The following is a 72,089-nucleotide window of genomic DNA, read 5'->3' as shown; positions in this document are numbered from 1 at the left end:
CGTTGGAGCTTAAAAATCACACGCTTCCTAGAGTGCAGGCGCCTGAAAAAGGAGGACCAAAGGCACTTCACAACGGAAAGGAAACAAACCAAGGAAGAAGAAGCTCCAAAGTCATTTGATTTAGATCCAATGAATAAAAATCATTGCCTGATTAGATGCAAAATTCAGACACTTGACATATAGCAGGTCTCTAAAAATCACACTGAAACAACAAGGGAAAGAACCCCTCTTTTGGTTTTACAAGTGTTGTGGATAACAAACTCATGGCCGACCAATGTTGTTTGTTTATATGGATTGCAGCAACCGTAAACAAATTCAAATATCCTTGGTCGATACTCTATGCGTGCTAATCTCAGTGGCCCTTCACCAACGTTATCATACATTGGCAATGTAAGAAGAGGTTGGAGAAGAATTATTCAAATTCGCTATCAACCATACCATATACAAACTGCTCCAAAATATTGGACGCCTTCGGTCCTTTGTGCGGGAGGCCACGCCGCACGTGAAAAGGCTTGTGTCGTCTGTTTTCGTGCATGCCACCATGTGGACCCCACGCTGCGTATCACCCTACCATCACGCCTGCAGGCAGGAACCCATGTGGGTCCTAGTCACCTGCCCCTGCCTGTGGATGTTGCGACGCGGATGCGTTTGCCGGCCTTAGGAGCCTACACGGTGACCCACGCCGCCGCCCCAGCAGCCGCACCAAGCGGTTGTGGCAGTTGGGTCCCATTGCAACATGTGCAATACCCGACGACCTATTTTTGCAACATCCAGACGAAACACTTACAACTTACGTTTGAAATAGCTGAAACGCTTGCAATATACAAAAACACCAGAAAAACTTGGAAACATGTGTGTAGCCCTTGCAAACATATGCAAACATCCAGATAAAATACCTGCAACACTTGCATATATATGCAACATCCAGATCTACTTTTGCAACATCCAAGTGAAAGACACTTAAAACATACGTCTGAAATAGATGAAACATTTGAAACATAAGTGTATAAACATTGCAACATGTGCAACATCCCGATCTGCTTTTGGGACATCGATATAAACACTTGCAACATAGCTCTGAAATATGAGAAACACTTGAAACATACGCTTGTAACATGTGCTTTCAGTGCAACATCTACTTGTTGCTTGGACGAATGGAGGCTTGCCGGCACGCAAAGCTCGATGCCGGCACGGAGATCGACACTGGCGCAGAGTGGGGGGTGCAGCGGGTGGGGCAGGTGCAATGCTCGTGGTGAGCGACCCTTGCGCTGGAGAAGGCTGTGGTGGGCGGGCGGGGTGCGGTGCCCACGGCACGACGCCCCTGCGTTGGAGAAAGGCTGCGGCGGACAGGGTGCGGTGCACGCGGTGTGACACCCTGCGCTGGGGAAAGGTCGCGACAATTGGGGCACGGTGCCTGCGGCGGGCGAGCACAGACGGGAGTGAGCGACACGGGCAGGACGCGTGACAAGCAGGAGCTAGCGGCGCAGATTGGGAAGGGCGGTATCCGGACTGACGGACGCCTGAGAAGAGCGTTATCGATAAACTTAATCTATAAAGAGAGCAGGTCTCCACTTTTTTGACCGCCGGCAAGGGAGAAACAAGGGTGGGCAGAGATTATGCTGTTTGGTGAGCTGCATTTTACTTGAACTACTGTCTAAAAATGCAATATATTTGCCCAACTAAAATGTTGTATGTGACCCTATCTCAGTGCTTAGGATAAGAGAGAAAAATCTACAAGTATCTATCACGGTGCTTGTCTCAAGAATTTCACAAGAATTAACTTAATTTAACATGAGAAATCCTTGATTAATAAAAAATTCCACGTTCTAAACGGGCCTAAAAACCATAATCCACCTATCATAACCGTTTTGGCGCCCCTGCTCGGAGTCGGAGGCCATAACTACTGCTGCTAGCCTACAACGGCATCATCACAAGGAAACAGCAGAACATCATCTCTACATGGTCACTCAAACTCATTCAAGCTGACAAGCATTTGGTATCTTCTGGAACTGGAAGGGTACAAATCCAGTAACTATATGGAGCTCCGCAGCAACATGCCATGCCACGCATCAGGCGCTTCACTCTGTCACCGTGTCACGGTGCAGGGGAGGACACGTACTGCAAGAACTCCTCGTCGAGGAGGAGACGAGCCATGGTGTCTGGCGCGAGGCACACCTCCACGTCGACGCTACCGTCCCCCGCCTGGACGGGGAACGCGGACATCTTGCCGTCGAATTTGTTCGCGCGGTCGCTCCGCACGGCGAGCGCGCGGCCCCACCCGAAGTCGTTCCCGTCGTACATCGGGAACCGAGGCGAGCTCCCCATCGTGAGCGCCGCGCCGTCGGGGTTCCCCAGCGGGAAGCAACGGGGCGCGGCCTCCCACTCCGCCGCGGCACGCCGGATGGCGCCGTCCTCGTGCGACGTCACGGTGGCGTGCAGCCGGGCCGCCGCTCAGGCCAGATCGTTGGACGCCAGCTCGGCCACGGTCGCCGTCGTCACCACGCTCTGGATTGCGTTGCCGAAGTAGAGCGGGGAGATTGCCGGGCGCAGACGGTGCCGGCAGTTCACGGCCATGCGGAACGTCGTCGTCTTGTCGTCAGCCAGCGATTGGAACGATGAGATTTCAGAGGAACAACGCCCATGAAGTCTGGAGTCATGCACGAGCTTGCCGTTAGCCTCAGCGTCTTGATGACCTGTTCTTTTCGAGTGGTTTGCCGTCGCCTTCAGCTCCCGGATCGCGGCGGCACTGAAGTGGAGAATCCGCTCGCGGAACGGCGCCTCGGCGTCGAACGTGACGGCCGGGCCCACGCCTCCGGGGAAGCGTAGGACGGCGGTGGAGTCGCCAAAGAAGTTGCGGCGGAAATCGGGCTCCTGGATCGGCGCGCCGCGGCACAGCCCCGCCCACGTGTTGAAGAAGTGCCAGAAGGAGGTGCCATCCACGACGGCGTGGTTGGCGACGAAGCCGACGAACACGGCGCCGTCGCCGAGCACGGTGAGCTGGAACGACGTGAGCGGGCGCGCGTGGCCTCCGTAGCTCACCGTCCGGTCCATGGGGAACAGGGCATTCGTGAGACCGGTCGGCACGGTGAGCTAGGAAGTCGCCACGCGACAGGGACGGCGCGACGGCGTGGTAGAACTCGACGGCCGCGTCGTCGCCGCCGCCGCACCGTATCACGATGCTGTCGTCGTGGAGCGTGACGAGGCGGCCGGCGAGCGCAGGGAAGATGCCGAGCGCGCGGGAGAGCGCCGTCACGAGCGACGACACCAGCGAGGCCGTCGTGAGCACGCCGGGAGGCGGCGGAGGGAAGAAGAGCCCCTTCTGGATGTAGTGGCACGATAGCATCGGCATGTCGGACACCGAGAGCCTGAGGTCTCCTCCGACCGGCGCCGACGCGCCGGCAGGCCGAACCATCTGCTTCGAGACGACAGAGATGGCCGCAGGCGCGCGCACGTCCTTGCGAACCATTCCGTTTGGCGCGATGGTTGGGGACCGGGTGAACCGGGTGGAAATGGAACGGCTGTTGCACTCACGTGGTCCACCGCGCCGCCACAAGGCGCCAGGGCTCGGGAAATTTCGTATCCCCGCGACGGTGCGGCGTTGCTGTCATCCTGTCACAGGGCTGGAGGCTGGGTGTGGCCGTGGCCGTGGCCGTGCGGGAGCGGGAGGGGGAGAGCACGGAGGCACGGAGCAGAGCACCGGACGCGGACAGACATCAGACAGCGGCCACCGGGGCCGCGGGCGGGGGCGGGGCCAGCGCCCACGCGCGGCCGAGGGTCGCGGCAGCCGCGGCGGGTGGCAACTTGGCAAGTTGCAGCCCAATTATGATGGGCCCAGAAACTAGGCCTTGAGCGCCACCCACGGAACAAACTGACTGAATCGAAGTATGAGGCCTGCTGTCGTGAAGCCTAGAAAGTCGGTGTCACTTACTACGCTTCTAGCCCAAGCAACTCCTAGCCCAGCCTGTTTGCACCTTTGTTTTGTGGCCTGTTCTGCCTCCACTCAAACTTGATATATAATACTCCGATCGCCTCTCAAAAAAAAAAAAGATATATACTCCGATCGCGAACTGCGTAGGCTCGTTCGCTGGTGCGGCAGCACTAGCACCTGCAGCTTTCAAGTGGTAATATCCACAGTTCGGCGCTGCCTCCGTACCGACGCAATCCGCCATCGTTCCTACATCCGTGTCCTACCACGTTGGACGTTGCTGGGCTGCCCACGACAACAGCCAACAGGGCCAGGGCGCAGAGGCTGCCCCACCATGTGTACCGTACCCCGGCAACAAAAGCTGCGAGACAGCCACCATCCCTCCCCTCCGTCCGGTCCCCACCACTGTCACGAGACCCGCCGGCGGAGCCATATTTGCATGGGCCGACCTAGGACAGCAACAGCCGGCGAGCAGATACGGCGAACCTGGAAACCAATCGATTGAGCAGTTGGCTCATTGGCTGCTGCGAATTTGGCCTTGGAACCGCTTGCATATGCAAAGGCGAAGAAATATCTTCTATGTAACCGGCACAAAACAACTGCAAACTACGGAGTACCATGTACTGGCCTCAGTCGTCGGCGACTCGGCGTCGCTGTCGTCGAGCAACCGTGTCATCTGTCATCTCGTTGAGGACGCAACAGATATATGGCCTTCTAGAAGTCGGAACAGCATGGTAGGGTGGATAACTTTGACGTCTCAGATGGGCCGGTGGCTGGTCTCGTACTCTCTCGTCTACCCTCCAATGACGTTGTGGCGTTAATGCTAATATGCTATGCTTGAGTTCCTCTTCAGTTGACAAAGACCAAGGCAGCAGGTGTGTAGTTTTTCCCGTCTTCGAGCGGCAGATACTAATGACGGTTCAACGGGGAAACAGTAGTGGTACGGTACCGGATAACAAGTTACACGAATCAACCTCTACAGGCTCTCGACCCGTGGGCTGTGGTAAAAGGATTGACTCTAACGTGAGGACAGATCTCAGTTAACAGTAGCAGTACCGAACAACTCTTACATAACAGAGCAAACAAATATCACAAACAAAATACATAAAACGTGTTCATGCTTAATTAGGTCAACACACTGGTAAGGAGCTAGATATAGGGCTTAGCCGACTTTTGGTCGGCTGGCGCCTAGGATTGCTTGCATTCGAACCGTGTGCTTCCGGCGATGAGCGCGATACACAATGCATGTCACCAGAGGAGGCTAGTTGGGAACGTGATACACAAGATACGCCGACGAGGTCTCTTAAAAGCCAGCGGCTATGGGACGCCCTAGTCGGCCTGGCCGCTCTAGAGCTTTGCCATCGTCGATCCACAAGCAGTTCAACGGCGACGAAGAACGAGGTGAAGAGTAGATGGAAAAGGAGGATAAAGAGAGATAGTTGATTGATTTTTGTGTGTTTCTTGATTCACTCCTTGAGAGGAATGCAATGGTACAATGTATTCTTTGGTTTAAAGAAGTAAAAAAAAGAGTTAAATATATCAGAGATCCATTAACTTGTGACGATGTTTCAGTTAGGTCCATCAACTTTCAAAGTGGTTTTTTGAGTCCATAAACTTTATACGCCGTATCACTTAGATCCATACCTCTCTACATTGGCTTCTCGTGTTGATGTGGCACGTCGTCGCTGTACAGGAAGGCGACGTGGACCAGGCGGACCAACCACAGACGAGGATGACCTTGCGGCCTTACCACTGGACGCCATGGAGCTTCGGCTGCGGCCACAGAGAAGATTCAGGAGTCCCCAGGCGTGCACTGCCTCCAGCACAGTCGGCTCTACGTCGACATCGACGTCGGCGCGGCGCGGGTGGCGCGCACCCGGGAGGTGGAGTTCCACCCCACCAGCCCGCCCTGGAACCAGTCGTTTCGCCTGCACTGCGCCTACGCCGCCGCGGTGGTCACCTTCACGGTCAAGAACCAGCACCTCATCGGCGCAGGCGTCCTTGGCGCCGGGTCCATGCCCGCTGCCCGCGTCGCCTCGGGACAGCCGCTCGAGTGCTGGCTTGACCTCCGCGGTGGTGAGCACGCCCACGAGACGCACACGTCGAGCCTCCGCATCCGCCTGCACTTCTTTGACGTGGAGCGTGACCCGTACTGGGGCGCCGGCGTCCGCCTCCCCAAATTCGTGGGCGTCAAGCCCGTGTTTTTCCCGGAGCGGACCAACTGCAGCGTCACATGCTAGCCCAGAACGCGCACCTGTCCGACACGTTCGACCCGGGGGTCCGCCTCGACGGCGGGCTGGCGTACCGGCCGACGTGGCTGTGGGAGGACCTGTTCGCCGCCATCCGCGGTGCGCGGTGGTTCGTGTACGTCGTGGGGTGGTCGATGAACACGGAGATCATGCTGGTGCGTGACGCGGGCCGTCGGGAGGTGGTCCCCGGCGCCGACGGCGTCACGCTGGGCGAGCTGCTGAAGCTGTCGCTCTCGATGGCGTCGGTGCGGGAGAAGAGGAACGGCACCGCCATGGCAAGGTCGTAGCAGGGCACTAGTGAAAGGTCCTTGTGTGGTTTTGGTAATTGAATGACAGCCTAGGTGGACTAATTGTGTTTATGTGAGATACACAGGTGATTAGTCAATAGGTACATGTGTGTGAGCAACATATGCCATGAAGGTGAAAATGGCTTGGAGATGTTGCAAAGCTCACACATGTGGTGATGAAGGAGCTTATTGCACATGCGACATGACATTGAGTCATGTGATCAAGGTGGAGAAGATCAAGACAAGACTTGGCTTGATGGACTAGTTGCAAGCGTGAAGGGCAAGTCGAAGGCTTTGGAGTGATGGACCGCGTGGTGGTGAAGCTTGAGCAAGACTTGGTGCCGATGGACGATGGCAATGGTGAAGAGCAAGTGAAGTCAAGATCGATGAACCAATATGATCACATGATGATATGAAGTGGATCATATCATTGTTGATCATGTTGGTGCATGTGTTGCATCAACATTGGAGATGGAATGGAATGCGCAAGGCAAAGGTATAACCTAGGGCATTTCATTTCACCAGTCATAGGTGTGTAGAGAAGTTGATGACCAGGTTTAGGATAGATGGCCATACTATCAAGAGGAGCAAACTTGTTTGCATATCGGTCATCTATGTGCCACTCGAGTGATCTAACTTTACATTGTCGCTAGGATTGAGTGGCGTGACAAGTTGAGTGACTAACATCCTTTGGGAAATGATTGTGAAAAGCTAACACACATACACATAGTGGTGTACACTTGGTGGTGTTGGCACATTTACAAAGGAGATGAACTTGGAGTTGATGTGGATCAACTCGATGAAGAAATAGAGATGAGAAAGGTCCCATAGAGTGGACCAGACTCTGGTCACGCAGTGACCGAACGCTAAGGCTCAGCGTCCGGTCAGTAGTGGCAGTCAGCGTGCAGCGTCGGTCTGTCGACTGAACGCTGGCTCTAAAAGTGACCGGACGCTGGAGGCAATGTTCGGTCCTATTGTCAGACAAAGCAGTGTCGCTAGAGAGTGACCGGACGCTAGGGCTACATCCGATCACGACCGACTGGATGCGTCCGGTCGGGGTCGGTACCTTACTGTAAACGACCGGACGCTGATGGTCCAGCATCCAGTCAGTTGAAGCTGCTGCATCTGGTCAGAAGAATGTTGTTGAACGCAGGTGACACATGGCGTGCATCGCACGACTGGAGACTGAGGTCCAGCGTCCGGTCGATCCGACCGGAGCGTTCGATCGACCCAACAGTTGCCCAGTGAAGAGGTAACGGCTAGTTTAGCCCTTGGGGCTATAAATAGAAGTGGCCTTCAGCCATGGCTGGTGCTGAGCACCTTGGGGGACTTTGTGTCCATGCTTGAGAGTGCTTAGGAGCCGTCCATCTCACACATACTTGATAGTGATCATCCGATTGTGTGAGTGAGCGATTCTAGTGCGATTGCATCATGAGGTTGCATCGAGTGGCACTAGGTGATCGAGTTGCAAGCCGGTGGTGCTTGTTACTCTTGGAGGTTGCCACCTCCTAGACGGCTTGGTGGTGGTCTCCGTCGAAGCCTGCAAGAAGCTTGTGCGGCGCTCTAGAGAAGAGCTTGTGAGGGGCATTGTGCTTGCCCCGTGGGAGTCGCGAAGAGCAACTTTAGTAAAGCGTGTCATTGAGCTACCCTCACCTTCGGGGTAGGTTCTTGCGGTGCCCGACGTGTGGGCTTAGCGGGTGCTTTTGCTTACTAGCATGTGTAGGAGCTCCCTTGTCGCTTAAAGTACTAGTAGCATAGGTTTATGTGACCTTGCTTCTAGAATTGGTTAGGAGAGCTCTAGCTAGCCCAGCACCTTTGTTGCTAATTAGTATCTTTGAAAGGTGCTAGTGAATATAGATAGAGGGGTGTAGTCTTGGCTAGACCGATAATTATAATTCCGCACTTGTTTCGGTTAGTTGACAAGATTAAGTTTTAGAAAAGACTATTCACCCCCCTCTAGTCGCCATCTCGACCTTTTCAATTGGTATCAGAGCTAGGTCTCTCATTTGTGATCTTCACCAACCCGAGAGGATGGCGTCTAATGGGCTAGATGTTTGTGAGGCACACATTTTTTTATGGCACAAACTTTGCACTTTAGAAAAATCACATGCTTGATCATTTTTGTGCAAAGGGACCTAAATTTTGGTGGGTTGTCACAAGTGGTTTCACCCATGTCTTGGACCATAGAAATCTCACCAAAGCTCAAAGAGTTCTCTATGAATTTGATGCACATGCTTGTTGTTTTCTAATGGATGCTTTAAGCTTTGATTTGATGAAACAAGTAAACATTAAGGGAACCGCTCGTGAGATATGGGAGTCCATCAAGGAAACCTTCGGTGATTCCTCCACATGGGATGATGGCAAATTCAAGGAGGATGAGCCCAAGAAGGAGGTGCATGAGTGTGTTGAGCATAACCACAATTTGGTGATTGTGGAAGATTGCTACACCTTATGGTCAAGTGATGATGATGATGATCGATCTACCACAAGTTCACTTGACGAGGTTGATGATGATGCCACAAGTGTTGCAAGTGATGATGCTACCCCATGCACACTTGATGGTGAAAATGATTCATGCTCAAGCCATGATGAAGATGCTACTACATGCTCTCCAACTACACCACATTGTTTCATGTCACAAGGTGACACCAAGGTATCAATTGATAATGTGGTTGATCATGTTGAGTCATATGATGAGCTTGTTAGTAGACTTGCTAGCATGACTATGTCTTTAGAAAATGAGAAAGCTAAAACATTGAAATTAGAAAATGAAAACTCATTTCTAAAGAACTCTTGTGAAGAACATAAAGACTTACTTGATGCTTATAAATCTTCACATGATGAGCTTAAATTGAATCATGAGACACTACTTGCATCTCATGATGAATTATTAGAACAATATGCTTCTCTTATTAAAATGTTTACCAAGAAACTTAAAAATAATGAGAGTTCATCACATGGGTCAATTGATCAATCACATATTATTGCTAACCCTTGTGATGTAGGTAAGAAGCATGTATCCACCTCTTATGATGATTTATTAGATATGCCATGTTCTTCACAAATAGATGCTTGTTCTACTTCTATGTCTTGTGAGACTAACCTTTTGAAGGAGAACAATGAGCTCAAAAATGAAGTGAAAAAATTGAGCAACAAGTTAGAGAGGTGCTACAACTCAAAAGTCACCTTTGAGCATATGTTGAAGACTCAAAGAAACTATGGTGACAAGTGTGGCCTTGGCTTTAAGAAGAAGATGACAAATGGTGAAAGAAAGAGAGAGAGAAAGATGAAGAAGCTACAACAAAGAAAGCTCTCTCATACCATGTGCTACCGGTGTCATGAAGCGGGACACCTTGCAAATGGTTGCCCTAACATTGAGAAGCTCAAGAATATAAAAGAAGAAGAGAGGCTAAAGCATGTGAAGTGCTTCAAGTGCCGCACTTGGGGTCATCTTACCTCAATGTGTCCAACCAAGCAATTGGTGAAGCAACAAGTGAAGTCTCAACCAAAGCCACAAGTTAAGCAAGAGAAGACACCCTAAGAGCAAATCAAGATCAACCATGAAGATGGTGGTGATTTGATGATAAAGAAGAAGAAAACAAGAAGGGGTGGAAAGGCAAGGCATCCAATGCAAACTCAAGATGCCAAGATGATGAGCAAGAATGAAGATGAGAAGAAAGATCATGCTCACATCAAGTGCTTCAAGTGTGGAAGTGTGGGACACTTTGCCTCTAAGTGTCCTACCAAGCTTGAGAAGAAGGCTCAAGCAATACATGAGAGGCAAGGCAATGAGAAGCACCACATGAGCAAAGAAGAGAAGGCTCAAGCAAAGAGAAAGTGTTACTCATGCCGGGAAAGGGGACACATGGCACATTCATGTTCCCTAGGTAACATTTCTAAGCCTATTTTAATTGTTGATAATAATGTGCTTAGAAAGCATGGTAATGGTACCTCATTGGTTACAATTGCAAAACATTCCGCTATTCATACTAAGGCTATGCCTAAGTATGTTGCTCCTAACTTGAGAGGACCCAAACTTGTTTGGGTACCATCAAAAAGTGGATGATTGATTGTAGGTACCATCGGCATTGGAGACTTGATTCAATTGATTTCATATTGATCATCATATGTTGAGTCAAGATATGAAGCTTAGTGCTCATTCAAACCCAATGCCAAGTGAAAATTGAGTGAAGTCCAAATGCTATCAACATATAAGTACTATAATTCAAGTTGTTGGTAATTCATTGGATATATTTGATGACTTGCAAATAATTGAGTTGAAGCTTGCTAGTTGGATGATCATAAGCTAACCAAGGTATATCTCTTGTTGATCATTTTATTTGGGTGCATATGAGTTGATTGGATTGGATAAATATGCAATGTTGCTTGCTATGAGATGTTTGAATGGATAAATTGATTAGTAGTCAAGTTTGGATTGACTTGTGTTGGATAAACTCATGAGATGACTTTTAGTAAGTGGTTTGAATGGATTTATGTCTTGTGAAAGTATTCAAATGACTTAGTTTCAAGTTTGATTCATATTTGATGAAGTATAGCTCAATTGTTGAAATCTGCCCTATATTGCAAAATCTGAGCTAGCTGTGATCTTAGCCATGTTTGAGTGATCAAAACTTATTATATTGACATAAAAATTGGTGTACATGCTCTAGACTTATGGTATAAGATTCTGTACAAATTTCATGAGAATTGGATAAGAAATGCTTCGGTTTTGGAGTAGATCTTGTCAGCTATAGTGCAACAGTTTTCAGCATGTAGCAGTGGTAGAAGAATTGAAATATGGCAGCAATCTAGAAGTCAAATGAAGCTCAAATTTTTATAGCTGCTAGATAACTTAGTATTGCACACCTCCACCAAATTTAGTGGTATTTGGATTTGTACCTTGGGAGACATGCTTATTTCTTTGAAGGGTACAAAATCTGTCAGAAAAGTGGTAAATGTTGGATTAATCTAGAGTCACTTTGATTGAAAGGTCCTCAAGTTGAAAACATGTTTACAAGTGTTTGAGGTACCTAAGTTTGGTTTTGAGATGATCTAGAAGCATGACAAGAAAAGAGTATAAGGCTATTTGATTGTGGAGTGTACTTTGCACACATTCAGTACTCAAATTGAAAGATCAAGATCAAACTCAAGATGACGTTAAAGTTTAAGTTCTAGTGACTATTGGAAATCATTTGGTAGAAAGAAAAGGACTTAAACAAGAAGAAAGAAAAGGACTTAAAGAAGGAATCAAGGTTACTCACCAAGTTAAGTCCATCACTTGGATCAATCAATCAAGTTATTTCAAGTGAGTGTCAAGAATGGTTCTTGGAGAGAGGTCACTTCTCCCTAGTGTAGGGGCTTGCCGCCTATGTGTAGGTAAACCAAGTGTGGTACTTGGAAGGCTAACATGGAAGTGGTAATCCGAGGAACATTTGAGATGCTTAGTTGAAGCAATCAAAAGGGTTGATCAAGAAAAGCAAGCAACACCCAAAAGAGAGCTAGTCATGATATTTCAAGTGGTATTCTCAAATTAATGCTCTCATGCAAGCAAAGATCAAAAGATAAAGCAAGCCAACCACAACAAGAAAGTGCACTTGATCATAAGTGGTATTCATTTCATATGGGTGAAGAATGAAATTCAACATGGTATCTATTGGTCTTCACCAAGCTTATAATTGGACTTCACATTGCTATTGGAGTAATGAATTGGAATCTATGTGACTATCCTCGACTCCAACATAGCAAAGGTATTATTGTAATGTGTATGATAATTTCATCCCTTACTAGTATGCGGTTAGTGCATATAGTACATGCTTCATAGGATCATGCATAACAAATGAAATGCTTAAATTCATAGCATACCACTATTGTTTGAATTATTACTTGATCTAGTGGTTAGTACATGAATTTGTTCATGAGCTAGTGAACCCAAGTACTTAACTCAATTTGGATTGCTAACAAGTGATAAGTACAACATTGGCAAGATAACCCTTGCAAAAGGTGTGAAGAAGCTTGTCATTGGTTCAAACCGGACTTGAAAGCTTAGGCAAATCAATTTAGTTCAAGTCAATCATAGAAGCTCGTGATAGTGATAAGAGTACAAACATAAGACAACAATGCAAATGGATATCTAGTTTATTTGTTTCAAATAGTATCTAGACTCAAGTATTTCATCAAGAATCTACAAGTTATGTCTAGATCAACTCACAAGTGATATCCTATAAGTGGTACTCATGAAGATAACAAATGTTCAAGAAGTGATTTTTATTGATAAATCCAACAAGTGGTTCCATACTAGAAGATTTTTTCAAGTGATATCACATCTACACATAACATCAATCATGCAAGAAAATGGTTCCACAAGTGATCCTCAACTTTAAGTGATCATCAAATGAAGAATGCATCCCTCAACTATAAGAGCTCAAGTGTATTAATTGGATGACCCATGCTATCACAAAGGGGAGTTGTCACACAAATTGATAACAAGATCAAAGAATCTAAGTGTGGTATCTCAAGAAGCCCTACACAAGATACAAGGGGTACAAGTTACAAGTGGTATCTACAAGTGGTGTCATTCCAATAAACAAGTGATGTCCATAAAAAATGCAAGATTCAAGCCTCAACCATCTACCCCAAATGCATACCCTTGCATCAATGAGAAACTCACCTTTTATGGAAATTGATGACAAAGGGGGAGAGATTGTACAAAGATATGAAAGCTTTTATAAGGGGGAGAGATAAATTGTGTAAGGGGAGAGATAAGATGTGAAAGCTTAAGAGGTTGGACATGGACATGGACAAAGAGGGAGCAACATTAAAGAAAAGAGATGGATCAAAATTTCTTGGACAAGAGAAGCACACAAGAAGGGGGAGCAAGCTCATGAACTTTGATTGATTGCATTTGATATGTGCATATTCATGTGCTTGCTTGCATTGCATAAGCTTTCAAATTCAATATGCATGCTTGTGTGGTGTATGCTAGTTATAAAACTTGAATGATGATTTAATAACTAGCATGCATAAGATGATAGCTAGACACTTGGTATACTTTTCAAGTAATGCTAGTACTTTGCTTTTAATGTTGATCTCACAAAGGTATCTAGTGCTTTTATTTTCAAGTGATATCTAGCTAACCATGGTGCTAAGGATGAACTTAAAGGTGCTACTCTGATTGGTACACGCTTCAAAGGTTTATTCTATACACCTTAGCATTATTTAGTAGTAATTACTCTCCCACAATTTTAATCTATGCATATGTGCAAGCTTAAAATCAACCACTCTAGCACATATGTAGGGGGAGCTAATACTACTATCTTGGGTTTGTGGTACTTGTCCAAAAATCATTTTCATATGGTAAAATTGCTTGGGCAAGCAACATGAATCCAAAAGAGGATAATTTCCATATTTTTGTAGAGTTGTCATCAATTACCAAAAAGGGAGAGATTGAAAGGTCCTTGTGTGGTTTTGGTAATTGAGTGACAACCTAGGTGGACTAATTATGTTTATGTGAGATACACAGGTGATTAGTCCACAGGTACATGTGTGTGAGCAACATATGCCATGAAGGTGAAAATGGCTTGGAGATGTTGCAAAGCTCACACTTGTGGTGATGAAGGAGCTTATTGCACATGAGACATGACATTGAGTCATGTGATCAAGGTGGATAAGATCAAGACAAGACTTGGCTTGATGGACCGGTTGCAAGCGTGAAGGGCAAGTCAAAGGCTTTGGAGTGATGGACCGTGTGGCGGTAAAGCTTGGGCAAGACTTGGCGCTGATGGACGATAGCAACGGTGAAGAGCAAGTGAAGTCAAGATCGACAAACCAATATGATCACGTGATGATATGAAGTGGATCATATCATTGTTGATCATGTTGGTGCATGTGTTGTATCAACATTGGAGATGGAATGGAATGCGCAAGGCAAAGGTATAACCTAGGGCATTTCATTTCACCGGTCATAGGTGTGTAGAGAAGTTGATGACCGGATTTAGGATAGATGGCCGTACTATCAAGAGGAGCAAACTTGTTTGCATATCGGTCATCTATGTGCCACTCGAGTGATCTAACTTTGCATCGTCGCTAGGATTGAGTGGCATGACAAGTTGAGTGGCTAACATCCTTTGGGAAATGATTGTGAAAAGCTAACACACATACACATGGTGGTGTACATTTGGTGGTGTTGGCACATTTACAAAGGAGATGAAGTTGGAGTTGATGTGGATCAACTCGGTGAAGAAACAGAGATGAGAAAGGTCCCACAGAGTGGACCGGACTCTAGTCACGCAGTGACCGGACGCTAAGGCTCAGCGTCCGGTCAGTAGTGGCAGTCAGCGTGCAGCGTCGGTCTGTCGACCGGACGCTGACTCTGAAAGTGACTGGACGCTGGAGGCAGTGTTCGGTCCTATTGTCAGATGAAGCAATGTCGCTGGAGAGTGACCGGACGCTGGGGCTGCGTCCGATCGAGGTCGGTACCTTATTGTAAACGACCGAACACTAAGGGTCCAGCGTCCGGTCAGTTGAAGCTGCTGCATCCGGTCAGAAGATGACCGTTGAGATCGAAAGAATGCCGTTGAACGTAGGTGACACGTGGCAAGCATCGCACGACCGGACGCTGAGGTCCAGCGTCTGGTCAATCCGACCGGAGCGTCCGGTCGACCCGACAGTTGCCCAGTGAAGGGGTAACAGCTAGTTTAGCCCTTGGGGCTATAAATAGAAGTGGCCTTTGGCCATGGTTGGTGCTGAGCACCTTGGGGGACTTTGTGTCCATGCTTGAGAGTGCTTAGGAGCCCTCCATCTCACACATACTTGATATTGATCATCTGATTGTGTGAGTGAGCGATTCTAGTGCGATTGCATCGTGAGGTTGCATCGAGTGGCACTAGGTGATCAAGTTGTAAGCCGGTGGTGCTTGTTACTCTTGGAGGTTGCCACCTCCTAGACGGCTTGGTGGTGGTCTCCGTCGAAGCCCGCAAGAAGCTTGTGCGGCGCTCCGGAGAAGAGCTTGTAAGGGGCATTGTGCTCGCCCCGCGGAAGTCGCGAAGAGCAACTTTAGTAAAGAGTGTCATTGAGCTACCCTCACCTTCGGGGTAGGTTCTTGCGACGCCCGACGTGCGGGCTTGGCGGGTGATGCCAATTAGCCGCCGAACCACCAAGTGAGTGGTCGACATAACGGGGACTAGCGTGTTGGCAAACACGTGAACCTTGGGAGAAAAATTATCATGTCAACCTTGTTCTTCCTGTTAGTTTGCATCCCCGTTACACAAAGCTTGTGATTACTTTCATATATATTGAGCTTGTGTTATTGCTTTTGTAATTAGTTAGCTTGTGTAGCTTACTAGTTACCTTCTTGCTTGTGTAGCATAGATGTAGCTCCCTTGCATGGCTAATTTGATTTGTGTAACCTTGTTAGTCATATTGCTTAGTTTGTGTAGCTAAGTAATTGCGCTCTCTAATTTGACATTGGTTGCCTTGTTATTGAGCATTGCTAGTGAGCTTAGTTGGCTTTGTGCTTTTACTTACTAGCATGTGTAGGAGCTCCCTTGTCGCTTAAAGTACTAGTAGCATAGGTTTGTGTGACCTTGCTTCTAGAATTGGTTAGGAGAGCTCTAGCTAGCCCGACACCTTTGTTGCTAATTAGTATCTTTGAAAGGTGCTAGTGAATATAGATAGAGGGGTGTAGTCTTGGCTAGACCGATAGTTATAAGTCCGCACTTGTTTCGGTTAGCCGACGAGATTAAGTTTTAGAAAAGACTATTCACCCCCCTCTAGTCGCCATCTCGACCCTTTCAACCAGCTGCGGCACCACGGTGTCCCGGAGCGTGGCGTCCCCGAACACTCGGCGCAGCGGCGCGGACGACCTCGACGACATCTCCCTGCGCCGGAACAGCGCGGCCCACCTACTCTAGAGCGGCACACCAGCGCGAGCCAGCAGTTGCCGTGGAGGTGTCCACTGACACAGACATAGTACTCGAGGCGGCCCTCGTAGGCTCCCAGCCTGCGGTACGCGCTACGCGGCGCCAACCCGGCCGCCACCATGCTCCAGACACGCGCGCCACAGTAGGGGCAGCGCATGCGCGTCTCCAGCGGGGCCTGCCGCCCCACCAGGCACGCGCGTGTCCGGGAGCGCATGAACCCACGGAACACGCCACGGTAGGCGCCCATGTCGTCGTCGGCGCCCGGCACAGCGTGCTCGCAGGGGTCCGACACGTAGAGCAGGTCGCCCTGGCACCTCCACGATAGGAAGCTCCGCCTAGACGTCTTGGAGAAGCGTGACACCCCCGTGAAGTGGCCCCGCACCGCCGCCGCCACCGTGCCACAGCAGAAGAGCAGCAGCTTCGCCAGCGCCGGCCACCCGCCCACGACGCGCCCCGGGGCCGGGGACGCGCTGCCTGCGCCCATCAGCGAGGCCACCATCCGCGGCGCACGGGAGATACAGACCTCCCGCCACAGCACGCGCTCCGCGATGGCCCGCAGCCGCCGGTTGACGCAGCAGGCGGTGCACAGCGCCTTGGGGTCAAAGTTGAGGGACCAGAACACCAGCGCCAGGACGTTCTCGTCTAGGATCCCCGTGTTCACGTCGTTGGTAGTCGGCGCCGCCGCTCCGGTAGCTCGCGCTGCTACTCCTGCTACCGCCCACGCCGCTGCTCGACGCGCCGAGGAACTGCCGCGTGTTCCGCACGCCCTCACGTGAGCCACAGCTACCTCCAAGGATATGTCAGCGCCATTGTGGACAGTGCCGGTCCTAGCATTTTAAGGGCCCTCTGGCGATCTCGTCGTAACGGCCTCTCTTGATCATGTATAAAATCTTATAATATATAGACACTAATTTTACTTGCAAAACGAAAGCAAATTCAATAACATATTTTTAATTTAACATGTCTGATAATTATCGAGGAACAATATAGATTAAACAATATATTTGTAGATGTATGATAATTATCGAGGAACAATGTAGATTAAAAAAGCAATATATTTGTTTTCTTTTCTCACCCATGACAAATGTTTCTTAGGTAATATTCTAAAATTCTAACACCTAAATTAGAAGAAAAATATGACTATATAGGTACAAAGTACTAGAAGTCTGGAATAATATACAAATAATTAATTTGGATTAAAAATAAAAATAAAAAATATCTTGGGTCTAAACAACTGATCGGTGATCGCAATTCGTAAGAAGCCAAGAATCAAGATGTCGTCATCGTGGAGCCCTGCCTGGTCGCCGTCCTCGTGTGCCGTGTCCGTGTCTCCGGTAGTCTAGCTCTTCATGGTGGCACGGCTCGCCAGCTCCGCGTGTGTAAGGCGCACGTCGCGAACTCACGATCAGAGTGTGCTGTGTGCAGCGTGACTCCTCGCCTCCTCTCTACCTGAGGGCCGTGGGAAAAGGAAACTAGAAAAAAAATGCCGATGTTGTCTTTTTGGACCGCGTGGCCAGTTCTATGTCTCTCTTCTCGTTAGTTTGCTAATGCCTAATGGACTATAGGACCTGGGGGTTTGTATACCTGGGCTTGGGCCCCTCCTCCACTTGGGCCCTCGGCCGTCGCACCTCGTGTCCTACCCCTAGGGCCGGCACTGATTGTGGACTGCCACGTCGGATTAAAAAAAGAAACAAATGGGTATAGACTAGAGATACATCACTTCAAAAGTTTATGGATCCGAAAAACCACTTTCACAGTTGATGGATCCAAGTGAAACATGGACAAAAGTTAACGGATCAATGATCCATTTAACTCTAAAAAAATCAGCCTAGTCAGTTTTGGAAACCGGCTAAACTTGCTTTTCTGGGCAAGCCCCCCCTCGAAATTGCCTTTTCTTCATCCGGACTCCCAACGAGATGATCCATAAATGTTTTCTCGATCGCCTCAATGAGAGGAACCCACAATAATGGGGTCCATTATGCCTTTTGACAAAGTGTCAAAACCGACCTAGTCGATTTAGGAAACCAGCTAAGCCTGTTTCTGCTAGAAATTATGCATTTAGGCTTCCTTGACAATTTTGGCGGTCAACACACAGGATATATCTTCACATTTCCTGGAGTTTACCCTCTATATACCTAGCTCTTTACTTACCATGTTCATTGATAGATCTCATGCTTTGCTTGTGTGACATTTAACTTGGTAGATTAGCTATAGGCTAGTTGGTAGGGTTGGCTCTAGATTGCAAAACTCTTTTTGTTTGAGGATAAGTTAGAGCACACTAGAAAAACTTTAAGTGCGAATATTGCTAAGAGTAGTTTATGATTTTTCTAGTGGTAGATTAAATTGAGCCCTAGGTTTAAGTTTGAATTTTGAACACCTAATTCACCGTCTCCTCTTGGATGGGTGCTCACGAGATCTTCCAATTGGCACAATGATAGAGTCAACCAATAGGTGCTTAAACAATATTGTGGTGAATATTGAGATACTTTAGGTCAAAAAATACAACAATGAATCCATAATAGAATAGAATGTATATGATGACCCCAAATTTGAATTCAGAAAGAACAAGAAATTAAACAATTTATGAGAGATGACTTGACAATGGTTTTATTCAGGAAAGTCGGCTTAGTTTACACAAGACTTGCCACTACGAAGACTTAGGGCCTGTTTGGCAGGGCTCTGGCTCCTCTGAAAATGGCTTCAGCTCTGGCTCCTCTGGAGGAGCTGAAGTCGTTCTGGAAAACGTTTGGCAAAATGGCTCTTTCTGTTTTTTTAGAATGGATGGAAGAGGGTGAATGTCCATATTGCCCTTTCTTCAATCGTGCATGATTAAAGTAAACAATATTTTTTTGATAACTTAGCAAACAATATTTAAAGTAAACAATCAGACACCGTATGGGGCAAGGCCCAAAATGGCCCATAATGGCACCTACAGCCGCACCCTCGTCTCAAAGAACTCTCACCTACAGCCACCGCCGCTCGATCTACAGTGGCACCTGGCGCTTGCGCCGCCGCTCGCCCACGCAGAGCTGCCCTCTCCCACGCCGCCGCGCGCTGTCTCCCACAGTACCTTGCACACGCCACCGCTCGCCCGCACAACGCCTTTGCCGCTGCTCCAAGGCTTCGCTCCATGGTGGAGCACCACGCCGGCGTCGCCTACGAGCCAAGCAAGGAGCATAGAGGAGGGTAATCGCGTCTTTGCTGTCGCAATCGTCAGACGGAGCCCTGAGAAGCCTCGATTCGTGGCTTCTCCTTCCCAGTATAAAAGGGCTCCGGCTTCCCAAGCGGCTTCGCCGGCGAAGCTATTTTTGGTGGTGGTGTTTGGTATGGCTCCTCCAGGAGCCGGAGCCGGAGCCTTCCTGGGAGCCATACCAAACACGCCCTTAAAATGAGTGTCTTTTAGGATTTGAACCCACAACTGTCAACACATGTAGCACCTCTCTGCCACAAGATTACACACTCATCTTTGAGTATATATAGGATGCTATCTTTTTTATCAACATTATTTAATCTTGTATATATAGCCCCTAAATGATTTCAATAGAAAAGTTTCAATATATATATATATATATATATAGCCCCTAATCTTTTAATCTGTGAGTATATATAGGATGCTATCTTCAACTATAGAGTTTAGATCTTATCAAGCTCTACAATTTTTATATAGGGTGCGTCTCCATCCAAAATAGTTTAAAATTTTCAAAAAACGAATATAAAAAACTAGGAATTTTGAAATGAATATCAAGAACTCTAAATATTTTCAAGTGAAAAATTTGTTAATTGTAAAGTTGTATATTATTATGTTGCCAACTACAACTTTGATATAGATCATGTCAACGTCCTAATGATGTATAAAAAAGAACGGAGGGAGTAATAATAAAATAGGCCTATGGGATACACGTTGATTTTAAATGACTGTCAAAGTAAAACCATTAAATGAGTATATTTTTGTGCTCTCCACATGTGAGTTGGAAGTAAACAAGTCAAATTATAGAGAGCAACTATTACGGTTATGGGTGTCCTAAGGGCATGTACAGCCTATCCATATGTCTCGACTGTAAACTGTTTATTTTGCGAAAAACACCCCACCGTTTCGACTTGAATTAGGAGAGAGAGCGCACCCGTCGTCTCATGAGGGAGAGTCTGTCTATGTTATGGATTCCAATAACTTACAGACAGACCCTGTTTGTGTGTTGTACATGCCCTATGGATAAAAATAGACATGTTGCTTGATATGCTTAAGATATTCATCGTCTAATAAATTGACTGACCATTTGTAGCTTGACCATGCAAAAAAATTTTGGATGTTTTGAAACAGATTAGACGAATTGCGATGATGATCGATGGAGACATCTGGCACCCTGGGAGGAAAACTGCAGCTCTCTCCCAAGAGGCCAGAAAGGGAGAGGCAGAGACATCGAGCCACGATAAGCAGATTTTAGAAAAATTCAGCATTGCGTGAAGAAGAAAGTGTCGAAGCTTATCTTGTCTTGATTGAACCCTGGGTTAGGTTGTCTCTCTCAGACTTTTTGATAGAGCCACTTGCATACATGAGATTGATTCATATTTTAATTCTCGTGAAGTACAACTTAAATGTAGGTGGATTAGCTATTGGCCACCGTGCCCGCAAGTTGCTGCCGGTCCGCCGGCGCCGGCCAGACGCCAACTAGGCCGTATCCACATTGTGCTAAAGGCGTATTTGATCACCTGGCTAAACTTTAGATGAACTAAAAGGTGGACTGATTTTATGTTTTTAGTCCACTCTAGCTAGTTATTAGCATGTATCCGAATAATACAGGACTAAATTTTAGTCAACTAAACTTAGTTATCTAAATGTTAGTTAGACTAACAACTAGTAATCGAGATGATCCATTCATGCCATAGTCATTAGTAGTAGCAACGGGGTGTGCTAACCATTCTTACATTTTAGGCCATGTTTAGATCGTCTAGAGAGCTAATTATTAGTGCACTAGTTTCTAGAATCAAAGTTTAGGTAACTAAAATTTAGTCCTGCACTTTGATACGTAGACTAAATATGTACTAATATTCTTGAAACCAGACCAGAGTCCCCTTGCTTTAATTTGGGGGAGAGAGATAGAGGTAGGTAGTAGGGCATTGATACGATTTCATGTTGTGTGTCAACTTTTAGTCCGAATTAGTTCGTTTTGGTTAACTAGTAAACTAACAATATGCTGGAGCTAGACTCATTTAACCTTTTAATCTACACGTACATGATATAAGACTAAATTTAGGCAACTAAAATTTAGTTAGAGCAACTCCAACAGACTGGGTAAATGTACTCATGAAGCCATTTATAACTATTGTGCTCCAAAAAAGCATTCCAACAGCTCGTCTATATTGTTTTTCATTTTTCCAAGCTGGCTATCCCACTGTTCTTGCTGGTCATATTTCCCTAGCGAGTCCTGCTTGCTATATGTGTTTTCCAATTTAGCTAGGTTGTTGTAAAACTCTACATTTTAGATGGGCTTTCTATTTTACATAATGACTAAATCTCATAATTTAGCATTTAATTTTATCGAATCTCTTGAAGTTGCTCATCCAAACAGACCCTAACAAGTTGAAGATTATTAGGAGATGCTAAATTAACGTTTAGGCAGCGCTATTGACATTTATACTAAGTGGTATTCTAAATCGCCCTCTTTTTCTCTCAATCACTTTCTATTTCCATGAAATTTGGATGTCACGTTTTCCAAAATATATGTTATTTGAGATAAAGAAACTGTTGGGAGAGAAATATTAGGGAGAACTTTCTGTTGGGATGCATCTATATGAAAATGCAGGCAAATTAAATTTAGAAGGATTCTTGGAGATGGTGTTGTTGTGTATGCTACTTTTAGTATTCCCTCCATTTCAAAATAATTACACATCTTGTTTTTGAAGCATTCAAAATTTTAAATTTGACGAAATATATATATATAAATATAATAGTAGTTTTGATGTATAAGAAGTGCGTCTAAACTGACAGTGTAATATGTTTTCATAATAAATATATTAGAAGACATGCATGTTGACAATATTTTCTAAACATATTCAATTTTTTAAACATAAATAAAAAAACAATATGCATAGTTATTTTGAGAGTAATTGAAACTACGCATAAATTCGTGCAGCAGCCTCAACGAGCTGCTGGTTTGTTAACTAGCTTTCTGACGGCACCGTTACAGCACGGCCTCACCCGCCAACGGCGTGCTCCGGGTATTTTAGTAAGGGGCTGTAATCGCCCACCGCAATTCAATTTAGACCATAACTAGTTTTATACAACTAAAAAAACTAGTACAATGCTCTCTATATTTTAAATAATAAAGTATTTAGTTTTTAATATATTGTTATTTATTATGCATCTATGCATGGTGTATATTTAAATGCATGTAAAATACTTTATACTCCAATTTAGAATGGAGTAAATACCACTGTATCTCCAATTTTCCTGATCCTCTTTCGTCTACACGACTCCAAGTGAGAAACGGGAGGCTGGGGCTGCGGGAGTGCGGACTAGTGATCGAGCTGGGGGAGCGTGGAGCGCCGGCCGTTGCCACCTGCGCGAGGGACAGGGGTGCGTGGGCGCCGCGCCGGATCAGGCAGATTCTCCCCCTCCCTAGAGATCCGGCACGCCGCACGCCGCACGCGGCAGCAGCTGCCCCTGCCTGCGTGCGTGACTGCGCTTGCAGTTGCATGCATGCTGCCTGGACTGCCTGCGCGTCTGCACCGGCCTCCGCCTCGGATGCGTCCGTCTACCAGTAGTCTCCTGTCTCCAACAGCGCCATGGGAGGTATGAGCACCAGAAGATCGTGTGATCTGTGGACTTTCACGGACGCCTCGCGGCAAGGCAGTAGGCTACCGGTATAGATAGGTTACCACAAAAGGGTAGGGTTGTTGAGATCCAACGCTGCCTGCCAGCGCTTAATTCGACTCGTCATTGGTCTACGCTACTGAGCAATCAGGTGGCAAGCAACACGGACACAGTTGCTAGATTTGGAGAAAAAAAAACTGAAATCGTTTTCTTTTCATTGTTTCTTTCAGTTTGAAGCAAAGCAAAGCTAAGATGACTTTCTGTTAGGCAGAAGCACAGACCATTTTCTCGATACTAGTAACTCCACAGATGAACGAACAGGGCACACACACAGTTCGGTTCTGGCCTTCTGCTGGCTTGAATGAAGCTTATGATTAAGAAGAAAGTAAACTGCCATCTTTTTAGGTAATGGTGGTCACACTTCGCTTTCCGTTTCTGGCGCTGGCTAGCTAAGCTAGGCAAACAGTGCGCTCACCTTTCACGCTACTGATGGATGGTTGCGCGCCTTCTGTTCTGCGTGCTGGCATTTTTAATGGAACAAACACGGACGGGTCATCTTCTTATCTTCCCCATAATACAGAGAACTACAAACTGTACTCTTATTATAAAAAAGTACAAACCGTACATGCAAGCAGTACCGCGTATTTGGCTTGTAAGCCGAAAGTATTGTTGGTTGATTTAGTGTGAGAGAAAAATACTGTTTCTTAAGTTGATTTGGAGCACTGAAGACACGCACTCGTCAGATCAAGCAGGCCGGCCGGGGGGTGTGGGGGCGGGGAAATCTCAGCTGCGTCACTGAGGCGGGGAGGAGGAGGAATATGCAGCCTATTCGTCTACTCATATACGATCGTAGATTATAAGTTAAAATAATATTTTTTTCTCATATCAAACCAGTCATCGATAAATAATTCACCATCGTTTGCGCACTGCCTAACAGGCTGATGATAGGCACTCACTAGCGATGCCCACTAGCGAGCCGAGCTGAGGCTCAGATAGGGGAACAGGAGGCATTTTTTATGCACTAATGACGTACGGTTTGTCCAGAGATGCCCACTAGCGAGCCGAGCTGAGGCTCAGATAGGGGAGGGGATGCATCATATCCCGCCCGCCGGCCCCGCTCGTTTGGGCCAATCGCCGACCTGCTTTTCCCGGCCGCAGGGGGAAAAAAACATAAGAAAATGGCATGATTGCTGGTGAATGGTGATGCCAATGCCGTGCCATGCTACGTGCACCCGGGCTTTTGGTTTGGTTTTGTGGAGTAGAGCGTTTGTCTAATTTCTTCTTTTTTTGAAACTGGAAGCGATCTCCATTACCAAATAACCGGGGCCAAATCGTTGGCCTACTAAGGTCTATAAATTGTGCGCGGCTCTGGACACACCCCCAATAAATGAAGTGGTAGACCGTGAGTAGGGGCGTGACTTGCAGCTACCTGTGGATCTACCAAAGACTGTTCTAGCTAGAGTAAAAACAGATAAAAAATGTCATGATTCTCTGGAGTATAATGCTATGATGTAAACCTTCTATCCATCAGGTCATTTTTCTCTTCAAAAAAAAAAATCAAATTTGTGTTTTCCCCTTTGACAAGAACATCCTTTTGCAGTTCTCTAATTCATTTAAGCAATAGTATTCATCTACCTTTTACTCATTTATTTCCATATCACTATGCCATGCTTGTTCCCTTGCTATGCATTGATAAATAAAAATGTATTGGGCACTTCAACATGATTTTTTTTAAATCAAATTTCATAAATTATGCCATTGTCTTGAACTTTTGGTGATAGGAAGATAGTTAGAAGAATGAAAACTAGTTACTTAGCTCCATGCTCAAAGCGCACCCAACGATTGTTTGTCAAGAAAATGTACCAATCGCACGAGTGTGTACTTAAAATGTACTAATAATTTTAAGTCAGCCATACTAAGACAATGCACCATAATAGATGATTATGCGAGAAAATAGTATCTTATAGGTAAGCAATCTATAGTTGCGTACGTGGGTGATAAGCTATGTATATATTTTGATGTTGTGACACGTCTACTAAATGTACCAAAACCAGTGACCTTTTTTTTCAATAGCACCAGATGTAGAATCTCTCTCTAAGATTTGGTTGTACCGTTGCGTATCTGTATGATAGGTTATGCATATCCTATAAAATCATGGCGTGTCTAGAACAACTGAGGCCACTGTATTTTTTTCAATGGTTTTGCTTGTGGGCATGACACTTAGATGGATGCTGTAAGACTTTCTTAGGTGCAAAAATAACAACTACGAAGGCAATTCATGGTTATGCACTTAATGATCTAGAATGTGTTGTATAATAAAAATTCTAATGTATCCACTAAAATCATGTTAGAAGTTCATGTTGCATAATGCTTTTGTTGTTACATAACCACGATTTAAAAGATTGAATTGAACTAAAAAGCAAATGTTGCTTCAGAAATTTACAGTTTTATTTCCATGTGATGTGGTATTTGTATCTTAAAAACCATTGCATTCACTAAGGCAGCTACTTCTAACTATGTTTATTATAATATTTAATCTCTAAGCATGACGTGAATGCATGCTACATCGCTGGTGAGTAAACCAAAAAGAAAAACACTATATACAATAATTTTACATTTATCTAACAGCCTAATACATGTGATGGTGCAAAAAAGGCACCATTCCTTTTCTCCCAAGCGTATTGTACAAAAGCCATTTTCTACGACTATTCATAGCTTATACTGACTTTGCAAGCAAAGCAACTACTCCCTCAAGATTGTAAATCACTGACATTTTGAACAAGGGTTGCGTTAATTTTTTTAGAACTTTGATTGTAGAAGCTTTTTAGCTTATTTAGTCAAACTCTATGTTCACATGTATAGATTTGTCTTGAAAAATACTTCCATAAAACATAATTTTTAAGATGTTCATTTATATTCTAATAGAAAATAGTGGTTAAATCTTTATTTGGAGACCTTGTCATTGTGTCGAAAACATCTATTAGTTGCAAACAATATGAAGTAGCACATTAAGTACTGATCTATATATATCTCTTATAAGCCTAACCTCACTAGCGTTGTGTCTCAACATGCAAGTTGTTCACCTCAGCAATGCACTATCATAAGCAATCCACCAGCACATGCAATTATGATATCCACATCAACGAACCACGTAAGCATTTAGTTATCCACATCAGCATGCCACGCAATACACTAACATTGAATGATTGAAAGCATCTAGGCCCCTAGTTGGGTTTCGATGATTAATGACGACATAAGATTACTATGACTAACGTATGTTTTGCAGAGCCAATTTAAGTTAGGTCATGGTAATAGCAATTGATTGGGCAATCATGGTTGTCATGCCCCTGTCGATGTAAATCATTTCGGTTTTCAAAGGATGGACGACAAGGTTAAGGACAGACTAGTTCTAAGTGTCGTTTGGTGTTGTAGAGACACTTAGAGTAGTTTAGGACTTTGTTTTTCCTTTGGCCATACTATTAAGGGAGGTATAGACTAGTAGCTTGACCTAGGTGAGTCTAGTGAGTTAGGTGTGGTGCACACTTGTCAAACCTAACACTAGGTAGCTCAAGAATAGCCCTAAGATCAATTGTTGTAAATTTCATTCACATAGGATTTCAAGTTGGAAGTGAATGGAGGGTCAAATAATTGATCGGACGCTAGTCTGGTTGTGACCGGACCGCTGAAGGGTGAGTCCGGTCAGTTCATTTGATCAACTGCAGTCATCTGGTACTGACCGGACGCTGAGAGGAAGTGCACCAGACGCTGGGTACCTGTGTCCGGTCAACTCAGAGAGGTTCCAGAGAGACTTTTTCCAGACCAGATGCGTCCGGTATGTGCTGACCGGACGCTGGTCAGGATCCGGTACCTAACCGGACGCTGAACAGTCAAGTGACTGGACTTTGGGTGCCAGCATCCGGTTAACATCAGTAAGGTTCCAGAGAGCGTTTTTCTTGACCGGACGCGTCCGGTCAGTGCTGACCGGTCACAGGTCAGAGTCCGGTGAGAGCCTAACGGCTCTCTCTGACACAGTGGCAGGTATAACTGACTAGAGTGTTCGGTCACCCTGACCGGAGCATCTGGTCACCTTGTAGAGTGATGACTCAGCCTCCAAACGTTATGTTTTGAATGAGGGGGTATAAATACTTACTCCACTCGTCCAAGGAAGGTCTCTTGCCCATTTATTCAGCTAAAAAATAACTTTGGAGTGCAAGGAAGAGCAAGAGCCTAGTGAGATGATTGAGATTTGATAATCCAAGATTAAGGACCTCATTAGTGCATAGAGAGTAGCAAGTGTGCATGCACCCTTCTCATTAGGCTTGTTGTGGTCAAGTGAGAGTTTGTGCTTGTTACTCTTGGTGATCGCCATCACCTAGACGGCTTGGTGGTAATTGGGAGATTGGTGATCATCCGATGGAGCTTGTGGTTGACCCAAGTCAAGTTGTGAGCGGTTGTGGGCGATTCACCGCGATGAAGTATCGAAGAATCAGCCCTTAGAGAGCACTTGATCCTTGCATGGATCAAGGGGGAGCTACACCCTTTCACGGGTGCTCCAACAAGGACTAGTGGGGAGTGGCGACTCTCCAATACCTCGGGAAACATCGCCGTGTTCCTTTCCCTCTCTTTACTTTGAGCATTTATATTTGAGCAATTCATTTCATGTCTTTACATTCCTAGAATTATCATGCTAGAGTAGGATTGGAACCTAGAGTGCAAAACTTTTGTGCGGTAGAATAATAGAAACACATTCTAGGCACAAGAGGTGAAGTGGGCTAAGTGTAGGGTTTAATTATTGTAAAGAATTTAGAATTAGCCCAATTCACCCCCCTCTTGGGCATCTTGATCCTTTCAATTGGTATCGGAGCCTCGTGCTCGCTAAATTAGGCTTAACTGCCTAGAGCAAGATATCCCACGGGGATGGACCCCCTCCTATCTTTGAGGGAGATGATTTTCCTTATTGGAAAATTTGTATGGAGGCTTATCTAGAAGCTTTAGATGTTGAAGTTCTTAGAGCCGCCTCACAAGGCTTTCCAAAACCTAAGGATCCCACAAACCTTCAAGGCGATGAGGTTAACTATGAGAAGTGGAATGCAAAGGCTAGAAACACCCTTTTTAGAGGCCTTTGCAAAGATGTTTTTAACCATGTGCGGAACCACAAAGATGCACATGCACTATGGTCGGACATTTGTGCGCTCCATGAGGGAACCACTACTACACAAACTTTACTGGAGGCGGGCGATTTGGATTTTCCATGGCAGGCAAAGCCGTCCGCCGTGGCCTAGAGGCCACGGTAAATCATGGCTTAACCGCGGCGGGCGGCTTTGCCCACCGCGGTTAACCTATTTACCACGGCGGGCACGTTATACCGCCCGCCGCGGTAAATTATTTTACCGCGGCGAACACATTTTGTGGCCCGTCGCGGTTATGTGTACTAGCCATGGCGGGCTTTATTATTTGCCCGCCTCGGTAAATTATTTCCTGAATAAAAAAATACAGCAGGCATATAAATTCAAATTCAAATCCAAATCACATCCATATTTCACAGATTAAACTTAAAAAGTATGTAGGCATTACACATGAGATAATATACATATATATACATTCATTTCGTCGTTCTTTTCATTATTAATTCATTACATTTACATATTAAAGTCGTTATACATGCGCTAAGGTGTAATCGTGCGGATGCATCATCGTGGGCCACTTCCTCAGCTTCTCGTACTCCGGTAAAATCGCTAGCGGGCTGTTCTCATGGAAGAACGTGCCTCCTTCAAGCACGCATTTGTCTAAGACAGACTTACATATGTCTGCCTTTGTCTGCTTGAAGCTATGTTGGATGCTCTACATGTCTCTCGACCAGTTCAATCCATTCTTGAGCACCCTCCAACTGCTGCTATACTGCTTGCACACCCTCAGGAACTCACAGGCGTAGAAGCCACAGGTTTGTGATCCTACCGGTTGTTTGGCACACTGCATGATCGATACGCAAGCATTACAACATAGGCATTAGAACGCATATGAACGGAAAGCACAATTAAACCTTTCAAATACTTACCGAAAAGTTGCGCCTAATTTTGATGTGGTTCTTATGCTTAGCCTTAAATTTCTCTGTTCTTCGATCATAGCATTTAGGATCCTTCACGTACTCCTTATAAGCGCTATACGAAATTTACTAGTATTAGGCAGGGCATTAGAACGCATATAAGAAGACAGTTCAGTTACTTACACTCTGAGGCAATCTTCAAAGGCCTTGTACCCTTTTAAGTTTGGCACTGTCAATGAATCAAATACGCAGGCCCTGCCATCCTAAGGGTAGATGATAAATGCAACCCAGTGACCCTCGAGGCCTTGGCTGCGCCATTGAAACAAAATACAGGTTACGACGAGAAATAATAATACTAGCTAGCTACCCACTTATATCTACAGGCATGTCTTCGACTTACCCAAAGTGGTAGGCAGCTAGGATACACCCATTTCCCCTGATCTTCTTCATTGCTCCTAGTATGTATCTTGAAATGTTCAACTTCTCATTGTCCATCAGTTTCTTTCTATGCGTCTCTCTCTGTCGCTTGGTCAAGTCTTTCATGGTTGGATGATTGTCATCTAGGTGGTAACCAATGATGATTCTTTGAGCAATATGCATTGGAGATAGATAGATAACATCAAGTTTTAGTTCCTTGGATATATAGGCCATCAACCTGCAAGGACAAGCCATTGTGGCATATATAAGTAGTCTTGACCGATTCAAAGGCAGGTGATATGTGAAACTCACAATTCAGCACTTACATAGAGAACAAGGTGACTTAGGCGATGTCAAGGTCTTGTTCCCACAGTAGTCTGTACATGTCGTGGAAGTCCACAGGGAGTTCTACATTGTTGCCGGGCAAGTGGAAGTACTCCGCCACAACCTTGACTAGAAAACCATGCAGGCCAGCTTTTGCCGCTTCCATGTACCAGAGATGAAACCTCCTTGTCTCCCACCTTTCCTCGTCGACGAGTTGGGCCTTGGTTATCATAAACTTCCCATGCTCGTAATTGTCGGGGCAGTCATCCGATTCAGGAAATAGATGGAAAGGTGATCTCGGCCTGGGATAGAAATGTTAGTACCATATTATGGCAAAGAAAAGTTATTAGCAAATTATGCTCACCGCTACCATACCTTTCGAACTCAAGTGAGTATGTGAGCTGCCCTTGGTCGCCTTTAGTCTTTGCCAGTGGTGGAGGACAATGGCTTGTGCTCGTAATGGCAGCAGGCGGTGTCTTTGCCCCCAGTTCCTCTGTGCCTCCCAGTCCTTTGCTCGTGCCCTTAGACGGACTACCGGGAGGTGGAGGTGGACTTGTTGTTGGAGGAGGAGAACAAGGGTGAGGGCTTGTGCCTCCCGGTGCTTTGCTCGTGCCCTTAGATGGACTGCTGGGAGGTGGAGGTGGACTTGTTGTTGGAGGAGGAGAACGAGGGTGAGGGCTTGTGCCTCCTAGTGCTTTGCTCATGCCCTTAGACGAACTGTCGGGAGGTGGAGGTGGACTTGTTGTTGGAGGAGGAGAACGAGGGTGAGGGCTTGTGCCTCCTGGTGCTTTGCTCGTGCCCTTAGACGAACTGTCGGGAGGTGGAGGTGGACTTGTTGTTGGAGGAGAACGAGGGTGAGGGCTTGTGCCTCGGGGTGAGTTCCTTCCCTTGTCATCCCCGCCATTACCTTCGTCATCGCCGTCGTCGTGATCCGGATCATCGAGGGGACAAGATCCGGCAACAGATGGTTGTGATGCTGGTGTCGCCATCAGCGTAGAAGTCGGCGTCGAGAGAATGATCTCTATGTCGTCCTTGTTCCACAGGACTTTGGAACCCAAGGCAGCTGCAAGGATCGTTATCCCTTCTGCATTTGGATATTCCATTTCAAATGCTTCATATTCGGTCGCATACCATGTAAGTATCACGGCAGCATAGTTGGTAGGGATCTGGTCTTGGTTGAAATCTTTGATATCTTCTTTGGGGTGCATGTAACCCTCACCCATGGTCAACTTTTTTGCCCTGCCGAACGGGATCGTGAGGTGGACGCGCATGGGTTCCCGGATGGCATCGACGGGGTGCCTTGGGCGATCCTTGATCATCGGTAGTGGCTGCCCTTGTGTCTACCCTTATGGAACTTGAGGCACAGCCTTGCCAGCCTGGCGAAGCATCTATGACCTCATCGACACCATATCTGGGTCATTGCTCGTGAAGGCTTCTTTTATGGACCGGCTGATCATTTCGGCCACGCCTTGATCATAGCCCTTCTGAAAGATGCCCTCCTTGTACCTCTGCCTTGACCGGTATGTGGCAGCGTCGGATTGCCATGACTCCACTGAGTTCCAGCTCATCTTCGACGACATGCCACGAACATGGCCACGGTGCTTAGGGGTTCCTAGCGCCAGGGTCAGCAAGTCCTGGCCCCTGCGAACCTCGAAGCTGTCCTTGGATTTAGCGGCCTTGATGACAGCCCTCTCCACCTCCTCGAACTTGGGCTCATTGAACTTGCTCGCGCCCTCCTTGAGCTTCTTCAGCTTGCAAGCATAGATGAAGTCCTTAGCCCTCAAGTCTACACCGTCGTATGGATCGGGAAGCCCGGCGGCAGCTCTAGCCCTTTCTTCCTCCCGCCACTAGGGCCTCTTACCAGCAAACCCAGCCATGCCCAAGTGGTGGGGGTGCAGGTTCTTCTTCACGAGTGCGCTGAACTTGGCGCTCTTTGCCTTTGCTTCTTCTGTTGTTCTTTGTTTGTAGAACTCTTCCTAGTGATGTTCCTTCACCATAGTGTATTTGACACAGGGTGACTTGCCTAGCTTTGAGTAGTACCTGGTCAGCATGGACTTGAAGTTTCTAAAGGCTCTTCTTGCCATGTGCATGACCCACTCCCTGCACTTGTCAAGATCAGCGTCCTTGGGATAATGGAAGCTCCTCGTCACCTCACCCCGGATATGTGTCTTTTAGTTGACCAGGACATTGTTCCAGTCCTCCCAAGTGATCTCAACCTTGTCCTTGACTATACATACCACCTAGTTGCTTAACTTGTCAAGGATCGTGGGTGGCGACAACGGGTTTCCCTTTGGTCTCACCTCATGGATCACATGGACTTCGCCGTGGATTTCCCTCCGGTGCCTCCCATGTTCCCCCTTTCTTAGCTTTGTCCTCTGACCCCTAGACTTGCCTAAGTGGTTGGAGATGGAGCGGGGGGTTCTTTGTCCCTGACTTGTTCCTCCTTGAAATTCAATTCTCAAGGCACCACCGGCATCTGTTCAGGGTTTGGAGACCGCGCACTTTCAACTTCGTCGTCCCTCGATTGGTAGGTCGGATCATCTTCATCCTTTGTACGATGTTTCTTTGTTGGCCTCGGGGTCACAGACATGTGGCTCTCGAGGCTAGTTGATGATGATGCACTAGGGGTAGGGTCGCGCCATTCGCTTATCGGTTCCTCCGCCATTGGAAAGCTACAATGAATACATATTTTAGTTGTATAGACATAGTTATAGAGTAGTAAAGTAGAGTAGTAAAGTAGAGTAGTACTAGAGTAGTAAAGTAGTAGTAGTTGGCTTAGATTTGCCCCATTGTCATCACATCGCTTTTAAACTGGTTGCTTGTATCTGGTATACAAGCCATCCTAGTTTAGCGGGGGCACTCGATCATCATCGCCGCTGCCTCAGCATAAAAGGGTTCACATCATTGCATATGCCACTGCCTCAGCTTAGAAGTGTGAAAAGAATCATCATTGCAAATACCAAACAAAAGCCATCAAGATAGTTTCAAAATTTGGCCCCAAAGTGCTAAGTCCTTCAGCCATCAAGATAGAGTCACTGCCTCAAAATCAAATAGTAGAGTGTAGTAGCAGATAGAGTATAGTAGTAGCAGTAGGGTGTAGTAGTAGAGTATAGTAGCAGCTAGTAGTAGCAGCCAGCAGTATAGAAAATAGTAGTAGTAGCAGATAGTAGAGTAGTAGAGCCCACAATAGGAGACACCAAACAAAGCATATGTGCCACAAAAAAACAAAATAGGACATGGGAGTACAACAATAGTAGAGTGTAGTATAGCAGTAGCAGCAGTAAGTATCCTCCTAGATTCAGAGATAACAGTAGTACAAATCATAGGCAGTGGAAAAAGCCAACCCCTTATCTTCCCTTCCTACTGTCTGAAACTGAGCACCCACTCAAGAGTAGTACAAATTAAAAGGAGCAGATCCAACAAAGGACATATAGGCAGTGGCATCATATATATCTAGTGCTCAGTTAACAAGAATTGCATCCTAGGCAGCATTTAGTATTTTTTCTTCCAAATTCATCTCAACATGTGCCATCATAGGCAGTGGCATCAAGTGCTCAATAAATAGAATTGCATCATAGGCAGCAATAGTTGGCATTGCTCAAGAAAACTAAAATCGGAGAAGAACATCCATAGTTGGCAGGCTCAGATTTGCCCCATTGTCATCACATCGCTTTTAAACTGGTTGCTTGTATCTGGTATACAAGCCATCCTAGTTTAGCGGGGACACTCAATCATCATCGCTGCTGCCTCAGCATAAAAGGGTTCACATCATTGCATATGCCACTGCCTCAGCTTAGAAGTGTGAAAAGAATCATCATTGCAAATACCAAACAAAAGCCATCAAGATAGTTTCAAAATTCGGCCCCAAAGCGCTAAGTCCTTCGGCCATCAAGATAGAGTCACTGCCTCAAAATCAAATAGAAGAGTGTAGTAGCAGATAGAGTATAGTAGTAGCAGTAGGGTGTAGTAGTATAGTAGCAGCTAGTAGTAGCAGCCAGCAGTATAGAAAATAGTAGTAGTAGCAGATAGTAGAGTAGTAGAGCCCACAATAGGAGACACCAAACAAAGCATATGTGCCACAAAAAAACAAAATAGGACATGGGAGTACAGCAGCAGTAGAGTGTAGTACAGCAGTAGCAGCAGCAAGTATCCTCCTAGATTTAGAGATAACAGTAGTACAAATCATAGGCAGTGGAAAAAGCCAACCCCTTCTCTTCCCTTCCTGTTGTCTGAAACTGAGCACCCACTCAAGAGTAGTACAAATTAAAAGGAGCAGATCCAGCAAAGGACATATAGGCAGTGGCATCATATATATCTAGTGCTCAGTTAACAAGAATTGCATCCTAGGCAGCATTTAGTATTTTTTCTTCCAAATTCGTCTCAACATGTGCCATCATAGGCAGTGGCATCAAGTGCTCAATAAACAGAATTGCATCATAGGCAGCAATAGTTGTCATTGCTCAGGAAAACTAAAATCAGAGAAGAACACCCATAGTTGGCAGGCTCAGATTTGCCCCATTGTCATCACATCGCTTTTAAACTGGTTGCTTGTATCTGGTATACAAGCCATCCTAGTTTAGCGGGGGCACTCGATCATCATCGCCGCTGCCTCAGCATAAAAGGGTTCACATCATTGCATATGCCACTGCCTTAGCTTAGAAGTGTGAAAAGAATCATCATTGCAAATACCAAACAAAAGCCATCAAGATAGTTTCAAAATTCGGCCCCAAAGCGCTAAGTCCTTTGGCCATCAAGATAGAGTCACTGCCTCAGCTCTTGTTTTAAAAGTTCATCATTGCATATATATGCCACATAGATGGAGTCAAAATCAAATAGTAGAGTGCAGTAGCAGATAGAGTATAGTAGTAGCAGTAGGGTGTAGTAGTAGAGTATAGTAGCAGCTAGTAGTAGCAGCCAGTAGTATAGAAAATAGTAGTAGTAGCAGATAGTAGAGTAGTAGAGCCCCCAATAGGAGACACCAAACAAAGCATATGTGCCACAAAAAATCAAAATAGGACATGGGAGTACAGCAGCAGTAGAGTGTAGTACAGCAGTAGTAGCAGCAAGTATCCTCCTAGATTCAGAGATAACAGTAGTACAAATCATAGGCAGTGGAAAAAGCCAACCCCTTCTCTTCCCTTCCTGCTGTCTGAAACTAAGCATCATATATATCTAGTGCTTAGTTAACAAGAATTGCATCCTAGGCAGCATTTAGTATTTTTTCTTCCAAATTCATCTCAACATGTGCCATCATAGGCAGTGGCATCAAGTGCTCAATAAACAGAATTGCATCATAGACAGCAATAGTTGGCATTGCTTAGGAAAACTAAAATCGGAGAAGAACATCCATAGTTGGCATTGCTCCATAGGAGGGATTAGGGGAGCAATTGGCACATTACCGGGCGGTCTCCTTGGGGCTCAGCTACGGAGCTGGCGGCGCTAGGGTTAGGCCACCGTAGAGGACGGCGCGGGGCCATGGATGACTATGGAGACGGAGAGGCGGATGAAGACAGGGACGGGAGATGGGGCAGGATAGCACACCGGCGTGGGGACGCGGACGGAGGTACACCGGTGTGGGGACATGGATAGAGACAGGGATGGGAGACGGGGATGGACGGCGGAGGACGGGCCTAGGGTTCCGGCCTGCGTTCCCATCGATGTCCAAAGGCACCATGGCATGGGTGCGTGTGCACGGAAGGAAGACGAGGGCACCACGGCATGAAGAGCAGGGGCGACAATGGAGGTGCACGGCGGCAGTAATGGCGCGACGACGTGGTGGTTTTTGGGTAGCCCTTCGTTGGCAGCGGCGCGGTGGTTTTTGAACCGATGTGGGGGAGGGGGCGGAGTATATATAAGCCATCATTTACCGTGGCAGGCTCCTTATAACGCCCGTCACAGTTAACATTTACCGCGGCGGGCGCTTTAGAACGCCCATCACGGTTAATATTTACCGCGGCAGGCTCTTTATAACGCCCGTCATGGTTAATATTTACCGTGGCGGGCTCCTTAGAATGCCCGTCACGGTTAATATTTTTAAATCTTATTTTACCCTTTTTCAATCTAGAATCTTATTTTTCCCTTAGTTAGTATGTATAGTAGTAGTAGATAGTAGTATAGTTTGGAGTAGTAGTAGTACAGTAGTACATAGTTGGAGTAGTAGAGTAGTAGTTGGAGGAGTAGAGTGTAGTAGTAGAGTCATAGTTGGAGGAGTAGTTAGCTATAGAGGAGTATGTATAGTAGTAGTAGATAGTAGTATAGTTTGGAGTAGTAGTAGTATAGTAGTACATAGTTGGAGTTGTTGACACCATTTTTTGCACGTGTCAAAATGATCAGAGTGGGCTAATTGGCAGGAGGAAAGTTATTGTATACACTGATAGCCGATGAAAATCAGCTTGTAAAGATGGTTGTCGATGAATGGTGGTGATCGATGGAGAGATTGATTTAGACTCGGGCGTTGCCGATAAGGTTGGAAATGTTATTGTCGATGCCGATGAAGGAAGGCTTGAAGACTACTGCTGATGGAACAGGAAGTATGCCGATGGAGAGGAGGTCGGTGAGATTTCCATCGTAATCAAGGCGGACAGGGAAATAGATAGGAGTTGATTTCCTTTTCTATATTTGTTAGAGTATGATTCATGTAAGAGTCGCGTGTTTCCTTAGATATGGTCTTGGTGTCCTAGTTGTGTTTGGTTATGTCTCTTTAGATCAGGGTATAAATATAGATTGAGGGGCAATGTAATAGATAGATCAATCAATATCAAAACCAATTTTTACTACTATTTGCATCTACTTACTTTTCGGCGACTTCGTCAATTTGCATATTTTTCCTTTTTTATGAGTTCTCATTGATTCGGCGAGTTGCATAGCTTCAGTGCGACCTTCGGCGATTCTCGAGTTCCGTGTGAGTACCTCTTGGCCGTGACTTCCGGGCGTATCGCTGTTGTCAGGACCAAAGTGCTCGTATCTTCATCCTTGTCGATTAACAGGTCAAATCGACTGGCACGCTTTGGATATCGATTCGGGTATTAGCCCTTTGTGTTTGCAGATCCACTTTTGCATCAACACATCTTTTGGCACGCCCGGTGGGACCAATCAATCCGATCAATATGTTCAATTCCGAGATCGATTCAGGGAACATTATCGCGGTATCAGAAGAAGATCTTAAGGAAGAGCAGAGGCAGGCTATGGAAAAGGCTGTAGAAGAATACAGGCAGCTTTGTCTGAAATCGTTTAGCCTGAACAAGAGTGGACAAGTCATCCAGAAGCAAGATTTGCCGTTGCCTCGACAGGTTACCTTTGACTCCAATCCTGGTAAACTTCAAGAGATGGTTAATTCTGTAGTAAATCATGCTTTGATTAATCATTCCAATGTGCTGTCCAATACTGTTCATAATGCTGTGGTTCGAACTCTCAAAGAAGGACAAGCGTCACCGCATTACGTTGGGCCTGCCTATCACCAACCAGAGCCGGCATCTGTCAATACTCCATCGGCTCCCTCGGCCGTTGTGGGTACAGAAGTTACTTCTCCTCCAGTATCGGCAGGCTTACCTAATATTCAATCTACACCGATACGATCAGATCCGGTACTACCAGGAGGATGAGTTTCAGCTTAATACAGATCTAGCGGCATCAGCTATGTCAGGCCCTGTGTCTCAGAATAGCCAGATTCCTGCTAATTGGTGGGGATATGGTATGCCTCCGGAGTCATCTGCTTTCAATCCTGGGTTACCTCAAGTGTTTGATGCAGTAGGAAAAGCTCCTATACCATCGGCTGTTTCGCCGATGGCTCAAGTGCCTCAATATGCCACAGCAACTACTAGTGCAACCAACTCTAGGAGGTTTCCAGATGCCTTTGGTTCAAACACCCAATTCAAGTCCATCGGCAAGCTTACTGTCCGATGCAGCAGAAAGCCCCTATTATGAGTCAAACTGGGGTTCAGCTCATGCCTCAAGCTGGTTATAATTATCCAGCAATGTCAGCAAATTACCAGCCATCGGTAAGTTTTGTGCCGATAAGTTCTAATAATGGTTGGTCAGGACAGTTACCTGTTCAACATACAGGTTCAGCAAAATCAGCAGGTTGCAGGGATTCAACAAGGTCATGTGCAAGCTGGTTTCCAGAATCAAGCATCGGCAGCTCAGCCGATGAATCCTTTCCAACAGGTTAATGGACCACAAGTAACGGCAAATATGCCGATTGCTGGAGATCGTGGGCCACAAAGATATGTGGAGGGATATCAGCAGGCACCTCCCTGTAGAAATTCAGCCAGTCCGTCAGCAGGAGGCTGATGCTTTTTGGGCCGATAAGATAGCAGAGATTATGAAGGATCAGTTTGGAATAAAACCCAAGGTCAATACTTATTCTTATCGGACTCCATACCCTCCTGCATATGATTTAATTCCTCTCCCAAATCGGTACAAGGTACCAGATTTCACTAAATTCTCTAGGCAAGATGATACATCAACAATGGAACACGTCAATCGCTTCATTATTCAATGTGGAGAGGCAGCTAGCAGAGATGAATTAAGAGTTCGATTATTTTCATCATCTTTGTCTGGATCGGCATTTACATGGTTCATTTCATTACCACCAAATTCTATTATTACTTGGGTTGATCTAGAAAAACAATTTCATAAGTATTTCTTTGCTGGAATCCATGAAAAGAAGCTTACCGATTTAGTAAAATTGAGACAGCGTAATGATGAATCGGTGGAAAGCTTTGTGCAAAGGCTACGAGATGTAAAAAATAAGTGCTACAGTCTGGTGCTGGATGATCGGCAGCTTGCCGATCTGGCTTTCCAAGGGTTATTGCCACATCTTAAAGACAGATATGCTTCTCAGGAGTTTGAAAGCCTCAGTCATCTTGTGCAAAGGATCTCTGATCAAGATACTAGGGTTTTTGAGCCTAAAAAGAATTGGAGTAAAAAAGTATCATTTGTTGAAGAAATAGGAGATTCTGATTCTGATGAAGAACCAGTTATCGGCTTAGCTGAGTGGGTTAAGAATAAAAAGCCGATATCTTGTCCCTTTGGTCAGAAAGAACCAGAAAAGTTTACCTTTGATATCACCAAGGCCGACAAGATATTTGATCTTCTGCTTCAAGAGGGCCAAATTAAGCTGTCACCTAATCATGTGATCCCATCGGCAGAAGAGTTGAAGAAGATCTTGTACTGCAAATGGCACAATGCAACTTCACACAGTACAAATGAGTGCAAGGTGTTCAGGCAACAGTTACAATCGGCTATTGAATCTGGGAGAATTAAGTTTGGTACTTCCAAGGCCCAGAAGCCGATGAAAATTGATCAACACCCTTTTCCAGCAAATATGTTGGAGGCCAAAGGGAAGACCAAGGTATTGACGTCAGAAGCTGCTGAGAAGAACGCATCAGTAGATCCCCAACATCGGATAACTACCGATGATGCAAAAAGTAAGGGTTTGCTGGGAGAAAGCAGTAGTTCCAAAAACCCTCCTCGACCTGGCATTGTGATTACCCATCGAAGGCAGCAGGAGGATTGGCGTCAGCGTAAGGACCGATATCGACAACAGCAAGAAGAGAGACATCGGGAAGAATGGTATCGGCATAAAAATCATTGGAGGTGCCCATTTTTCATCCATTGTTGGGAAGAAGGTATTAAATTGCCAACTGTTGAAAATTGCCCTGAGTGCAATGGTTATTATGGGGTCAATCGGTCAGAAAGGAGGTTTCAACCTGGCAATCAGGGTTTATTTATCAATGAGCCGATCAGAGGCAGAGCGTCAGTGCATGATCGGCTGGGGGGCAGACTTAGTGTACATGAAAGGCTTGGTAAACGCGCTGGATATTTTCCAAGGAATCAAGAGGAGCTTGAGGAAATGGCAAACGCAAGAGTTCCGATGAAGAAATATTCTATAGGGACCCTAATATACGCCATGTAGAATCAACTGGGACCTGTTATCAGCCGGTTTGGAAAACCAAGTTTCCTCGATGGTGCCCGGAGGGTCTGACAAAGACACAGAAAAGAAGGATGCAACGTGAGCATCAGGAGGATTTATACCGAGAGGAAAATTCCTCCAATGAGAGGTCCTGGTCATCAGCAGTGGCAGGTAAAACACAAAAATAAGGGTCCATCGGCAGATGTTAATATGGTATTCATGTTGCCGATGGAGTTTTTGGCACTATCTGATAATGAGGACGAAGTTGTTCTCTCTGATCAAGTAGCTCAGTTGACACTAGATCCAATGATGGCTATTTTTGAGAAACCTACTGATGACGAGAGACAGCATCTTAAAGCTTTGTTTGTGAAAGGCAGAGTTGATGGGCAGCCTATATCTAAGATACTTATCGACGGAGGGGCTGCGATTAATATTATGCCTTATGTGATGTATCGGAAACTTGGTAAGGGAGATCAAGACTTGACCAAAACCGATATGATGCTGAAGGATTTTGAAGGCAATGTGTCACCGGCTAAAGGGGCAGTATGCGTTGAATTGACCATCGGCAGCAAAACCTTGCCGACGGCGTTCTTTGTTATTAATGGCAAGGGTGCATATAATCTGCTTCTAGGGAGGGATTGGATTCATGCTAATTGTTGTGTTCCTTCTACAATGCATCAATGCCTCGTACAGTGGATTGGGGATAAGATTGAGGTTGTTCCTGGTGATTCTTCTTATATCATCGCATCGGCAGAATCAGATACTTATGAGCGAACTAAATGCATATCAGGAGAAGTTTGGGAAAAAGAGTTCCTTAGAGTTGCTGATTATGAAATTCCACCGATCCAAGCAGTCGGTTCTGAAGAAGAGTTTTAATGGATAGGTTTGCCGATGATGGAAAATTAGGTCAAGGGTTCACATCGGCAGATGATTTAGTAGAAGTAGATATTGGTGATGGCGATAGGCCAAGACCTACTTTTATTAGTGCTAAGTTAGATTCCAAGTGTAAGCAGCAAATGACTGATTTGTTAAAAGAGTATAAAGATTGTTTTGCTTGGGATTATACTGAGATGCCTGGATTAGACCGATCGATAGTTGAACATCGGTTACCTATCAAATCTGGATTTCGGCCACATCAGCAGCCAGCGCGCCGATGCAACCCTAATATACTTCCTGACATTAAGGCCGAAATAACTAAATTAATTGAGGCAAAGTTTATTCGGCAGTGTCGATATGCAGAGTGGATCTCTAATGTGGTTCCTGTTTATAAGAAAAATGGAAAACTTCAGTGTTTGTATTGATTTCAGGAATCTTAACAAAGCCACACCGATGGATGGCTATCCGATGCCGATTGCTGATTTGTTGATTGATGCTGCAGCCGGACATCAAATTATCAGCTTCATGGATGGTAATGCAGGTTACAATCAAATATTCATGGCTGAAGAAGATATTCCCAAGACTGCTTTCAGATGTCCAGGTCATGTAGGGTTGTTTGAGTGGGTAGTCATGACGTTTGGTTTGAAAAATGCCGGCGCTACTTATCAAAGAGCTATGAACTTTATTTTTCATGAATACATCGGCACATTAGTGGAGATCTACATTGATGACGTAGTGATTAAGTCTGGAGATATCACAAAACATCTAGCCGATTTACGAAAGATATTGGAGTGCACAAGGAAGCATGGATTGAAGATGAATCCTAATAAATATGCATTTGGTGTATCGGCAGGTCAATTTTTGGGTTTTATGGTGCATCAGCGGGGCATCGAAATCAGTAGGAAGTCTATTGATGCAATTAACAAGGTGGTTGCTCCTGCCAATAAAACTGAATTGCAATCTTTGATCGGTAAGATTAATTTCATTAGAAGATTCATATCTAATCTGTCGGGAAGGATCAAGGCTTTCAGTCCATTACTTAAATTGAAGGCCGATCGAGAATTTGTATGGGGAGCTGAGCAGCAGTTAGCCCTGGATGAAATTAAGAAATATTTAACAAATCCTCCAGTGCTAGTTCCACCTCAACACGGGAAACCTTTCAGGTTGTATTTGTCAACTGATGATACCGTTATCGGTTCAGCTCTTATTCAAGAATTTGAAGGGAAAGAACGTGTTATTTATTATTTGAGCAGAAGATTAGTGGATGCTGAGACAAGGTATTCGGCCATCGAAAAATTATGTCTGTGTTTATACTTTTCTTGTGTCAAATTAAGACATTATTTGTTATCTGCCGAATGTACGGTCATATGCAAAGACGACGTAGTCAAGTATATGCTGTCGATGCCGATATTAAGTGGTAGAATCGGCAAGTGGATTTTAGCATTATCAGAATTTGAACTACGTTACGAATCGACTAAGGCAGTTAAGGGGCAGGTTATGGCTGATTTTGTCACTCAGCATTGTAATACAGTGGACTCTCTGGAGGTTGCTCCTTGGACACTTTTCTTCGATGGGTCCACATGTGGTGAAGGAGCAGGTATCGGCATTGTGTTGATTTCACCTCAAGGAAGGAAGTATGAGTTTTCATTGCCGATTGTTGCTACGTCGACAAACAATCAGGCTGAATACCAAGCCTTGATAAAAGGGTTAGAATTGCTGAAGGAGATACGTGCCGATGCTGTTGAAATCTTTGGTGATTCTATGCTAGTTATAAATCAATTGGCTGGGATCTATGAATGCCGAAGTGAAGTTTTAATTTCGTATTATGAAAGATGTTTGCAATTGTTGAAAGGGTTTAGAGATTTTCGTCTTGAACATATTTCTCGACTGCATAATGAAGAGGCTAATCGACTAGCTCAGCATGCTTCAGGGTATCAGCCTATTCAGGAAGTGCTAACATCGGCGGTCGATATCGATGACTGGAGAAAGGAGATTGTCGATTATTTAAAGGATCCATATAAAAAGGTTGAAAGACGTATAAGGTTTCAAGCTACCAAGTATGTGCTCCTCGATGATGAATTATATTATCGAACTATAGATGGAGTTTTACTCAGATGTGTTAGCAGTGATGAATCGAAAAGCTTGATGGGTGAAATTCATGAAGGAGTGTGTGGAGCGCATCAATCGGCTTTCAAGATGAAGTGGATGATCAGAAGGAATGGATATTATTGGCCGACTATTCTTGAAGATTGTTTTAAGTATTTTAAAGGATGTCAGGGGTGTCAAAAGTTTGGTAATATTCAAAGAGCGCCTGCATCGGCTATGAACCCTATAATTAAACCTTGGCCGTTCCGGGGATGGGCTATCGATCTCATCGGTCAGATTTATCCGCCATCGAGCAAAGGACATAAATTTATTCTGGTTGCTACCGATTATTTCACAAAATGGGTTGAGGCAATTCCTTTAAAAAAGGTAACGTCGGCTAATATGATCGATTTTGTGAAGGAGCATATTGTTTACCGATTTGGTATTCCTCAAACTATCACTACCGATCAGGGTACTATGTTTACATCGGGAGAATTTGATGAGTTTGCTGTAGGTATGGGAATTAAAGTTTTAAATTCTTCTCCATATTATGCTCAAGCTAATGGTCAGGCTGAGGCTTCTAACAAAGGGATCATCAAACTCATTAAGCGCAAAATTAAAGAAAATCCTAAGAGGTGGCATACAGTATTAAATGAAGCCTTGTGGTCATATCGGATGTCATGTCATGGTGCAACCAAAGTAACGCCTTATCAGTTAGTATATGGACACGACTGCAGTATTACCTTGGGAAATTAAAATTGGCTCTAGGCGAATACGTTCTCAAAATCAGCTGACAGCCGATGATTATGATACTCTTATGAAGGATGAGTTGGAAGATGTGGCGGGTCATCGGTTAAGGGCTTTAGTTAGCATCGAAGAAAATAAGAAAAGAGTAGCCAGATGGTATGACAAGAAGGTGAAGGTAAAGGAGTTTGCCGATGGAGATCTGGTCTGGAAATTGATTTTACCAATTGGGACTAAAAGTTCAAAGTTTGGAAAGTGGTCTCCTAATTGGGAAGGTCCATATCGGATAAATCAGTCTGTTCCTGGTAACACATATATTCTAGAAACCCTCGAAGGGGTCGTGTTTCCCAGAGCATTAAATGGAAAATATTTAAAGAAATATTACCCTAGTATCTGGATGGATGCATAAAAGTATAAGTGCCGATAACAGTCCTATCGGCTAGAATTATACAAGGATGTCAATGTCTCATAAAGTGCCGATGCAATAGACAAGATTTACAAGTTTAACAAGGATTGGATAGCCAATATCGCACGCAGGCGAATCTGGTCGGCTTCCTTCATTTCTTTGATGTCTTCATCGGCAGCACCCTCCACAGGCTTGAGTTTTTTCTTCATGGCCAAGGCTTTGTGAGCCTGGGTGTCTCTTTCTTGCTGAAGGGCCTTGATGGCATTGGGTAGCTGGCTTTCTTCTTGTTGAGCATGAGTTAAGGCTGCCTCGACTTCTTTCAATTCAGGCCAATAGAGCCATCTTCTTTGCCGATAAATCTAAGATTTTCTGCTTAAGTTCAGCGCCCGAAGTCTGCAAGTTGCCGATGCCCTTGTGCTTCTCATCGGCAATTTGTTTCAGTTGTAGCATCTCTTCTTTGAGTTGAGCCTGAGCTGCTCTATCGGCAATGCAGTTGAGCAGCCCGTTGATATTGCAGTTGGCGGCTTTCTAAATGGGCTGCTGGGAAGAGTACTTCTTCAACATCGGCAGGGACCTGGCCACGGATTGTTTTGAAAATTGCCTTTGCGGGGTCCGAGTCATCTACCAGTTGGGCGATATCCTGCTGTAACAAGTTCAGGAGAGCTTCCAACTTGGACTTAGTTTTCTGCTGATATTGTTCCCAGTGCAAGGGAAGAACTTGTTTCCTCTCCATCATCGTCAGAAACGTCAATGGCAAAGGAAAATAGGCTGTTTGGGGAGTCTTGTTCCTGAGGAAAAGAAAAAGAGGTCAGTTAAGGATAAGTATGAATATTATAAATCGACTAGATCAATCGGCTTACCTGTTTCAAGGCAATTTCCTGTACTTGACTGGAGGAAGCAGCCTGGAGTATGCCGTGTGGAGGATCGGCTAAGCTTGCCGATGGGATATCCTCTGTGACCTCATCGGTGGTTGGCTCTTGGGGTATGATGACCGATGGTATGTCCTGTATAGGAGGATTAACTGCTTGCTCAGTTGCATCGACTAATTCTAGGCGGAATTGCAGACATTGGGGCAGATGTGGGGATCGGCATGGACTTCTGTCGTTTTGGCTATGCCTCGGCATCTGTTAAGGCTTTGCGCTTTGCTTGGGCATCAGCAACGGTTGGCTAGGGGGCATCGGCACTTGTTGGTTGTGAAGCTTGGACATCTGGTACGCTTGCCTGATGTACCCATTTGTTGCTGCAAAACAAGTGTAAGATATGATGTTTAACTAGATAAAATGTGAAATCAAAGGGATACCTCTGAAGGTTTGTCAGAAGAAGTGGTGCTTGATATCGGAGGAATTGCCGATGATGATCCAGCAGCGGCTCTTACACCCTGATGATTAATGTTAATATAGTTTGTGATCGGCATGAGTAGAAGTAAACAGGGTTGTTACCTTGAATGCCTTGACCAGGGTTGTAGCAGCAGCCAATGGAGTGGCCCTAGCTATAGCCAATTTGGACTTGGAGGTGATGGTCTTGGCACGGGTCTTCTGGTGAGTCAAAGCAGCTAAGGTGGGGGCGTTGTAGCCGATCGGTGATATCAGGGAGACAGGCCGAAGATCGAAGGGTTTTCCACTTTTGCTCATAGATGGTGCTGGGTTGTTAACCTGTCACGAGAAAATTAGTTACCGATATATGAAAGGAAAAAGCAGAAGGGAGTTAAAAGAAACTTACTGCGTCATCAGGGATGGCGTATTCAGGGGTCGATCATGTGCCGATATGTGTGAGCAGATGTTGCAAATAGTTGTTCCCTCCACTCTCGCCACCATTACTTATATGATTCGGTGATGAAAGATACTGGTGTCCAGATGGATAGATCGACATCTGTAGTATCGGCATCAGGGGGAGAGTTGCACTACCCTGCTCCAATCTCTTCCGCAGGTGATTGTTTCTCTGGGTTTGATCACATCGGCAAAACAAAGTTTGATTAGGCAGTTGCCCAAAAGCCAATTGACGAGGATACTACCGATGGATTGTAAAACTCATACGTGATATTGGTGTTTTTCCCGCTACCGAATGTGTTTACTAGGATTGCCCTGGGAGTAATGATGGCCATCATGAGTTCATTATCCTGATTCAGAGTGTCATCGGCAAAGTTGAAAAGAAGGGGGAATCTGTTTTCTTCGTCAATATAAGGTACCCAGGCCCTATGATCACGAGAAAGACCATTGTAGAAGCTTTGGAAGAATCTGCCGATCTGGTCTTCATTGGCCTCTGTTCTAGGGAGGACAATTATGGCTTCACCAAAATTGAGGGGTGAGCGTGTTGCCGATTCCTCATCCCCAAGTACATGGTCTTCAGCAATTTCTCATGGAATTGTTGGGCAAAGAAGTCCCATTGCAAACGTTTGTGCATATGGGTATTCAGCCACATGTTGATAAACCACCACGGGCCTCCTAAGTTGCCGATGGGTTCGCCAAGCAAAAGTTTCTGAGACACTTGATGAAGAAGATGATAAGTGGAGCTCAGAAGGTATCGGCCAAGAGGGAACCTTACACCATTGGCCAAGAGTTCAGCCGCTGGGAGGAAGGCATTGGTTGGTCCTACTGATCGACCATAGAAGATAAATTTTTCTAACCACATATTCAAGAATGTGGCATGTTCTCTCTGGTTAACTGTCCCGGTCTTCTGGCATTCTTGAATGTATCCTGTCCAACCGCCGATGTTGTGGGTATTTCACCCTATATTCAGATTTTCTGCCATAGATGGAGCCTTCATCGGTAGTTGAAATATCCAAGCCAGTGAGCATGTAGACATCGGCAAGTGTGGGAGTAGCTGGGCCATGTCCAAACATGAAAGTGTTTGTTGTGTCTGACCAGAAGTAAGCAGCTGCAATCATCATTGACTCATTCTTTTGCATATCGGCAATAGATAGCCTAATGCATTGGTCTAGCTTCCGTTCTGCCCAGTGTACTTGCATCGACCTATTAACCCTCAAGTACCAATTTTTCCACCCTTTGGTGGTTTTGGGCCAAGATCGGAATGTATCTTTCCATAAATTCAGAGAGAAATTTTGGGCTCTAAAGGGGATTCTGTTAACCTCTGCATTAATCAGATCAGTTGGATCTGGGTTGCCCATTGGTCCTAGGCATTGGACATGCGGCTGATCGGTTGGAATAACTAATTTGTTGTGCAGTTCCTAAGTTTAGAGGATCCGGAGAACAAAAGAAAAGAAAAATTACCAACTGTATGAACTCGCAAAGACCAGAGGAATCGAGGTAAAAGGTAACGGAAGTGGAACGAACCGCAGGGACAGTCGAAGTTGATTGCCATTATCTTGAGGTAGATGGGGGCATGAGCCGGAGACTCGAGGTTGACGCTGGAGAAGAGTTCTTGTTGGTTGAGGTCGCGCAGTTGTTCGTCGGAGTCACCGCCGGAAAGAGAAAATGTCAAAGATTGGAGTCTGAGGGTAGAAGACGAGCGTTCTGGAGAAATCTATTTATAAGCCGCTTGGAGTAGGGGTATTTTGGACTTATCTCTATGCCGCGCGCATGTAGGTCAAGGTGGTTCAGATGGATATGGTAACTGTTCACACGATGATCAGGGGATTGTACAGATGAGTTGATGGCAAGTAATCATGACTTGGAAGAGATATCGGTACAGGATATTTTAATTCTGAAAGTGGCGGTATTATTATGTTAGGGTCTTGCCGATGGATTATTGTTTCGGTATCTTAACCATAATCAAGGCAAGAGTGGTTGGCAATTGTGCGATATTTACTGAAGGTGCGTGAATCAGGATTAGATTTGATTAGATTTGATAACAGATCAAGTTTTGGCTTGAAGGATGAGTTACGGTAATTGGGCGAAGGCAAACGTTATCTGGAGTAAATTTCGGAGCATTAATGGTTTTATACTCCGAAATTGGGGGGCATGTGTTGACACCATTTTTTGCACGTGTCAAAATGATCAGAGTGGGCTAATCGGCAGGAGGAAAGTTATTGTATACACTGACAGCCGATGAAAATCAGCTTGTAAAGATGGTTGCCGATGAATGGTGGTGATCGATGGAGAGGTTGATTTAGACTCGGGCGTTGCCGATAAGGTTGGAAATGTTATTGTCGATGCCGATGAAGGAAGGCTTGAAGACTACTGCCGATGGAACAGGAAGTATGCCAATGGAGAGGAGGTCGGTGAGATTTCCATCATAATCAAGGCGGACAGGGAAATAGATAGGAGTTGATTTCCTTTTCTATATTTGTTAGAGTATGATTCATGTAAGAGTCGCGTGTTTCCTTAGATATGGTCTTGGTGTCCTAGTTGTGTTTGGTTATGTCTCGTTAGATCAGGGTATAAATATAGATTGAGGGGCAATGTAATAGATATATCAATCAATATCAAAACCAATTTTTACTACTATTTGCATCTACTTACTTTTCGGCGACTTCATCAATTTGCATATTTTTCCTTTTTTACGAGTTCTCATTGATTCGGCGAGTTGCATAGCTTCAGTGCGACCTTCGGTGATTCTCGAGTTCCGTGTGAGTACCTCTTGGCCATGACTTCCGGGCGTATCGCTGTTGTCAGGACCAAAGTGCTCGTATCTTCATCCTTGTCGATTAACAGGTCAAATCGACTGGCACGCTTTGGATATCGATTCGGGTATTAGCCCTTTGTGTTTGCAGATCCACTTTTGCATCAATAGGAGTAGTAGAGTAGTAGTTGGAGGAGTAGAGTGTAGTAGTAGAGTCGTAGTTGGAGGAGTAGTTAGCTATTGAGGAGTATATATATATACAAGCTTGTTTCATTTGTTTGAACATAGATCACATAATATGAAAAAGAAAAAAACAACACAACAAAATATATGATGCATACATATGGTTCCATGATATTAATAATAAGTTACAACTTGTCTTGAATGGAGTCCACTACAATAAGTTACATATATGTTTCTGGGATACATATATCATTTTGGTGCAGGTGCTTTCACCGTCCTCTTCTCACCGTCGGGGCGGGCCCACGGCATCATCTTAGACTTGTTGAATCGGTCCTCGACGGCCTTGATCTTCTTTGGATGATCGGTAAAAAGCTCGAGCTTTGCGTAGTTGTTGTATTGTTCGGGACTCTACACCCCATCAGCTCCCACAATCCTCTGCTTTCTGAACACAACCACATGCCTTTTTGGGTCCTCTGCATATATATAGTAGGCCACTTGTGCGACATTGGTTGCTAGTACCCACGGGTCATCTTTGTAGCCGATACTTTTGAGGTCCATAGTGGTTAGCCCATAATTGTCCACTGCAACCACATTCGGTTTGACCCACTGGCAACGGAAGACGGTTATGCATAGGTTTTGGCCGTAGTGAAGTTCCCATATTTCTTTGACTTGCCCATAGTATTGCCTCCTCTGGCCCGTGGACTCTTCTTCGCCCTCGTATTGAACACCACAGTTCTATGCTGAGCTCTTCTTGTCCTTGTCTTTCGTGTGGAACATGTAGCCCTAGACGTCATACCCTTGCCACATGGTGATTTGGCTAGATGGGCCTAACACAAGCCTCTTAACGATCTCCGTATCTTCATCAGGGCATCCTTGAAGGGGTATGTGTTGCTCTTTGAGCCAGTCTATGAAATTGTTCTTGTGATGGTTTTGGACCCATGCCTCCGTGCGCTGCCCGTTATTAGCAGCGCGGATCTCTTCCAAGTGCTTTTCAATGTATTTCTCCATGCTCACTAACTGATGAAGGATGCTGTAATGAGCTTCTTGCACCATTCGGTTTGCCACATCGGTGTGTACTTTTCGCCCTGTGCGTCCCATCCCTGAGGTTTTGCCTTCGTGGTGATGGATAGGCAGCCCAATCACCCTCCCATCTCTTATGTACCTCATACACTAGTTCACGGCCTCCTCCGTTGTGTATGCCTCGATCATAGAGCCCTCCGGGTAAGCGCGATTATGGACGTATCTATTGAGGGTGGACATGAACCGCTCGTATGTCCACATCTAGTGTAGATACACGGGGCCCAGTTGATGGATCTGATCGACCATATGCATCATTAGGTGTGGCATAATATCAAAGTAAGATGGTGGAAAGCACATCTCGAGCTGGCAAAGGGTCTCCGCGATGAACTCCTTCAGGTCAGGCAGCTCAGCCTTATCAATGACCTTCTGGGTGATGCGGTTAAAGAAGTATGACATCCGTGTGATGACCATCTTCACGTACTCTGGACGGATAGCCCTAATCGCAATTGGTAGGAACACCATCAGCATGACGTGGCAGTCATGTGAGTTGTAGCCGGTCATTTTGAGGTCTTTCATGGAGACTAGGCTCTTGATGTTGGAAGAGAAACTAGTCGGCACCTTGATACCCCTAAGCAACTTAAGAAAAGTCATCCTCTTGTCTTGCGTTAGGTTGCAGGCCACACTCGAGATATTGACTTTACCATTCTGAGGCAGTCCCGGGTGAAGGTCCGGCTTGATGCCCAGATTGACAAGATCCGTCCATGACTTGATACCATCCTTTGTCTTGCCCTTGATGTCCAGCAGGACACCGATCATGCTTTCGAAGACATTTTTCTCTAGGTGCATGCAGTCGATGGCATGGGGTGTATTCAGTGTTTTCCAATACGACAGGTACTTAAAGAAAATTGACTTCTTCTTGAAAGGAATGGCGGCGGGGACTTCCTCTGTCTGGTCCCACTTTTGCTTCCTTGTCTGCTTGGGCCCATCTTCAGGCGGCTTCTTCTTCTTTCCAAACTCCACCTGATCCATGTCCTTGACCATCTCATACACCTTTGTTCCCCAACTAGTCTGTGTCGTTTGATCACGCTGCGGCTCGTCCTGATTGTCAAAGTATTTGTTCATAATACTTCTTCTACACTTGTGATTTTTGGCGAGGAACCGTCTGTGCCTCGTATACACCATCTTAATGGATCCCTTAAGGTAAGTGTAGCAGGTCTTGTCGATGCAAATTACGCAGCCGGTCTTCCCTTTGATCTGCCCCGACAGTGAGAAGAGACCGGGGTAATCGGTGATGGTGACAAAGATGATTGCTTTTAGTGTGAACTTCTCCTTGCGGGATGCATCCACCATCTGGACCCCAACATCAAATAGTATCTTCATTTCCTCCATGAATGGCTCCAGGAACACATCTATATCGTTGCCGGGCTGCTTCGGTCCGGAGATAAGCATGGTCAGCATAAGGTACCTACGCTTCTAACATAGATGGGGAGGTAGGTTGTACATGGTGAGCACGACAGGCCAAGTGCTATGCGAGCTACTAAGCTCACCGAACGGGTTCATCCTGTTGGTACTCAGCACAAACCTAACATGCCTGGGCTCCTTGCCAAACTCTGGGTAGGCCTCGTCGAAATCCTTCCACTGCTTGCCATCGGATGGGTGCCGTAGCTTGCCATCATCTTTTAGGCAGTCAGCTAATGCATGACAGGACATGAGCTTGGCATTGTCTGGGTTCCTGAATATTGCATGCAGGCAATCGGTCACGGGCAGGTACCACACTGACAGTGCTGGACTTTTTCTATAAGTGTAACCCTCTTCTTCATCGTCCTGCTGAGCCGAGATCTGTTTGGCCGCACTGCTCTTCTTTGCCCCCTTCTTGTTCTTCTTCCGACCACCCTTCAAGCCTCCCTCGTCTTCTACATCCACGTGACAACCAGCATTTTTCTTGTACCGACTAAAGCCGCAGTGCGGACAACTTGTCAAATTCTCATACTCATTGCCCTGATATAGGATGCAGTGGTTAGGGCATGCATCAAACTTTGTAAGCTTCATCGCCACTAGCCGGATCAGCTTCTTGGCCCGATAAGTATTGGCGGGCACCTTGTTAGCCATTGGGTACGTGGTGGCAAGGTAGCTTAACAACTCATTGAAGCTAGTGTTAGACCAACCATGATGAGCCTTCAACATCAACATATGGAGGTTAAAACGGAGCACCGTGCACTCCTTCAGACAATCGCCGCCGTCCTTATAGAGAGGATCAACTGTCGCCTGCTTCAACTCTCTAAAATTCTCCAACCACTTTGGGCAACCCAACACAACATCATCTTCATCGAAGTGTTTGACTAGATCTTCAACAAGCTACACATCCTTGGGTTGGCTCATAGTATCCTGACCATCACCACCGTCGCCGGCTTCATCGGCCATGTCTTGCATTAGATCATCCACCATGATGTAATCACAACAACTATTGTCACTGTCGGCTGGCGTAGCTGCTGCTGAAGGATCTTTATTCACCGGTGGTGCTGTCGTCGTCGGCATCAAAGAGCTCACTCCTGATACACCGCCACTCGCACCAACTCTTTCGCCGTGAAATGTCCAGACTATGTAGCCCTCGACGAAACCATACATGATCAAATGAGTTTGCACCTCGCTGTCTCGGTGGGCTTTCAGGTTCTTGCAACGAGAACATGGACATATGGTTGTCATCCGCTTCAGTCTCTCACGGTGAGCTTTACCAGCCGCAATAAACTTCCTTAATTCAAAGAGGTACCGCTGATCATTCACTCTATCGATCCGGTACATCCATTCCAATCTATCCATCATATCTATGAACATTATCCATCACAATCAACATTAAATAAAGAAGAATTAGGAGAAATTGATGATTTTTACGTCCAAAATCATGAAAAAGAGAGGAAATGACGATGTGAAAGATGAAGCATGCATCTATGATGAATCTAAAGTTAAAGAAATACATGACATCATTTTTTCCATTAAAAATTGATCTAGATCTAGAGAGAACTCTAGGTGATGGGAATAGAGAGAGAGGATGGAAGGAGAGAGGGAGAGCCTTTATGAACCTCTTATGATGTCCTCCTCCCTCAAATCCAAGCCCTTCAACTCAAATCAAAAGTTTCCTCAAATTTTAGGGCAAAGCCTCCCCCCATGAGTTTTGAGAGAGGAAGACCCGTGGAGAAGATGAAGGGTTTGTGTTGTGTATTTGTACAGGCTTTACCATGGTGGGCAAGATAAAGCGCCCGCCTCAGTAAATCAACTCTTTACCGTGGCAGGCAGTTTAAAGAGCCCGCCATGGTAAATTGTATTTACCGCGGCGGGCAGTTTAAATAGCTCGCCGTGGTAAATAACTATTTCCTGCGGTGGGCAGGTAAGGTGGCCCGCCGCGGTAAACCAATTTCCCGCAGCGGGTGCCTCAGTGGCCAGCCTCGCTGGCCGGCCACCGATTAATCGTGGCGGGCAAAAGAGGTGCCCGCCACAGAGCGCATTTTGGCCACGCTGCACAAATTGATTCCTGTAGTAGTGAACAAAGAGTGAGCGTGAGAAATGCTACCACCTTGTTATGAAAAAAGATTAATTCATTTGAGATCCTTCCTAGAGAAAGTGCTAATGAGATATATTCACGCTTGAATGTTCTTGTAGAAAAAGTCAATGGGCTTGGACTCACACAAATGCAACCCTCCGATGTTGTAAGAAAGATCTTGAGTGTCCTTCCCATTGACATATATGGGCATATTGTGATGGTGCTTCATCAAGATGATCTTTCCACTGCTATACCAACTCAAATATTAGGAAAGATCAATGCACATGAGATGTACATGCATATTACACCACAAGATGGCTCTTCTTCCACCAAGAAGAAAGATTTGGCATTTAAGGCTAGCCAAGAGAAGAAGGGCAAAGCAAGAGTTGATCATGATAGCTCAAGTTATGATGAAATTGATGATGCAAGTCTTGCTCTCATGGTGAAAAGAACAGCTAAGATGCTCAAGAAGCTCAACAAGAATGGTGTCAAGTTTGATGGCAAGAAGAAGAAATTCTTCACTAGTAATAGAAGGAAGCCTATCTCTGAAATGGATTGCTATAATTATGGAGAACTTGGTCATCTAACTCATCAATGCCCCAAACCCAAGAAAGACAAGTACAAGAAGTACAAGGGTAACAAAGATGACCCAAGTGATGAAGATGATGATGAGAAGAAGAAAAACAAGCCATACAAGAAGGATGGCAAGAAGAAGGAATATCACAAGAAGAAGAGGAATGGTAAGGCATACATTATTGGTGATTGGCTCACGGATATTGAATCATCAAGTGGCTCATCTGATGATGAAAGTGAGAATGAGAACGAGAAGGTGGCCGCTATTGTAATTGATTCTTCACTATTTTCACCGACACTACCGCCGTCATCCTCTACACACCTATGCCTTATGGCCAAGGGTGAACGAAAGGTACAAAATGATGATGATAGTAGTGGTGATGATAATGCTAGCAATGATGAAAGTGGTAGTAATAGTGATGATGAATTTGAATCACCCTCTTATGATGATCTTGTCAAGTTGCTAAACCAATACACTAAAATCATTAGAAAGACAAGAGCTAGAAATGAAAAGCTAGAACTTGAGAAGGACTCACTCTTAGCTAAATATGACATAGCCAAAAGAGCTAGTGTTGAGCTTAGAGAAGAAAATAAAATTATGTCATCCAAACTCAAGGAGCACAAATCTTCTAAAAAGGAGTTTAAATAAAAACATGATAAACTTGAGGGGATACATAATGAGCACATCACTAGCTACAATTTGCTAAAAGTGTCGGGTTTATAAACTCAGGGTCCCTCGCAGACTGGCTTTCCAACAAAGGCTTGGCCCAGCATACAATATTTCAAACAACACGCACATCATGGGCCGGCCCAAGTACCTAAACAATAGGCCAAAAGGGCGATCCAATCACTGACCGAAAGGCCTGGACGAGGAGGAACGGCACCCATTTCTGACTCTGGCCCACCTCTCTGACTGGAGCACTCGCTTTGGTCTCTAGCCCACCTCCGGACGGCCTCTCCAATCGAAAGGCCTGACCAAAGCACTACTTTCGACTCTGACCTGCACATCTCCGACCGGGAATGCGCCAAACCCCTGCTCGCTATTCTCCTCCAACTGGCGTGATCAGGGCTGACTGGGACCAACTGACCGGGGATGCCCGCTCGGTAAGGACCAGGAAACAGACGGAGAAAGTAAGGCAAGGTGCACAAGTCAAAAAGTGATACCGGGGACCATACTCTGTACTCCTATAGAAATGGTACTCTACACCTTCCTAGCACAACAGAGCCCAAGCAGTGTTGTAGGTGCTGACATTTTCCCCTACAGTATTATGGGCGCCATTAACTCCCATACGGTTAGGCCCCCCACATGCCTTTGGGCATTGACAGTGTTGTGGGCTCTATCTTTTACCGTACCGAGTGAATATGGTAAAACCCCTTGCATGCCTCTAGGTATCAACAGTACAGTAGGCGCTGACGTCTGCCATACCCGAAGAAGACGACACAACCTCCCATGTGCATCTAACATTCAAACAGTATTATGGGCGCCTACCATCATCCTGTACCCACCGGCATGGACAACAAGGCTTAGAAACATACGTACTTTCTCCCTCTCACTTGTAAGGCCTTCCATCGACCCTCTCTTTGGGCTTCAGCTATAGCACCCAGTCGAGGTGACTCCAGACCTCATCATTCAGTAGCTCCTCCAGCGATGCACGATTAGGGTCCGACGGGCCACCGTACCTCCGCATCGACCGCATCCTCTCCGCCAATGGAGCAACCCAGCAGCGATAAAGGGTGTGGAACACCCACGCCCTATCAAGACTGTGCCGCACAAGCTTCTAGAGCTCCTCCTCGATGATCTAAACCTTCTCCTTCTCCCGATGGGAAGGGCCCCATGACCAACTATCCCGCTTATCTAGCCTCCTGCAGGTGAACGTTAGGAATGGTGCTTCCACCGGGTTCCTGATATAAAACCCCTCCCTGTGCCACCCCCTATTGGAGTCACAGGGGATGTACATGGGATACGAGCCCCCCACACTTAGTTTTCTTTGTAGGGCAAAACCCCCCACCGACGTGACCTCAGGCGGACTCCCCACCAACAAAGCTCGCCCAGAGAATAGCCACCAAAAGAAGTCCACGTGCGGCTCCATCCCGAGGAAGGCCTCACAGATGATGACGAAGCCGGCGATATGTAGCATCCCCATCGGATTGAGGTGTTGTAGCTCCAGACCCCACTCATTGAGGAGCCCACGTAGAAACCAGTGCATGGGGTATTCTAACCCATGCTCGTGGAAGGTAAGAAAGGAAACCATCTCGTTGGCCCGAGGGTGCAGGAACTCCTCCCTCCCGAGAGCCCTCTAGAGCGCCACCTCCTTCAGTGATAGAAACCCCTTCATAGCAAAGGCCTTTAGCACTGACCCCCTCACAGTGGATGACCTCCAATCTGACATCTCGCTCTAGGTTTGTGAAAGGATTTGTGAGTTTTTCCTCAACCTCGCTCTCCCCCTTTTCTTTCCTAGGAACCGCCATGGCTCTCAAAGACGCTCTCGGCAAGAAGGAAGATGAGAAGAGGTGGCAGAAGAGGAATAGGCAAAGGAACAGGGCAAAAAGCCTTATCACTTAAGGAAAAGGGCGCAACAGTTAGGGAAGGCGCGTCGATCGGGAAAAGACAAAACAACGGAGCGAAAAACCCTCTCCCTTTCCCATTTAATGTAGATGGGATATGATGGGACACGCCCTGAACGATGAGACGCGCCCTGCTAGATGGAACGGCACCTAATCTAATAGGACGTGGCCTGAGTATGGCCCACCACTATCATACGCCAGGCGCAAGAACCAAAGCACCACTGCACACAGGCAACTCTCTGCATTTCTAGGCAGGACTGGGAAAACCTAAAATAGGATCTCCGCCAGGAGAGACCATCGGGCTTCCTAAGTCGATCAAACAGCTCAGGAAAAATACCGAGAGACAGGTTAGGAGCAAAGGGACACACCATGTAGGCCATGCCAACTCCATCACGAACGACAAGCATGGGTCCCGGTTGGACATTTCTAACTAGAGCTCTTCAAACCCTGTCACTCGATTCATCAATGTTACACTACTGACCCCCATGATTTCTTTATAATCATTTCATACATCCATACAAGCATTCATTCCATACACCCATGCCCCCTGGACGATTCAGGCCCTAAACTGCTCGGGGGCTCGGGAACTAAGCATTGCACATGCAGTGAAATGCATCACAACGCTCCATGTTGCATCATGAAGCGGCAGTTGCCTCATTCGACATGAGCAACGACCGACCGTGATTCGAAGGCTGGCCCACAAAGGGCTCGAGGCTGCCCCATGTCAAACTGAGCTAGGGGAGAAAACGCAGATGAGCCCCATGCGGCCCTCACTTGATCTGCCCTAAAGCAGATAGGGTCATCTGAACCTTCTCGTTCGATCCTAAACCTCTTGCCAAGCCCACATAATCTCTATCGAGGGGGAGCCAGTAGGCCACCCGGGTTGATCTCCAGAATGACCCAGGCATCTATTGGGTTGTATTTAAAGGAGCAGTGGAATGTCATAAGAGGGCTATGCCAACCCTGTCATGAATGATGAACCCAGATTCCACTTGATCAAACCCGTTAGCGAACTCACCGAGCACGTCACTCAAGCCCGAGCGATCGAGGCAAGCAACAAAACTCAGGCCCTTTGGTTGTGAGAAACCAAGGATGGGGTAACGCACACAACTCAAACTGACCCCTACCAAGGCCCAACAGGGCTCGGGGGCTCAACACACCAAACGCCTGGGTCTATGACCCCGAACTCGCCCCATTCATCGGCTACGGTTTGACTGCACGCCAAACGCCTAGGTCTGTGACCCCAAACTCGCCCCATCCATCGGCTATGCTTCGATTGCACACCAAATGCCTAGGTCTATGACCCTAAACTCGCCCCATCAGGATCCACGAGCTTTGGCTCGCCTAATCCCTAAAACTAACTAACTGCCTCGGCTACATGGGCAGCACTGAGGCTAGGATCCAAGACTTTGACTCGCCTGATCCCCCGACATGCACCAACGCTAGGACCCATGAGCTCTATCTCCTCCGATCTCTAAACTAACTATCTCGCCCGATCCCACGGCGTGCACCGACACCAGGATCCGCGAGCTCTATCTCACCCTATTCCAAAACTAAACGCCTCGGCTGCGCAACAAAGCCTTGGTTGACAACTCTATCTTGACTAAAACACACACACCCATTGACAAACACCCCTAGATGATTCTACCCGAATCGCCCGGGGGCTCGGGGGCTACACCCGTGGGTGCGCTCGCGCACACCCACCGATAAAATGAAAACCTCCCCCACTGGCAATACCCCCCCAAACGATTCTGCCCGAATCACTCAGGGGCTACACCTACGGGTGCGCTCGCACGCACCCACCATCAAGTCAAAAATGCCCCAGATGATTCTACTCGAATCATCTAGGGGCTCGGGGGCTCCTGTCGAGTTCATAAACCCAGGGTCCCTCATGGACCGGCTTCCCAACAAAGGCTCGGCCCAGCAGGCAACATTACAAACAACACACACCTCATGGGCCAGCCCAAGTACCTAAACAATAGCCAGAATGGTGATCCAGTCACCGACCGGAAGGCCTGGCTGAGGAGGAACGACGCCCGTTTTTGACTTCGGCCCATCTCTCCGACTGGAGCACTTGCTTCGGTCTCCAGCCCACCTCCAGATGGCCTCTCCAATTGGAAGGCCTGGCCAAAGCACTACTTCTAACTCTGACCTGGATGTCTCCGACCGGGGATGTGCCAAACCCCTGCTCACTGCTCTCCTCCAACTAGCGTGATTAGGGCCGACTAGGACCAACCGATCGGGGACACCCGCTCGGTAAGGACTAGGACAGAGACGGAGAAAGTAAGGTAGGGTGCACAAGTCAAACCATGATACTAGGGGCCATACTCTATACTTCTGCAGAAACAATACTCTACACCTCCCTGGCATAACAGAGCCCAAGCAGTGTTATAGACGCCGACATTTTCCCCTATAGTATTATGGGCGCCATTAACTCCCATATGGTAAGGCCCCCCACATGCCTCTGGGCATCGACAGTGTTGTGGGCGTCGGCTTTTACCATACCGAGCGAACATGGTAAAACCCCTTGCGTACCTCTAGGTATCAACAGTATGGCAGGCGCCGACGTCTACCATACCTAAAGAAGACAATACAACCTCCCACGTGCATCTGACATTCAAACAGTATTGTGGGCGCCTACCATCATCCTGTACCCACCAACGTGGGCAACAAGGCTTAGAAACATACATACTCTCTCCCTCTCACTTGTAAGGCCATCTCCTTCATCTATAAAAGGGGATGTGCTCTCTCCCAACATCTAGGTTCATCCAAGTTCATTAAGTTGATCAAGTCAATTCAGATCGATCAAGTTCACTAGTTCACAACCACAGAACCACCAGGTTCGAACCACAAGCACATGCTTGAACACTTAGCTCATAGCGGGGCTCCCATCACTCTCGGCCCTTTTGATCAGACCTCTTGTACCCCCCATCTCTCTCCTTCTCATTTGTAACCCCACTACAAACTTTGAGCACCTAGGCTCAGGAATAAAGTCACCGACCGACTCGAACTGGACATAGGGTACGTTGCCTGAACCAGTATAAACCCTATGTCATTGAGTGCTAGGCCACCTCTGATAACAATGTGCGGCAAAACTACAAATATTTACTTGTTGGTCACTTTCTGCACTGATAAGAAGAGTACACCAATCTCGAGATTAATCATGACAATCTTGTTGTTTCTCGTGAGTTATTATCTAATGAGCCACATGATGCTACTAACAATATTGTCAAGATTGATATAGCTACATCATGTGATGACTTAATTGTTGAGAGCATTGAGCAAGGTTCTAGTAGCAAAATCAAGAAAGTGGTTGAGTCCGACAACTATGATGAGTGTGTCAAGCTCAAGAATGAGAATGAAAAGCTCAAGAAAGATCTTGAAAAGCTATCAACCACCAATACCATTGTGATAGAGAATCTTGATAATGATTGTGGTATAGCTCTTGAGAATGAGATGCTCAAAGAAGAGAACAAGAGACTCAAGATGGAGAAAAATCATGATGAACTTAGAGAAGAAAACAAGAAGCTCAAGTTAGAAAAAGAACATCTCAAGACCGGTTTAAGCTAGTTCATAAGAGACCAATATCTCCAAAGTGAGCTACTCATTAACACCATGGTGAAGATGGATAGAAGTGGTATTGGGTATTTGGCAAATCAAGAGAAGAAAGCTCAAGTTCAACATCAACAACAACACAAGTTGAAGCCTAAGCCAAAGAGATGTTTTGAGTGTGGACAAGAAGGTCACTTTGCCCATGAGTGTCAAGCTCCACCACCACAACCCTTGCCCAAGCATGATAGACCCTTTGCCTTCAATGCTCATTACATGCTTAGAAAGGATTCTAGTGGAAAAAATAAAAGTAATGTTCTTAGGTCCTCCCAACAAGAATAGGCCTAAGAAAATTTGGGTTACAAAGTCACTAGTTGAAAAGGTCAAGGGCCCTGATCAAGTTTGGGTCCCTAAACAACAAGCTTGATCTCTTATGTATAGGTGAACTACAAGACTGGTGGAAGTCACTGGGTTATTGATAGTGGTTGCACTCAACATATGACCGGTGATCCTCGTATGTTCACCTTACTAGATGAAGAAGTAGATGGTCAAGAAAGGATTACATTTGGTGATAATTCAAAAGGCAAAGTTCAAGGGTTGGGCAAAGTTGCAATATCAAATGATCATTCAATATCAAATGTGCTATATGTTGCTTCATTGAGTTTCAACTTGCTATCCATTGATCAATTGTGTGATCTTGGCTTTCAATGTTTGTTCACCGAGAAAGAAGTGGTTGTATCAAAGAAAGATGATGATCAAGTTATATTCAAGGGTTTTAGATACAACAACTTATATCTAATGGATTTCACCTCCGAAGATGAAAACTTAAAGACATGCTTATTCATCAAAACATCACTTGGGTGGCTATGGAATAGAAGACTTGCACATATTGGGATGAGCTCACTTAAGAAGCTAATGAAGAATGAATTGGTGAGAGGTTTGAAGGATGTGAAGTTTGAGTAGGACAAGCTTTGTTGTGCATGTCAAGCCGACAAGCAAGATGCAAACACTCATCCAACAAAGGCTTACATGTCAACAACAAGAGTGCTAGAGCTCCTTCACATGGATCTATTTGGACTAACAACTTACAAGAGTTTGAGAGGAAATCTCTATTGTCTTGTGATTGTTGATGACTACTCTAGATATACTTGGGTGTTCTTCCTTCATGACAAGACCAAAGTGGCCTCATGTTTTAAGAAGTTTGCCAAGAGAGCACAAAATGAATTTGAAGTGAAGCTTAAGAAGATAAGAAGCGACAACGGAAAAGAATTTGACAACACAAACATTGAAGCATATTGTGATGAAGTTGGGATCAAGCATGAGGTCTCCACAACATACACTCCTCAACAAAATGGTGTAGTAGAGAGAAAGAACTAGACACTTATCACTCTTGCAAGAACAATGCTTGATGAGTATAATACACCTGAAGCTCTATGGACAGAAGCTATCAACACCGCATGTTATGCATCCAACCGCCTATTCCTTCAAAAATTTCTTGGCAAGAATCCTTATGAGTTGCTCAATGGGAAGAAGCTGGACATCTCATTCTTCTAGGTGTTTGGTTGCAAATGCTACATCTACAAGAAGTGGCAACACCTAGGAAAGTTCCAAAGATGTTGTGATATTGGTTTTCTTGTTGGTCACTCATCAAAGTCCAAAGCATATCGAGTATTTAATCATGCCACTGGCTTAGTTGAAGAAACATATGATGTGGAATTTGATGAATCTAATGGCTCTCAAGGAGCACATGAGAATCTTGATGATGTAGGTGATAAACCATTAAGGGTGGCCATGAAGAACATTCCGGTTGGAGACATTAAGATCAAAGATGTTGAAGATGATGTACAAGTGTTTGATCCACCCTCTTCATCAAATGTGCCACAAGATGATGATAAAGATGGGAGAGTAGAAAATGAAGATACTCATGTCTCCTATGATCAAATGGTGATACAAGCTCAAGATGTTGATGCTCCACAACCTCCCCCTCAAGTGGTTGATAGAAGAAATTCACCCCTACTACAAGCACATCCATAAGATCTCATCATAGGGAGTTCTTCAAAGGGTGTAATGACTCACTCTTAAAAACTTGCTTTATTTATTGAACATCACTCATTTATTTCTTGCATTGAGCCTACAAATGTAGAAGAAGCTCTTCAAGATCCAGATTAGATAAATGCCATGCATGAAGAGTTGAACAACTTCACCCGCAATGAAGTTTGGACACTTGAAGAGCGATCATAAGGTGCAAGAGTCATTGGAACAAAGTGGGTGTTCCAAAACAAGCAAGATGATCAAGGCATTGTTGTGAGAAACAAGGCAAGAATAGTTACAAAGGGGTTCTCTCAAGTTGAAGGGTTTGATTTTGGAGAGACCTTTGCACCGGTTGCAAGACTTGAAGCCATTCGTATCCTCCTTGCATATGGATCGTATCATGAAATGAAACTATATCAAATAGATGTTAAAAGTGCATGTTTAAATGGCTTCATAAATGAACTAGTCTATGTTGATCAACCTTCCGAGATTGAAGACCCTAGATATCCTAATCATGTTTATAGGTTGTCCAAGATGCTATATGGGCTCAAGCAAGCCCCAAGAGCTTGGTATGAATGCCTTTGGGATTTCCTCATTGAGAAGGGCTTCACCATTGGGAAGGTCGACACCACACTATTCACCAAGAAGCTTGATGGAGAGATCTTCATTTGTCAAGTATATATTGATGATATCATATTTGGCTCATCAAATAAAGATTATTGCAAAGAGTTTGGTGAATTGATATTGAAGGAGTTTGAGATGTCGATGATTGGAGAGCTTACTGAAAGGATCAAGATGCCCAAGAGGAGGGGTGAATTGGGCTAATTCTAAAAATCTTTGCAATAATTAAATCCTATGGTTAGCCCAATCAACCCCTTGTGCCTAGAAAGTGTTTCTAATTATTCTACCGCACAAAAGACTTGCAACCTAAGTTCCAATCCTACTCTTGCATGGCAATTCTAAGAATGTAAAGACATGAATTGAATTGCTCAAAGTAAATGCTCAAAGTAAATAGAGAGGGAGGAACGCGGCGATGTTTTACCGAGGTATCAGAGAGTCACCACTCCCCACTAGTCCTTGTTGGAGCACCCACGCAAGGGTGTGACTCCCCCTTGATCCGCACAAGGATTAAGTGCTCTCTATGGGTTGATTCTTCAATACTCTGTTGCGGTGAATCACCCACAACCACTCACAACTTGAGTTGGGTCATCCACAAGCTCTCCGGATGATCACCAAGCTCCCAATCACCACCAAGCCATCTAGGTGATGGCGATCACCAAGAGTAACAAGCACGAACTCTCACTTAACCACGACAAGCCTAATGAGAAGGTGGATGCACACTTTGCTACTCTTGATCTTCACTAATGATGGCTCTCTTTGGGATTCTCAAATCTCAATCACTTCACTAGGACCTTGCTCTTCTTGGCACTCTCTAAGGTGTTTCTCAGCTGTTGGAATGGGCAAAAGTACCCCCACGCATGAGCGGAGGTTGTATTTATAACACTGACTAAAAATGAACTGTTATGTGCCTCTACGGGGTGACCGGACGCTCTGGTCATGTTGACCGGATGCATCGATCAGTACACCCTGAACTCGAGTGGTTAAGAGTTGACCGGACGCTGGTAGTGTCCGATCAACACTGACCGGACATGTCCGGTCATGTTTTCCCCTCACTAGAACCTTACTGATGTCGACCGGACTCTAGACCCCCAGCATCCGGTCACTTGCAGAGCAGCGTCCGGTCAGTAGCCAGAACCTGATCAGTGTCTAGTCAGCATTGACCGGATGCGTCCGATCAGGATTCTCCCTCTTTGGGACCTTACTGGAGTCGACCAAACGCTGGCCCTCAGTGTCTGGTGACATGACCTCATAGTGTCCGGTCACTTTCAGACACTTTCACCTTAGTCAAATGAACTGACCGGACCCTGAGCCAACGTCCGGTCACACTAGAGCCAGGGTCCGGTCAGTATTTAAGCCTCCATTCACTTCCAACTCTCGAACATATGTGAATGAAGTTTGCTCCATTGGATCAAAGGGCTGTTATGGAGCTACCTAGTGCTAGTTTAAACAAGTGTGCACCACACCTAACTCACTAGTCTCACCTAGGTCAAGCTACCCGTTCATACCCCTCTTAATAGTACAGCTAAAGGAAAAACAAAGTCCTAAACTACTCTAAGTGTCTCTCCAACTCCAATCGACACTTAGAACTAGTCCATCCTTAACCTTGTCGTTCATCCATTGAAAACTGAAATGATTTCCATCATAGGGGCATGACAACCTTGATTGCCCAATTGATCTCCATTACCATGACCTAACTCAATTGTTTCTACAAGACACATGTTAGTCACAGTAATCACGTATTATCATTAATCACCGAAACCCAACTAGGGGCCTAGATGCTTTCAATCTCCCCCTTTTTGGTGATTGATGATAATACTACCTCGAGTATGTGAAAGAGATAAGGTTTTTAACATGCTTGGTTCATATAAGCTTTTGGCAATAAGAACAAGAGTGTTAGACAAGCTTATATGACCCAAGCCTCAAAAGATATGAAATAAGCATGAGTACAAGTAATAAAGCTCATTTGCATCGGAGTAACACGTGAAAGCAAAGGCAAATGAGCAAAGCACAAGTGATATGACATATAAAGAATTCAAAGTAGAAAGCACACATGTCATATATCATAATCACGTAGATATCACTATCACATAGATATAGTAGTAAACATGAATGCATAATGTATCACACACACAAATGCATAATAGTGTATCTCACGTATCAAAACTCCAAATATAATAGATAAGCTAATATAATAACTAAGCTCTCCCTAGATAAGTAGCTCCCCTAAGCCTAACATACTCGAACCCTCTCCCCCTTTGGCGTCAAACACCAAAACCTAAGGGTCGGTCGGTGGGGCTACAGCGGACGAGCCGGGCGCTGAGGTACGAGGAGCGAGGTGGAACTAGGTGCCATCATCGTATGATCCTAAGCTCTAAGTGGTCTGACCCTCTGTAGCTGGTAGTGATGCTAAAGCAGTCTAGGTCAGATTAGGAACTGGTGCTGCTGTAGGCTGAGCTAGTATAACTGAAGTAGCTGGCTCTGATGATGCCACTAAGGAGAGGAGCATCTCTGTCGTCACTGTGATCGGTGCAGCCATAGAAGGACCTAGAGCATGTAGGTACGGAGGAGTGGGCTGCCTTGTCAACTCACTGAAAGAGGCTCCAAGACTCCTAGAGACTGAAGTATCTGACTAAAGCAGCGACGATGTCTGTGCCGGTGTGAAGCCCATCTGGAGTGGTGTGAACTATGGGGCTACCATTGGCGAAGCGAACCACTGGGACACCTGCTCTATAGGTGAAGCATACTGTGCTGGTGGCTGTCCCTGACTCTGAAGCCCACTAGGCCATAACGCTGGAGTGATCGAAGTGGTAGCAGGCTAACCAAGCTAGGGCGAAGCCTATGGCGGTGGGGCCCCAATCGCTGTCACTACATGTTGCATGAATCCTAGAAGTTGCTGCTGCATGAGGATCTATTGCTGATGCATAGCCTGCTACTACTGCTATAGAGCCTATGTCTACTGCTGAATAACTAGCTACTAGCGATGGAACTTGTCCTGCCAAGTCTAGAACTGAGCAAACGTAGCAGCTGTCTCCTAAGCCTATCTAGCCTGGTCCTACCTCATCCGCTCAAGTATAGCCAAAAGAGCGAGATCTGTCTATGGGGCAGGTGGTGCTGAACTAGAGCTACCAGCCTCAGCATCATGTCGGCGTGGAGGCATCTATGGAATGGGCTGGTAGTCATCATCAGAACTATCACTAGGATCGCTAGTGACCAACCCCTCCTACTGAGCAAGCTCCTCCTCCTCTATGGCTACAATACTCCTGATAATATTGTCCTACTAGGCTACAGTCTCTGGTACGTCTGGACGATGGTGTGGCTAACTAGGTGCCTATGGTGTACTGTGGTGGATCATCTGAGTCAGGTTATAAGCAGGGAACTCTGTCGTGGCACCACTGTACTCAGCAATCATCTCAGGTGACCTAACTATAACTGCTCTATGGATAAGAAATGTGATCTAGTGAGCATAGGGTAGCTGCCTGTGACCTCTGAAGCCCTCAGCTATAGTTTCCTCCATCTCTAACAGAAGAAGATCCCAGATATCAAAAACTATCTACTACATCAAAGAGTTGAGAAGACATAGCTGTATCCGAGTCAATCCCTCTCTGTATCCCATCCTCGGAAGTAAAATCCTCCTCATAATAGCCTCAATCATGCGAGCAGTGGGCATGAGATCACTGCGGTTCCTCCTCGACCCCTTGCTAAAGGGCTCTGTGAAGTAGTGACGTACCAAGTCTGTAGGGGGTACCATGCCACCATGAGGGCATCTGGGGGGTGTAGTCTGTCCATAGCACACCTCATGGAGCCTGACTGGCTGCTCAAGAAGCCTAAGAATCTCCCTGACCCTGGTGCTCGTCAACCGATAGTCTTTGCCACTGAATGCAAAGTGTATGAACCTATGCTATGGGTCAATCTAGAGAGATGCATAGAACTAATGAACCCAAGATGGAACATATAATCTAGTCCATCCAATTAAATCTATCAGCCTCGATAGATATGCAAGGTAGGGGTGAATGTGCTCTCCAGCTGCTGCAACAATAGACTCGATGTTGCACACTCTCTGTGATATGAAGACTGCTCCACTATTTAGATAGGCATTATAGAAGTCCTCCTACAGGGGTGTATAGAATCCCTCTAATGCTCTCTCATCCCTCCTAGGTGGAAACCAACCCTCAAAGTCTACAAACCACAGCTGTTGCACCTGCTTGGATGTGGCAGCCCTTAGGTCAAGATGGGTCACTGGAGGCGGACCCTGTGGTCGAGGCAGTGGATGAGAACCCCTTCGCTGAGTGACTGGCCTTGGTGAAACTAGGACACGAGTATGACCAGAGCGGCGTAGCTGAGGCTGAGGTGCCGACTCTGTATCCTCGGCCTGCTAGACCTGCTCACCCTCCTAAGACTGCTGTGCTAGCTGTGGCTCCTGAGTTTGCTGAGCTGGCTGAGGCTACTGAGTTTGTTGAGTTGGCTGAGGCTCCTGAGTCTGCTGTGCGGGCTGAGGCTGCTATTGTGGCTCCCCCTAAGGCTGAACCTCATCAATGGCAACACGTCGTCCGCCAATCATGAGAGTCCTAGCTAGACCACCATGAAGGCGCTCAACTCGCTAAAGTGAAGCCATCGCTTCTTGTGAGAGCTGATCAGCAATCCGGACTCCACTGCAAGCACCTCCTCTCTCGGCATGCTCTGTGGCCTCTGCAATTGTGGTGGCTCTCGCTATGTCTGCATCTGGATATTTGTGCTTCCTTACTGCCAACTTCTTGGTCGCCTTGCCTTTAGGTTCTATAGGCTGGCGAGGCAGGGGCCTCGGATCCTCGTCACCGGGACCACCTCCGACATTCTTCGTACGAGCCATCTAAAGGATCTAAGATGAATCAACTGTCGCTGACAAAGATCAACTGTAACTTTCAAGGCTTGGCCTCATTCCATACTCGTGAGCTTGGTCCTGAGTTATCTGACAACTGCCACTAACACCTCAATGAAACCGGCTCGCTACACGATGGAATAGATAGGGTATACAAATAACTTAGATTATGCATCTAGAGATACGAAACCCTAATAGAACAAGCAATTAGGTATGAAATTGAAATGTGGGGTTTGCTACCTGGCGAATTGGCAAAATGGCGAGAAAAGGAATGGAACGGGGGACACTGAATTGGCTAGGGTTAGGGTTCATGGGTTGTCGGCACTGGAGATGCGATGGTGGAGCAATGCAGTGATGGCAAATCGATGGCTAGGGTTAGCACTAAGTGGCTCTTCGGCGATGGACGGCATAGGAAGGCACTAGGGCAGCATTGGCGCAGGTGCTGATAGGTGCGGCAGTAGTGGGACTGGCGAGTGGCGGTGGGCGATGGCGCTAGACAGCGATGGCGCACGGCCACGTAGGTAGGAGCAGCGGCGGCACGGTGCTCAGGCAGCGTAGAGGCCGGGGCGTGTGGCGGTGTGGAGCTCGGCGGCTGGGGTGGCAAAGTCGGCGTGGCGTGCAGGCGGAATAGGTCTTAGGTCCACGCACGTGGTGAATAAATAAGGTGGCCCCCAGTAGATCAGAAAAGGAAATAGAGAAGAGACCTAAAACCGCACGCAATCTACTAACCGGACGCTCTGGTGGCAGCGACCGGACGCTGCCACCCAACGTCCGGTCGATTTCAGAGAGGTCCAATTCCTCTGGAATCACAACCGGACGCATCTAGTGGACACCGACCGGACACAGTCAGAGTTCGGTCAATACAGCCTTCGTCTTCTTCCACATGACCAAACATTGAAAGCCTTCTGACTGGACGCTGAAAGCCAGAGTTTGGTCACTCCTTCGTAGCAAGTTCACCTCCTGTGAACTGACCGGATGCTGGACTACAGAGTTCGGTGCAGCGTCCGGTCACTCTTTCTTCAGCAAATCTTCAAAGTCCTTCGTGTTGCCTGTTCCCAATCAAGTCCCAACTCGAATAAGATCCAAATAAACACCAATTGGGACTGATGTGAGTGACCTCTCTCAAACCCTCAAGTTTTTCAAAATATTTTGCCTTAGGCTATAATTCTTTTAAGAAAATAGGCAATAAGAGGGCAATATGAAGACAAACGACAAACAATAATCATGCATATGCAATGCAATACTTGAAAGTAAATCTAGTTGCTTGTCAAGTTTGATCCAAGGTTAAGCTTCTTCACATGCTTTTCGGCGGTTATCTTAACCATGTTAGACAAGCCCTATATGCATTACCAAAGATTAAACATGTTGTATTTTACAATGCAATGCAAGGGACAACACAAGCTCATTTTTTAGTGAAGTTACTAAAATCAAACACATTGAGCTCATTCCGCAATCTACAAAATGTCGCCTCATCTAGCAATTTAGTGAAGATATCTGCTAATTGATCCTCGGTCCTTATACCTTCTAGTGATATATCATTTTTAGCAACATGATCTCTAAGAAAGTGATGACGAATATCAATGTGCTTGGTGCGAGAATGTTGAACCAGATTGTTTGCAAGTTTTACCGCACTTTCATTATCACACAAAAGAGGTACTTTATCTAGAACTATACCATAGTCTAGTAAAGTTTGTTTCATGTAAAGTATTTATGCACAACAAGCACCCGTGACAATGTATTCCGCTTCGGCGGTGGACAAAGCCACACTATTTTGCTTCTTGGAGGACCAAGACACAAGTGATCTACCAAGCAAATGGCACCCTCTGGATGTGCTCTTTCTATCAACTTTGCATCCGACATAATCCAAATCAGAATAGCCAACTAATTCAAATATAGCTCCTTTGGGATACCAAAGGCCAATGCTTGGTGTGTGCTTAAGATACCTAAGGATTCTTTTTATGGCAATTAAATGAATTTCCTTAGGATTAGCTTAAAATCTAGCACACATACACACACTAAACATGATGTTAGGCCTAGATGCGGTCAAATATAATAAGCTACTAATCATAGAGTGGTAGAGAGTTTGATCAACCGGGTTACCTCCCTTATCTAGGTTGAGATGTCCATTAGTTGGCATTGGTGTCTTGATTGGCTTATATTTATCCATCTTGAATCTCTTGAGAAGATCATCAGTATATTTCTCTTGAGAGATGAAAATCCCTTCTCTCATTTGCTTGACTTAAAAACCAAGAAAGAATGTAAGCTCTCCAATCATTGACATCTTGAACTCCTTCGATATCAATTCACCAAACTCTTTGCATGAATCTTCATTTGATGATCCAAAGATGATATCATCAATATACACTTGATAAATGAAGATATGCCCATCAAACTTCTTGGTAAATAGTGTGGTGTCGACCTTCCCAATGGTGAAGCTCTTCTCAATGAGGAAGTCCCGAAGGCGCTCATACCAAGCTCTTGGGGCTTGCTTAAGCCTATATAATGCCTTGGACAACCTATAAACATGATTAGGATATCTAGGGTCTTCAAACCCAGGAGGTTGATCAACATAGACTAGTTCATTGATAAAGCCATTTACAAATGCACTTTTCACATCCATTTGATAAAGTTTTATTTCATGATGTGATGCATATGCAAGGAGGATACGGATGGCTTCTAATCTTGCAACCGGGGCAAAGGTCTCTCCAAAATCCAAACCTTTAACTTGAGAGAACCCCTTTGCAACTAGTCTTGCCTTGTTCCTCACAACAACACCTTGATCATCTTGCTTATTTTGGAACACCCACTTTGTTCCAATGACTCTTGCACCTTTTGGCCGCTCTTCAAGAGTCCAAACTTCATTGCGGGTGAAATTGTTCAACTCTTCATGCATGGCATTTATCCAATCCAGATGTTGAAGAGCTTCTTCTACCTTAGTAGGCTCAAAGCAAGAGACAAAAGAGTGATGAGCAATAAATGAAGCAAGTTTTTGAGATCGAGTCATTACACCCTTTGATGGACTCTCTATGATGAGATCTTGTGGATGGTCTTGAAGTAGAGGTTTATTTCTTCTATTGACCACTTGAGGGGGAGGTTGTGGAGCATCAACATCTTGTGCTTGTACCACCATTTGTTAATGGGAGACATGAGTATCTTCATTTTCTACTCTCTCATCTTTTTCACCATCTTGTGGTATACTTAATGAAGAAGGTGGATCAATCACTTGTACATCATCTTCATCATCTTTAGGCTTGACGTCTCCAACTGGAATGTTCTTCATAGCCTCCCTCAATGGTTCATCACCTACATCATCAAGATTCTCATGTGCTCCTTGGGAGCCATTAGATTCATCAAATTCCACATTATATATTTCTTCAACCAAGCCGGTGGCATGATTAAATAGTTTATATGCTTTGGACTCTGATGAGTAACCAACAAGAAAACTAATATCACAACATCTTTGGAACTTCCCTAGGTGTTGCCGCTTCTTGTAGATGTAGCATTTGCAACCAAACACCCTAAAGAAGGAGATGTTCGAATTTTTCCCATTGAGCAACTCATAAGGGGTCTTGCCAAGGAACTTTTGAAGGAATAGGTGGTTGGATGCATAGCATGTGGTGTTGATTGCTTCCATCCATAGAGCTTCAGGGGTGTTGTACTCATCAAGCATTGTTCTTGCAAGAGTGATCAATGTTCGGTTCTTCCTCTCAACTACACCATTTTGTTGAGTAGTATATGTTGTGGAGACTTCATGTTTGATTCCAACTTCACCACAATAAGCTTCTATGTTTGTGTTGTCAAATTCTTTCCCATTTTCACTTCTTATCTTCTTAAGCTTCACTTTAAATTCATTTTGTGCTCTCTTGGCAAACTTCTTGAAGCAAGATGCAACTTTGGATTTGTCATGAAGGAAGAATACCCATGTATACCTTGAATAATCATCAACAATCACAAGACAAAAAAGATTTCCTCCCAAACTCTTGTATGTTGTTGGTCCAAATAAATCCATGTGAAGGAGTTCTAGCACTCTTATGGTTGACATGAAAGCTTTTGTTGGATGGGTATTTGTAACTTGCTTGCCGGCTTGACATGCACTACAAAGCTTGTCCTTCTCAAATTTCACATCCTTCAACCCTCTTACCAAGTCATTCTTCATAAGCTTCTTAAGTGAGCTCATCCCAACATGAGCAAGTCTTTTATGCCATAGCCACCCAAGTGTTGTTTTGGTGAATAGGCATGTCTTCAAGTTTACATCTTCAGAGGTGAAGTCCACTAGATATAGATTGTTGTATCTAAATCCTTTGAATATCACATGATCATCATCCTTCTTGGATACAACAACCTCCTTCTTGGTAAACAAGCATTGGAAGCCAAGATCACACAATTGTCCAACGGATAGCAAGTTGAAACTCAATGAAGCAACATATAGCACATTGGAGATGGAGTGATCATTTGATATTGCCACTTTGCCCAATCCTTTGACCTTGCCCTTTGAGTTATCTCTAAATGTGATTCTTTCTTGCCCATCTACTTCATCTAGTGAGGTAAACATACGAGGATCACCGGTCATATGTTGTGTGCAACCACTATCAATAACCCAATAACTTCCACCGGTCTTGTAGTTCACCTACACATAAGAGAT

The 72,089-nt window shown here is 45.6% G+C and overlaps 2 pseudogenes; both read right to left on the bottom strand.

The window, feature by feature from the left end:
• Nucleotides 1–1,765: 1,765 nt before the first annotated feature.
• On the bottom strand, nucleotides 1,766–3,933 carry LOC136513694 (uncharacterized acetyltransferase At3g50280-like; annotated as a pseudogene).
• Nucleotides 3,934–16,218: 12,285 nt separating this feature from the next.
• Nucleotides 16,219–50,759, bottom strand: LOC136511025 (EID1-like F-box protein 3; annotated as a pseudogene).
• Between the last annotated feature and the right edge of the window lie 21,330 nt (nucleotides 50,760–72,089).

The sequence above is a fragment of the Miscanthus floridulus genome, chromosome 16 (genome assembly GCF_019320115.1).
Source record: "Miscanthus floridulus cultivar M001 chromosome 16, ASM1932011v1, whole genome shotgun sequence".
NCBI classification, from domain to species: domain Eukaryota; kingdom Viridiplantae; phylum Streptophyta; class Magnoliopsida; order Poales; family Poaceae; genus Miscanthus; species Miscanthus floridulus.
The sequence above is the reverse complement of the archived record's forward strand: the minus strand, read 5'-3'. Positions and strand labels throughout refer to the sequence as shown.